This window comes from Ovis canadensis, chromosome 3 (assembly GCF_042477335.2).
Source record: "Ovis canadensis isolate MfBH-ARS-UI-01 breed Bighorn chromosome 3, ARS-UI_OviCan_v2, whole genome shotgun sequence".
In the NCBI taxonomy this organism is placed as follows: Eukaryota; Metazoa; Chordata; class Mammalia; order Artiodactyla; family Bovidae; genus Ovis; species Ovis canadensis.
The window spans coordinates 187,154,057-187,223,697 of NC_091247.1; the positions used below are offsets into that span (position 1 = coordinate 187,154,057).

Below are 69,641 nucleotides of genomic sequence, written 5' to 3' on the forward strand. Positions count from 1 at the left end.
GTATCTGCCTGTATTAGTATTAGTTAGGGTAGGCTGGGGCTTCCTGGATGGCTTCACCTGTAATGCAGGAGATGTGAGAGACGTGGTTTCAATCCCTGGGTCGGGAAAGACCCTCTGGAGGAGGATCCAGTATTCTTGCCTGAAAAAAAAATCCCATGGACAAAGGAGCCTGGCAGGCCACAAAGAGTCAGACATGACTGAGCACAGACAGAGAGCACAGACAGGCTAAGTGTGGTGACAAACACCCCAAGACCTCAACTCAACACCTGTTTGTTTCTGGTTCTTCTAACAATTCAGTGCAGCTGTTTGGTGGACAGACTTCCACAAAGAGATTCTGGGACCTGGGCTCCTCCCATCTCCAGGCTCCTATAACCCAAAGTCCTCTCCATCTAGCCAGCGATGAGGACAGAGAGAGATCATCTCATAGGGGAGAATTTTATGGGCCAGGACTGCAAGTGGGACACATCCATCAGCCAGAACTCAGTCATATGGCCGGCCTCTCACTATAAGGGAGGCTGGAAATGTCATCTCACTGGAGGCCAGGAGTATTACCCTCCACCTCAGTTTATACCCCTTCCATGCCATCTCTCAAGCACCTTGACTCTCAATAGCCTTCACAGTGACTGTCAGCTCACCTGGCACAAATGTAATGTGAATGAATGAACGTGAATCTATGAGTGAATGAATGGTGCTGGGGCTGTGCCCCTGGAACCGGGCTGATGGAAGGATGTAATCACTCCCACTTCTCAGATTAGGAAACTAAGGCTCTGAAAGCTAAACAGCAGGCACAAGGCCACACATCTAGTCAGTGCTAGAACAAGGTCCCAAATCTCAAAAGCCTTTTCTGCCACATGTCTGTTCTCTCCACTCCCCAGGCTGCCTCTCCAGTAAGCACACTCGCTGACTCTGGGTCTGGTTATCTTCAAGGCTGCTATCCTTTCTAACAGTCAATGAACCATATTTGACAAGCTGCGGATTCCTTGGGGAGGCAGCTGTATCTTGCTCATCCTCAGGTGCCCCCTGGCTACCAGCACAGCCCTTGAACACAGTAGGTGCTGCACCACCTTTGGGGGATTAATTTGTTCACACTGGCTCAGGCGTCATGCTTTGCTGCTTGCACAGTATGAGGGTCGCTTATAACTTGTAAAGAAATAGAGGGGATATTCATTATCCCGCCTCTTCCTGTGCATTCAGCGCTGTCTCCCACAGCAGGACCAGTGCCCCACCCCCGCCCCAAACTCGCTCCTGAAGCACAGACGAGGGCCACGTCACATGAGGGCCAAGGCCGCAGATGTCTCATGGCCCCCATCAGGGTTACACCATTAACTCCTGTCACATAACATAGAATGTCCTTGCCCCAGCTGGTCCCAGGAAAGAGAGGATATGGGGCAGCTGTGTGAGGTTCTGTCCATGGTGCTGAACTCACCTCAACTCCCACCTTGTTTGCTAAGCCAGGAACTATTTGGGAACCAGGTAAAAACACAGATTCCTTGGCCCCTTCTTTGGAGATGTGAGTTCCGAAGATCTAAGATGGGGCCTTGGAATCTGTTTTTACCAAGAACCTGTGATTCTAATTCAACCAGTTTGGTACTAGCCTGAGGTTGACTCACTCAACTAGTCTTTGGTCTGTGTGAGGTGCCTGCTATGTGCCTAGCACTGTGCCAGATAATATGAGGCACAGAGATGCATTGTGCCGGGTCTCTGCCCTGGGAGAATTTACACAGTCACTCAGGAGGAGATATAGGAAGGGGAACGAGGGTGAGAACTCCCTGTGTTTCATGTGGACGCAGTGCTAGGTACATACATACTTCATTCACCTTTGCCCTGCAAGGCGATATAAGTAAGCACAGGAAGACAGTAGTACTCACAACCACAACTAACATTTTCACTTTCCTTCGGGTCTCCCTAGACTTAAATGCAAGGCAGGATGTGACACGTTTCATTCAGTCTGACGTCTTCCTGGCTCCAGAGGGAGACCTTCCTGATTCCTGCTGCCCCTAGAATTGAGTCCTCCTTCTTCTGCCTACGGTCACATTTCATCATCACTTACACGATAAGCTATGTTTTTAATACTGCTCCAACTGGGATTTGAGCTCCCTTTTGAGAGTAGGGCTTATACCTGACTCTCCTGTGTAATCTCTAACACAGGGATCCCAGACACCCCCACCAGAGGAGTTGAGCAGTAAACTCTTATTGGATAGATGACTAGGGGGAGTGGTAAGCGATGGCTGTGACTGTCACTGTGACTGCCCAAGGAAAGTGCTGCTGGGTTATGAAGCAGCTGGGACCAGTGCTCAGGACCAAAAGAAATCAGGATGGGCCTCAGAGAAACCAGGAAACACACAAAATGCAAATCAGGAAGGGACCAGCTTCCAGTCAAGGTCTGCCTCTCCTTTCTCTGGTGTTTGGGGAGAACAGGAAGTAGAGTCAGGACAGCAGTGTCTGATGAGAACAGATGTTCTCTGGGCCTGAATGTGGGGCATGGAGGAAGGGGGAGGGGAGGGAGAAAGTTAAAAAAGGGAATGGGGAGGGCCATAGCCAGCAAAATAGAATATCCATAGAACTCTTATTTATTTAATTTTACTTTTTATGATGGAAAATTTCAAACATACACCCAAGTAAAGGAAATAGCAAGAGTGAACCCCCGTGTGCCCACCACCCTACTTCAACAACTATCCCCACTTTAACATCCTTATTTCATTCCTTGCCCCCAAGCATCTCCTTAAAAAAAATTATGGACAATATATCATTTCACCCAAATATATTTCAGAATACATCTCTCACATATTAGAATATTTCTGAAAAAGTAACCTCATTATCACAGCTAATAAAATTAGCAATTTCTTAAAACTATCTAATACGAAGTCCATTTTCAAATTTCCTTATTTTTCTCAAAAAAATGTCTTTTTAGGATCCATTTATTTGAACCAGGATCTTAACAAGATCCAGGCACTGTATTTTGCTGCTATGACTCCTAAATCTCTTTTAATGTCTAACATTCCTTCCTTCTTCCTTTTTTATGGTATTTTAGTTGTTGAAGAAACCAGGTCTTTGTCCCCACTGTTGATTTGCTTGGTTGAACCCTCACAGTGTCATTTAACATGTTCTACTGTGCCCTCCCGCCATTTCCTGGAGACTGATATTTAGACCGAGAGGGTTGATACGCGGGGTCAATTACTTTGGCAAGCACACTTCCTGGGTGAAGCTGTATCCTTCCTAGTGCACCATATCAGGAGCGCTTAAGGTCAAATTTTTTCCTTTGTGCGTGATACTAAAAAAAATGGTCAATGTTACCAATTTGATCTTTCCATTACAAAGCTTCCCCATCATCTTGTCCCCAAGGGATTTTAGCACCTTTCATAGAATCTTAAAACTGACAAGCTGGAAGAGCTCTGAGAAGCTCACTCATCCACTTTTCAACTCATCCCACAAATATTCGTTGAGTATGTGCCAGGTAGCAAGTAGCAGTGAGCAAAACCAACACGATCCCTGGGATCACAGAGAGGGCGAGCAACAAATATACGACAAGCAGATGCACCACAAGAGCCTGCAAGGTTCAGAGCCACCTGGGGAGCTACCCCAGGGCGAAGTGATGGCAGTCAGGCAGCCACTTTGTGGTGGGTGATCAAGGAAAGCCTCCCTAGGAGAGGATGTTGGGGCTTGGCAAGAGCTATCCAGCCGTGCAGAGTTGGGGGACCATTCCAGGGAGAGCTGGGGCAGACAGAGAAACTGCAGACCCATGAGGAGTAATGAGGAGCAAGGCGGAGGGGGTCTGAGGGGGGGCCAGCGAGGAGGCTGCTATGGTAATGCTCTTCTCACTCCCTTTTACAGCTGAGAAGACTGAGTTCGAGGAGAGCTGGGAGACAGTGGTTACTGAGGAACCACCTGCACCAGGAGCTTTTTGTGCAGCGTCTCAAAACCACACCTGCAGGCTACGTAGTCACTCTATTTCACAGGTGAGGACAGGGAATGGCGAAGTCAGGTGCTCAAGGGCTGAGAGGTAGAAGAACGGAGGGTCGAGCCCAGCCTGAGGCTCTCCCACCCTCCACGGTTGTCCCGCACTGATGACCACTGTGGAGTCTCGAGCCTTGGCCCTGGCTCCTAAAAGCCCCATGACCTGGACCAAGGGCCTTCTCCCTCTCGGTGCCTCAGTTTCCCAACCTGTAAAATGGGAGTAATACTTGCCTGCGGGGTGCAGCAAGGCCAAGACAAGGTGGTTCAACCTTGCCTTCCCACCATTCTCCCAGCCCCTGCCTGTGGGGCCCGCTCAGGTCACCCTAGCACAGCCTATAGGCAGCTTCCCCCTCCCCACACAGACCCACAAAGGGTTAATCCCAGGCTCCCTCCTTCCTCCATCCCAGTTCTGATCCTTGCTGACTCTGCTCCCCGCTCTATGTAGCTATTCTGAGACAATGGAGGCAGCAGATGGCCCGAGTCCTGTTCCCTCCACCCGACCCTCAGGATCTGGGAACAACCCGTAAATCTGCTGTTGCTTCTAAAAGCGGGCCAGCCGGCAGCCCTCCATGCATGGGGTGGAGAGGACGGCGGCTGTAGAGTACACCATCCCATCCCTACAGGCTGTGAGCCCAGAGGCCGCCCCACTCGGCTCGCAGCCCACACACCCAGCATTAGGTCAACTCAGAAAGAAAGGAAGCCCCACACCTGACAAGCACAGGGCGGCTCCTTTTGGGGTCAGACTCCTCCTCGGAAAAGAAGGGGTCAAGGCTTCAGTGTTCAGTGGTTCCATCTGCCCAGATAGAGTTGCGGCAGGGACAAGGTCCTTCGAGAGCTGGAGGACATGCCTCAAAGAAGCCCCCAGCCCTGGCTGCCTGGATCAAAGCCCCTCTGTCCCTCTGGACCTCTGCTCCCTCCTCCCTTCTGCCCTGAGCTCCACTGTGACCCCCAACCCCCCAACATCTCTGAGCATGATGTGGGCTGCAAGCAGACACATCCTCTTCCTAGCCCTCCCCCCAGACATGACTAGGCCTTAAATTTCACCATGATCACTTTCATTCAGTCATGCAAATTCTTTGGGACGTAAAATTTTAAGGGCACTTACCTTTACCTAGCTCCTACCTGGGCTGTCAAAGTGCCCCTTTATCTGATAGCAGAGGCTGAATCCCTCAGCTCCATTCTGCCTTCCCTGATTCTCTAGCCACCTCAACCCAGGCCCTGAAGACAGATAAAAGGAAGTATTGTCCTCAGTAAACCAGCACCTCATGACGCACATAAATTCACCCACATGCATATCACTCACACAGAGGCGTGACAGAGGTACACACACATCTATACATCCCACACACATCGGTAGGCACAGACAAGCATAGAAGGGTGCACGGGCACACCCTTACACATCCTAGCACACCATGACACAGCACACACTACTAGTCATCACTGTTCATAGGCCGTTCCTTTCTCCATACCAGACTCTGTGCTATGCCCTTTACAAACCCTGCATCATTTCACCTACAACCCATGAAGTAAGTACTGCTTTTAACCCGTGAAGTAAGTACTGCTTTTCTCATCTATAAAATGAGCAAACAAGCCAGAGAGGCCAAGCAGATTCCCCCAGGTCACACAGCCAGCAAGAGCAGGGCAGGGCTGTCTAGGTCGGGGACCCAAAATCAACATCACTGAGACAGACAGATGAAAGATCCTCCCATCCCGCTCAGGAATGACTTTGACTGCATGTAACAGAAAACTGAACCAAGCAAGGCTTAAACAAATAAAGGTTTAATCTTCTTACAGAACCAGATGTTGGAAGAGGCAGCTGTGGAAATGATTGTCTTGGCATTCCCTTCATGGCAGCAAGGTGGCTGCCCTAGACCCAGACATCACACCCACATTTGCAGTAGGAAGATGGGGTATAGGGCTACAAAACTTTCCCCAGAAGCCTCTCTATTGGCTTTGCTTAAATTGCACTAACAGAGATCTGGCTCTGGCCATAGCTGGGCCATGTAGTAGCTCCTAATAGCAAGGGAAGCTGGGAAAGTGAGCAACAGGAACATCATGATGGGCTGGGACCCATTCTGATTCATCATCTGGGTCTGGACATGCTGATGCTCCAAACAACATCAGGTGGGGAGCAGGGGCTGGAGACTGGTCAGCAACAACATTATCTGCCGCAGACTCTGTGGATTCTGCCCTTCTTCCACTTGGGTCCCCTCAGTGCTTGAGGATCCAGCCAAGGAAGCCAGGAGTAAATGGCCCAGTATTTGATCCCAGGAGAGGAATTGAGAGACCAGAGCTGCTAGCTCTGCACACCCAGGGGCCCAGGTAATTCTCTTGAGGGTTAGGATTCCTGAGCCCAAGTAGCTTAAGGACCTTCCATCCTCATTCAGTTCAGCCACCCAGGGCCCATGGAGGCCCAGCCATTGAGGCCTCTCTGGCCCTTACTTGGTGCCCCCAGTCCTGGGCTATGCAACACACCTCCCAGGGGCTTGAGATGCATTTAGCACCAGTCATCATCCAATCCTGGTCTTGCTCATCTCTCAGAGGCCCTGCCAGGGACTGCCCCCTTACACACACACAAGACCTGCCACGGGCCCTCAAGGCTGCCTGGGAGGCTAAGGACAACCAGAGAGCCTCAGCCCAGTCTTTGCCCAGAGGTTCAGGGTTCATCAGGCCACCAGCTGCGGGCACCAGGGAGTATCCGGGTAGACGAGACAATGGAGGGAGTGAAACCTGTGGAGAGACCAGAAATGGACAAGATAGTCACCCCCACAGGCTCCCAGGGGAGCATGTCACAGAGATGGTTTGGAGCAAGGTTTTTCCACCTTGGCACGTGATGAATATTAGGAGCCAGATATAATTCTGTTGTGGGGACTGTCCTGGGCATTGTGGGTGCTCAGCAGCAGCCCTGTACTTCGCTCACCAGATGCCAGCAGCATCCTCTGAGCTTTTTTTTTTTTAACCTAATTTATTTATTTGGCTGTGCTGGGTCTCAGCCGTGGCACTCAGGACCTTCTATCTTCATTGCAACATGCAGGATCTTTAGTAGCAGCATGTGAGATTTAGATCCTTGACCAGGGATCAAACTCGGGCCCCTTGCACTGAGAGCGCAGAGTTTTAGCCACTGGATCCACAGGGAAGTCCCCGCTGAGTCTTAACAATCAAAAATGTCCCCACACACTACCAAGTGTCCCTTGGCAGGGGTGCGAAATGGTCCCTTGTTGAGAATCACTGATGGGTAAAGACTTCAAAAACCAGAGAAACCATGAACAGCTGAGGCCATAGCCTCCGAGTGACCTGAATCCCCATCAAGCAGGAACCTGTGGATTCTAGAATCTTTAGGCTTTGAGAGAATTTAACACCAACTTTAAATCTCTTGACATACAGCCATAGCTTGCACACCTCTACTGATGAAAAGCTCACTCCATTAGAAAGCAGCTCTTTTCCTTTTGAAACTTGAATTCCTGCCATCCCCCCACCCCTATATTGAGCCAGATTCTGTCTCCTTGTAACGTCCAACTTGTTCAACACAGTTCTGGGCCTGACAGCCCTAGGAGAGTGGTGAGACCTCTGCCTCCAAACAGATGGCTCTGCAGGATTTCAGGGGCAGGAGTGAGTGCTCCCTTATGGGTTATGCACTTCAGGCAGGTCCAGAGTCTGGACAGAGCCTAGAAGTCCCAGGGGATGGGGGAGATGCCACCTCCCCAAATGAATCTCTTGCCACTTTCCTCTTTTCTCCCATATTCCAGTCACACTGGCTTCTTCTACTGCCTTGAGTAGGTCTTACTCCCCTGCCACAATATGTCACAGGCCAGGCTCTAAACGTCTCCACAGCAATCGGGGCTAGGAGTGGGATGGAGGGGGCTGAGCTGAGCAGCCCTAATCTCCCTGGAGTGTGTCTGGGGGGAGAACTGGAGGTGCCTAGGTGGCATTTTAGCCCTCATTCCAACCCTCTGTCCATGGAAAAGTACCATCCAAGAAATGAAGAGTCTAAGAAAAAATTTTTTTAATTTCCTTGGGTGTGGAGTTTCTCCAATGGGTGCCTGGAGTTTCTCCATGAGAGCATCTCCTTTGCTCAGTGAACACAGTTAAGTCTTCTAGAGGTTCCTGAAGAATTGCAGAGGATCAGGCCTGGGAGATCCCCTTCAGATCCTTGATGCCCAGCCTCCTTGTGCTACAAATGGGGCAACTAAGGTACAGAGAGGCAAGGCAGGCACCTGCCTAAGGTCACACAGTAAGCCAATGGCAGAGCAGGGACTGGAATCCACTCCCAGCTCTGCTATCAGCTACTAGCCTCTCTCACTTCCCTCGCTCCTGGTTCCCTTCTTTCTATCCCTGGCCTCAGGCCCCAGTCCTCCCATCCTACAGTATCAGCCCGCAGACCCACCTGGAGGGGTCCTCCTCAGGCGAGAAGGGGCCATGGAGTTTAATGACGTTGAGTTTCCCCTCAAAGACGCCGTAGCTAAGGGTGACCTGCGCAAAGAGAAGCAGAGAAGGCAATGAAGCAGGGCGGGGCAGCAGGGAGGAGTGTCTCACCAGGGACCCCACAAGGGGGCAGCATTTTAGTAGAAACAGAGAAGGTGTCTAAGACATTTTGAGTGGCACAGAAAGCCTGTCTCTGCACCTGAAATTCCACCATCAGTAATCGGTGTTTCACTGAGGGGTCCATCCCCTCCCATTCTCCCATAATCCCATTGGTGCCCCCAACAGTCTCATTTACTAAAGAAGCTGGAATGATGCCCTCATCTACAGATTGGGAAACTGAGGCTCAAGAGGGGAAGGTGCCTTTCCAGGAGGTTGCGCACCTGGATGGAGGTTTCCTGAGACCTACTCTAAGGCCTTAGCAATTCCTCAGGTCATTCCACAAGCAATGAGGCTGCGGATAAAGACTCCAGTCAAAACACAGTCAAGCACCGTGATTAAAGACTGTGGATTTGGGGGCCACCCACCAGGGTTCAAGTCCCTCTCTGTCCTGAACTGGCCACAGTTAGTTCCACTCTCTGGGCCTCAGTTTCTCCATCTGTAGAATGGGAATAATGTTAAGAATCATCCCCTATGAATGTCATGAGGAACTAGAGAGTTAAAAAAGATAAGGCCCCCAGCGTGGTATCTGGCACAGCAGGGGCTCAAACCCCAAACTTTAGGGAACACCCCGGTTTTGGCAATCCAAAATCTGCCCCTCTTTCCTGGCTGTGGTCCTAATGGGACCAACCTGCACCCCAGTTGTAGGTCTGGTCAATCAACACTAGCTCTAGGCTCTGGTAGGAAACAGGTCATGTGTCCCAAGTGAGCCATGTGACCAGCGAGCACCAGCCGTGCGGTCCGACAGAAGGAGGAGCTCTCTTCTCACGGGTGGGGTGGGGCTGCCATCTTGCCAGCACAAGCAGCGGGCCTGCCTAAGAAAGAGGCCAGCATGGGGGAGGACACGCGAGAGAGGGGACGGGATCTGAGCACCCAGATCTCACCAGATCTAGCAAGTCATCCACACCCGCACCTTCTCAGGTACACGGACCCATAAATGTCCTTTTCTGTTTAATTAGTCCATTGCCTTTCTGTCCCTTGCAGCTTAGAAGGGCTCTGACTCATACCATGACACAGAACCTCCCTGGGGGTCTTCCCAGCCAGGACCCCCTATGGGACTGGACACCCATGAGTTGGAGGGCAGTATCTGCAAGGCAGAGCCAGCTGGACCTCAGCAGAGTCACTACCTGCCAGGTGATGGGAGGGGCACCTACCCCTCCCCCAGCCTGACATTACACATGGGTCATCCCTACTGAAGACCTGGTCTTTCCCAGTAACACCTGTGTGGGAAGGAAAAGCAGTAAGCAGTGGCCAGGTAGGCTCTGATGAAGGAGGAGGCCATTGAAAAGTGCAGCACTGGCCCCTTCAGAGGGTGTGGTAAGGATGGGAGGTTGAAGAGAGGTGAGAAGGAAGAATGCAGCGTTCAGGGACCTGAGTGGTCTGAATCTCAAGATGAGCTTCCTCTTGTTTGTGCAGGTCCCTCCAGCTGGCATTTGAGAACCAGATCAAAGAACATTAGCACCACAAATGCCAACCCATAAGGGTCAGAGGTGGAGAGCACTGAGTCACTGCGTGCCCTTAAGGGGGTCCTTTGCCATGCTGGGACTCAGTTTCCCCATTAAAGGAGAGAGCCCCCCCACACACACACCTCCCCTGTTGCCACCTGCCCCATAGCTGGCTCACCTGCTCTGGGAGCTGGGCAGCCTCCAGCAGCTGCAGGGTCTCCAGGTGGGAGTGGAAGAGGGGGCAGGACTGCAGGTGGCCGCCCAGCTTGCACTCAACGATGTAACCCACAGTGCAGTCATCGGGCAGCCGGATGAGGGCAGATGTGTCCATGAAGTGGGAGCCACTGAGGAACAGAGCCATGCTGCAGCCAGTGGCCTAAGGTCCTTGATACCTAGAGCCCTTCCTGCCTCCCAGAAGACCCTCCCTCCACCACAGCCAGCTGGAAGAGAAGAGTGCAGCTCTAGCATCTGTCCCCTGCATACTGTGTAGCCTCATGCAAATTATAAACCTCGGAGAGCCTCAGTTTTCTCTTCTGTAAAATGGGCATGATAATAGCCAGAGCTGCTGTGAGGATTTTAAGTGGCAAAATGGTGAAATGAAGCCTTTTATAAATGTATCTTTTCCTTTTCTCTCTTTCTATCCATTCATTCATCCACTCATTCATTCATTTTTGAGTTTGAGCATATACCTGGTGCCAGCCACTGATGACACAGAAGCTGAGGACACAGAGATGGGAAAGAAATGCTTCCTGCCCTCAACAGCAGCCTCCGTGCTGGAGGGAGTCAGACAGATGAGCAGGTCATTTCAGAGGACTGGTGCTAAGTCAGAGGAAAGCACGAGGCCTGGGGACACAGGGAGGGCAAAGCAGGTTCCCAGAGGAGGTGGCAGCCTTTTGTTTTGCTCTTTATTTAATCATGGCAGTAGCAGATTCTAAACAGAGCCTTACAGGATGATCTGCAGTCAGCCAGGTGCCAAGCGGGGGAGGAGCAGTGTTCCTGGCAAGGGCATCACCTGACTGTGCACCCCATGAACGCCCTAGAGACTAGGCTGGGCAGCTTGCCCCGCTGCACAAGATGCCTGAGAGAGGGGTCCAGCAGGTACAGAATCCCATCCTTTGTCACCTTCCCCAGGCTGTGCCTGGGGGCTGCGCTGCCCAGAGGGGGTACTTTTTTCTAATTCACACAAATGTACCATAGAGGGGGACAGAAGCCTAGATGGGGTATCCGGGTCACAGGGAGACCCCTGGTCATGTGTATACACCTCTATCAACAGACCTTAGGACAGCATTCCTGCCTCCTCCTGAGGGCACCCCCATCCAGGGCAGGGCAGGGCAGGGCAGGTTGCTGCAGAGGCAAACCACGCAGGCCCTAGAGCCAAACCCAGCAGCTGGGAGACCTCGGGCCTGGGTGACCTGGAACCAATCACTTACTTAAGCTCTCAGCAACTTAGTTTTCTCAGCCAAGTAGAAATAAGGCCAACGCCCCTTCCTCCCTGGGGGCTGTGATAATCTTAGCAAAGTACAGGCCTGGCTCAGTCAACCCTCAGTTGAAGGTGGTGACACTGATGTGGCTGTTAGTAGCACCTGCCCAGCAGACCGCAAGAGGCCTTTGCCACGCCCTCTCTAGAATGCCAGCGCCCCTGCCCAGTACTGAGGGCTTCCACTGCTCCCACAGTCCCCCTCAGTCTGGCACCACTCTTCCAGGACCATTCCAGCTCAGATGCCACCTCTTCCAGGAAGCCTTCCCTCCTCTTCCCAGGTAGAAGGCCCTACTCCCTCCTCTGAGTGTCCCTCCACTTGGCCTTCACCTCCCTTGTGACAGTGATTGGTCAGAAGAGGGCTGAAAACAGAGCCTAATATTGACTGGGCTCCTACCAGGTGCCAGCCCAAGCACTTTCTCATTTAACCCTTACAGTGACCACTGGCCACTGTATTATCAGGTCCATTTTACAGACGGGGCATTGAGGCTCCTAGAGGTTACACAGCTTGCCTGTGTGTAGCAGGGTGCACCAGGCAGTGTACCCCCAAGGGCAAGGCAACAGGTGACTTGCTCACCACTAGCTGTGTAACTCTGATGCAGTGGGAATGAGAGGTAGTGTCTCCTGAGCTCACACTCAAGCCCCTCCTGTTACAAACACCCCACCCACACACCAGCCGATTCCTCCTCTCTGCTCACCTCTACCTCCCCCATCTGCCTGTAGGTCTCTGCTTACCTGGCCCAGGGGGCCATCTTCAAAGCCAGTTTGCGGTTGATGCAGAAGCCAGCACCCCCGGTGGCAAACCAGAACTGTACCAGCCTCTGTGGGGGAAGATGGGGAAAGCCAAAGTGTAGGGTGAGCCTAGGGGTGGGAGCAACAGCCAGGCCTCCCCTTCCTCACAACCAACACGGCTCAAAAGCTTTATATTTCACATCTCTAGTAGTCTTGCTATGAGGCTTCTCAGACTGCACTCGTGGTAAAGAATCCGCCTGCCAATGCAGGACATGTAAGAGACACAGATTCGATTCCTGGGATGGGAAGATCCCCGAGGAGAACACGGCAAACCACTCCCTGGAGTGGTTTCTCCACTTGCCTGGAGAATCCCATGAACCAAGGAGACTGGCGGGCTAAAGTCCATAGGGTCACAAAGAGTCGGACACGACTGAAGTGATTTAGTACGCATGCAGAGTCTTGTTACAACCTTAAATTATGCCCACGAAGGAAAAAGAGAAGGGAAGGCAAACATTCAAGGGCTTGGAATGGGATCCGGCATGTGGTAAACACTAGTGGGTTTATCGATCAGCTTGTAAAGCCCTTGACATCTGAACCAATACCACCCTTTTAGGGTGTAAACCGTTTTCTGCCCTTGCCTAGCACCACCATGGCCCAAGATCTCTTCTACCTCCTCTGTGAGGACCTGTGAATTCACCCAGGAATTTCTTCAAGGCTTTTGAGAAACACTGTACCTTTTCAACTGTACAATCTCTTAGTCAAAGTGCCCTAAGGTTACCTTCTCCCAAGTCCACAGTTGCTGCTTCACTGATGTATGTTGCCTTGGGCTGGGCTATCTCCCATGATTCAGCAGTGAGACGAGCACTGGACAGGAAGCTGGAAAGTCTGATACGGGGCTCCCCCCTCCACTGTACAGCTGTGTAACCTTGAAAGAGTCCCTGCCCCTCTCTGGACCTCAGATATGTCACCAGTGAGCACAACGTTGGCTCCAGTTCTGAAATCCGACGGTTCTCCAGGCCCAGAGGTGTGCTCCTCCTCCGAGATCTCTATGAGCTTACTTCTGGAAACTCTGCCCTCTTAGAGAGAAGTCAGGCCTCAACTAGGCAGAATGAATGGGTTCTTTGGGACCTAACAGGAGGCACCCAATAAACGCTTGCTGAATGAATTAATGAGAGCAGGGCTTCCACTCCCAGAGTAACCACAGTAACATCGGCAGCGACCATGTGAGCTCCTCACCCCAAGCACTGGCCATGCCAAGCCCTGTGCTACAGATCAGGTGACTGAGGTACACAGAACTAAGGTCGCCTGCCGAGGTCCCAGAGCTGGGACTGACCCCAAGCCAAACCTCCTGCCCCCTTTGCCATCTGACTCTGGGGGGACACCCACATTCTGAACTGGCCAGGACACTCTGGAGCAGTCCTGAGATCCTGCTGGTGGGGTGTCTGACAAGGAGGGCATCGGTGCACATTGTGGGCTTGAGGAGTGGGTGTGCCCAGCAGGGTCCTGTGCCTAGCACAGGAAAAACACTGCTCAGAGTTGAGGCTTGGCTGAGTCAGGTGCTCGTGCTCAGCCGCCAAGTCATGTCTGACTCTTCAGAATCCCATGGAGCTGAATCGGGTACTGGTGGAAAACACTCACTAGTATCTACCATGTGCCAGATCCCATTCCAAGCCCTTGAATGTTTGTGTGTGTGCTTAGTTGCTCAGTCATGTCTGACTCTTTGCAACCCCATGGACTGTAGCCCACCAAGCTCCTCTGTCCATGGGACTCTCCAGGCAAGAATACTGGAGTGGGCTGCCATTTCCTTCTCCAGGAGCTCCTGGCCCTTGAATAGGTGGCCTCATTTAATTCTTTTGCTCACATCCACTCTGTGAGGCAGTGACTTTTCACTGATTCTACAGATGAGGAAACTGAGGCAGAGAGGCAAGGTGACTGCAGTCAATGTCACAAAGCCAGGAGGGAGCGGGGCTAGGGAATGAGCTCTGGGAGTCAGGTTTCAGAGCAAAGCTCTCAAATCTTTAGATGAGGGAGAGGTGGTATGGGAACCTAGGGGACCCCTCGGCTCACCTGGCATCAGCTTGCTCATGCACACCACCCCTCAGGGCCCAGAAGGATTTAATTAGGGCTCAGAGGCTGATGAGCTGCAGATAATTAAGGTTTTGTGTTTCCTGCTCTTGGTTTCCCTCGAGAAGCAGATGGTGACCCTGAGAGGGAGAAAGCCCCATAGTGGGCCCAGCTCCCGCTCCAGACATTGCCTCTAAAGAGGGGGACCCTTGGCTTTCATGGAGGCCAAGGGTGCCCTAGGGGCCTGGGTCACCCCAAGCCAGAATCCAGGTGGGTTCTGGGGACCGGGGGAATAACATGCAATATATGTATACTAAAAAATTCTTATTTCTCCAAACGTCAAATTTAATGAATATCCCGGGCTTTTATTTGCTTCCTAAATCTGGCAACCTAAATCTGTCCATTCAGGTCTGGAGCTGAAGCGGGTGCTGGGGACCCTCTTGTGCCAGGTGCCAATACCCCTGTGGGTGATTAGTGAAATCTGAAGAGAGGAAAGCTGTCTAGGGGAAGGGAGGGTTCAGGGGCTCCCGGCAGCCGCAATTTGCCACCTGGCCCAACAGATTCAGCATTTTAACAATCCGTCCAACTACACGGTGATACCAGGTGGCTAGAAGCCTGATTGTGGAGCCTGGAGACCTCAGCTCAGCCCACTATGCTCACGGTATGACCAGGACAAGCCACTGCTCCTCAGTAATTGAGGCCCTACTCAGTGCCAGTCTTTGCTTTCCTTGCATTATGTCAATCTCCTCTCTCTCCTCTCTCAGTCTCATAAAGGAGGAGACAGGATTCAGAGAAGCCACCAGCCCAGATACACAGTGATGCAGGCAATTCTGAAACCCAGAAAATCCACCCGCCCCCTGCAGAACCCCGCCCCTTCAGGGCCCCGCCCCCCCACCCCCCCCCACCCCCCCCACCCCCCCCACCCCCCCCACCCCCCCCACCCCCCCCACCCCCCCACCCCCCCACCCCCCCCACCCCCCCCCCCCCCCCACCCCCCCACCCCCCCCACCCCCCACCCCCCCCCGCCCCCCCACCCCCCCCCCACCCCCCCACCCCCCCAACCCCCCCCCCCCCCCGCCCCCCCACCCCCCCACCCCCCCCCCCCCCCCACCCCCCCCACCCCCCGGCCAGTTCACAAAGGAGGCTGCGAGGGACCCACTGTACGGTTGTGAGGTTGCGGCTCCGAAGCGTGAATTGGCCGATTCAGGCTAGGGCGGCCTACATAGACGTCGCGGGTCTGGGGGAAGGTTTTCAGCAACTTCAGCAGCGCCCTGGGGTTCAGATAGTTGTCGTCATCCACATGGCAGAACCATCTGTGGGGATGGAATCGGGGACCTTGAACTTGGAAGGGGTTCCCATGAGCTGCCTGTCAGCCAGACTCCCCCTGCACCCTCACAGTCAGTCAACAAACAGACATGGGCTGGAGCGGGCTTAACACGCAAGGCCTAGCCCTGTGCCAAGCAGCATCTCCTGTAAGCTCATAAGGAAGTTGTGCCCATTTCTCAGGTGGGAACCAAGACTCAGGAAGGTTCAGACACTTGCCCTAGGTCACACAGCCAGAACGGCAGGATATGAATCTAGATGGCCTGACCAGAGGCAGATCCCAGAAGGCCCTATCTACATGTGATTCAGTTCATAGGATCCAGAACTTTACTTTTTTGACAAGACATCCCATTTAGATATGGGATGTCTTGAGTTGCCTGAGGCAAAGGTTACGCCTGCCCCCTAAGACCAAGATGAAGACCAAGGTAGACTCACCTCAGCCCACTGGCCAAGAAGGCATCAAATTCAGCGGCCATCTTGCAGGACAGGGCAGGGTGGCTGTGCTCCGCAGAGCAGTTGGTGACCACAAGGTGGGACCCTAGAGAAGTAAGGACAAGTCAGCCCAGCTCCTCCCCACAGCCCTGCACAGTGTGAGAAGCAGAGCAAGGCAGGGCCTCAAAGAGCCTGGAGCAGCCCACCCACTCCCGTTTTACACAGGGGAAGCTGAAGACAGGGAGGGCTGGCTTGCCCAGAATCCTGAAACTAATGGACAGCATGCTGAGCTGGGACCCAGACGTTCATGGCCTTCCATTTCCAGGGGAGACTCCTGCTCCCCTCCTGGGCAAAGGGGGAATCCCTGTATACCAAGGGCAGACAGTCGTGTTTCCTGGGAACCCCCAGGCAGCCACCCCAGCTTTCCCTGACAACAACTGAGGGGTCCCCATCCCACCCAGAGTTACCCAGTCTCTCCTGGAGGACTTCATCTGGGCTGTCAGTGAAGATGAACGTCTAAGAATAAGAAAAGAGTCAGGGCAGGGGTCAGCCAAGGAGAGTCCCGGGTCAGCCCACAGCCAAGTCCAGGTGGACGCACACACAGCAGACCTCTGTCCTCCTTCAGTGATGGAAATGCACTCCTGTCACAGTCACACACTCCTTTAGGGCAAGAGGACTTTCTCAGCTACCCAACCCCCTCCCCCATACAACACACATAACCCAGCTTTTGTAGACACACAACTTCAAGTTGCACATCAGCCCATCAGTCTCACATTCAGCCCCCTTACAGACCAGCACCCACCAGACCAGAGTCGCACACCCTTGGTAGAATCACACCTTCTTCAACCACACACACATCGCAGTCCCACTTGGCCACTCCACAATCACGTATACACGTGTGTGTCAGCAGACAGATTCTGGGACACCGAACCACTGAGGGAGACAGTCACAACTTTCACAGTCACCCAACCTCCGTGTGCAAGTGTTGGGGCCCTCACATGCCTCCCAGACTGAAGAGGTGCCCCACCCACAGCTTTTACATGTCTGGCCCCCCATGACTTCACTGACTCTCCAGACAGGTGTTGTGATTTGCAGATGGCAAAATGAGGGCTAAGTGATGAAACAAGGCTGTGTGGTTGGCAAGAGGTAAGGACCTCTCCCCACTCTTAGCTCCCAGCACAGCCAGACATCCCCCCAGGAGCCCCACCCAGCAGGCACTCAGACCCAGCCTGAGGACACTGAGCACCTGAGCACCCCCAGACCTGAGCTCTTCTCACTCTACCCTATCTTACTGGGACCCAACATCTGGGGGTCACCACGCCTCCTCTCCTTCTCTCACACCCACATCCAGTCTGTCAGCAAATTCTATCCACCCAACTTTCAAACTAAAGAACTAAAGAGCCTCTTGATGAAAGTGAAAGAGGAGAGTGAAAAAGTTGGCTTAAAACTCACATTCAGAAAACTAAGATCATGGCATCTGGTCCCATCACTTCATGGGAAATAGATGGGGAAACAGTGTCAGACTTTATTTTTTGGGCTCCAAAATCACTGCAGATGGTGATTGTAGCCATGAAATTAAAAGACGTTTGCTCCTTGGAAGAAAAGTCATGACCAACCTAGACAGCATATTAAAAAGCAGACACATTACTTTGCCAACAAAGGTTTGTCTAGTCAAAGCTATGGTTTTTCCAGTAGTCATGTATGGATGTGAGAGTTGGGGCATAAAGAAAGCCAAATACCGAAGAATTGATACTTTTGAACCATGTTGTTGGAGAAGACTCTTGAGATTCCCTTGAACATCAAGGAGATACAACCAGTCCATCCTAAAGGAAATCAGTCCTGAATATTCATTGGAAAGACTGAAGCTGAAGCTGAAACTCCAGTACTTTGGCCACCTGATGCAAAGAACTGACTTATTGGAAAAGACCCTGATGGTGGGAAAGATTGAAGGCAGGAAGAGAAGGGGAAGACAGGAGATGAGATGGTTGTATGGCATCACCGATTCAATGGATATGAGCTTGAGTAAACTCTGTGAGTTGGTGATGGACAGGGAAGCCTGGCATGCTGCAGTCCATGGGGTCACAAATAGTCAGACACAACTGAGTGACTGAACTGAACTGACTGAACTTTCAAACTGCTTGGGGTACACCCTCTCCCTGGGGTACAGCCTCCACAGTCAGCCCACGGTCCATCCCCTCCTCGTCACCTCCTGCCTGCTTTGCTGCAGTCACCTTTTCCCTGTTCTCTCTGCTCCGTCCTGCTCCTCTCCAGGCTGTTTTCAACACAGCCCCCGGGGGAGCCTGTAAAGTAAGTCAGACTTTTCTTGCCCTGCTCTCCGGCAAACTTGTGCCACCAAACAGTCACCAGATAGTGGAACTCTCTCCAGTCTGGAGTGTGGGCCAAATGGGCCAGGGAAGGCCTGGGAATGAGTTAGTGGGGAGAGGGGGAAGGAGGGGTCCCCACAGCACGGTCTGGGGGCCTAGCAGGGCTCATGAGGCTGGTGTTTCAGTCCCCAGGAATTCTGAGGTTGGCACAGAGCAGTGGGCAGAGTTTTCTCTGAGCAGAGGGTTGCATTTGATTGTTTCTAGGAGGGATCCTGACAATGGTTAAAACCTTGCAGGAAAACAAAAGGACAGACAGCCTGCTAGGGTCAGGGGAGGGGGTGCCGGGGGCCATCTGCTGCAGAGGAGGGGAGTTGTGGGGCTCTCGTTGCTACCCCCACCCCTGCCCTTGAGGAATGTGAGGAAGAGAAAGGCTCCTCTGCATCGCAAAACATGCTTCCCCCAAGCCCGCCCCCTGTGCCTGGGACAAAGGCCACACACGAGCCCGAGCCCGCTGCCACAAAGGCCCACCTGCCACCCGGCTGCCCTTAACCAGCTGGAGCGGGTGCCCAGCCCTGGAGTTAACCAGCTCAGGCCTGCTCCTGATGGCAGAGCTGGGAGAGGCTCTAATACCCTCCTACCCTGTGCGGCTGGGGAAACCGAGAGTTGAAAAGGGGGCGGCCTTGGCCGAGGTCACAGGGAGAGATGAGCCAAAGGGTGGAAATGAAGGGGGCCCAGATGTAGTGATGAGGGTGGGTTTCCCTGTCTCCTCTCTTCTTCCTCAGTTTGAGTGTCTTGCCTTTTATTTTCAGATCTGCCTTAAAGGACAAGATTTCTAGTCTGCCCCTTCTGCTAGGGACAGGGGAGGAGGAAGTGGGAATGTCCAGCTGAGTAAATACATCTCCTACCTCTGCTTACAAATGGGAATTTTTAAGTTTCCCCCTCTGAAAAATGGGAATATCAATACCTACCACTCAGGTTATTGTGAGGGTTCAGTAGAGTGATGCACCGACATGCTGTCCCTTAGATGCTGAGCAGTTGCCAGGTACTCACTCTGGCGGCCTGGTTAACATCTGGGATTGAGCTCAGAGCACAGAGAGGGTGTCTGCATGCCTCTCCGCTGCCAGCCTAGTCCTGCCAGGCCTGAACGCCCAGGCTAAAAGCCCAAGTGACCAGGCAGCCCTGTGGTCCCCAGTCTCAGCAGAGAAAGAAGGACCCCAGCCTAGAGATGGGCCCACTAAGCTCTGCCCTCTTGGGCCTTTGGGGTGATGCTGGCAAGCTCTTCCTCCTCTCTGGCCTCAGTATCCTCATCCGGAGCAAGGGCACCATCGCAGCGATCAAGACGAAACAGGAAAGGGACTCCGACCACGTGAGGCCATGCTCCCGGGTACACACAGACACAGCACCATAAACAGGAAGGTCTGCAGGGAGGGCCAGGTTTGGTGGCTTCCGCAAGCGGAACTAGAATCTCCCTAAGATGAGAAGCTGTGCAGCGTCCCAGGGAAGAGTCTGAGGGGTGTTGGGGGTTCCAGCAAGGAAAAGGTTAATCCAGGGTGCCGGGATATCAGGACCAGGAAATCAGGGTAAAGGTGCCCCCTCCCCAGTTGGCCTTGGCCTCTTCCAGCACCACCTCCCCCCTCCTTGGTCTCCAGGAACCTCCAACCACCGCCCCCCCAAAGGCTCGTCACTTCCTCCCACTGAGCCAGCCGCCAAAGTAGGGACAGTGTGTGTGTGTGTGTGTGTGCGCACGTGCGCACGCATGTGAATCTGCCCCTCTACCCCACTAGAGAGGACTCTCAACACCCCCAAATCACTCACTTTGCCTGAGGAGGGCACTGGGTATGGGGCTGGAAGAGCCAGAGGGGACTCAGAGCTGCCTCCCCAGAAAGCCACACTCTGTCACACACACGCCTCTTGTCATGGCACGTCTGACACTGACACTGGCTCCATGCGTGTGAGCACACACGCATGTGAACACACATACACATCCCCACCATACATGCCAGGCAGGCCTCTCGCTCATCACTGCTTTCACCACAGCACACACCCACTTCGTCCATCCCTCAGAAACTGCCCCACAGGAAATGGAGCACAGGAGGTGAGATGCCACTGCCCCGGGGCACACCCTTGGCAGCAGAGGATGGGGGCAGGGGCTGTCAGGAATTCTTAAAGGATGCCCCCCACCCCTCTCCCCAAACAGGCCCCACCCAGACCATCCCATCCTCAGAGGCTCAGCCCTTGTGCTCCACCCTCAGCCAGGGCAAAGGACAGCACCCAGGGCCTGGCCTGGGGGCAGCCTGGCCAGGGCTCTTGTCAAAAGTCAGGACTTCGCAGAGGCCTCTGTCCAGCTGCCCAACACCTACCATTGCCCCCAAGGCCAGGGTGGGCAGGCACTAAGCCTGCTCCAGAGCAGCTAGGGAATGAAGGGACCCCCAGAAGGGACCCCCAGAAGGGACGTAGGAGCCCAGAGTAGCCTGGCCCCCAAAAGACCAAGCAGTGGGCCTTAGGAGTGCCTGGCTCCTGGGCTAGTGAGGGACTCACAGCCGCAGGAGACCCCCATCCTGGGAGGAAGGAGGAGCGGGAACACAGTCCAGGCAGGGCAGGTAGGAGGGCAGCTTCTCCCGTGGGGCCGCCAGAGAACCCCAGGTCGGTGGTAGAAAGGCCTCTGTGAGCACTCAGACCAGGGGCCACTCCTGGGACCCGCAATCCCCCGCTTGTCACCTGTTCCCTGGTCCTGGAGACCCACGTGTTGAGCAGCAGCTCCAGGCGGGAGTGATGGAAGGCCTGGGTCGTCTTGACTGCGATGAAGACATCGTGGAGCTGCAGCTCGGAGGGCCGAGGGCTTGGCGGGCTCAGCTCGGGGGTGTCGGGCACACGCTGCGGGGACGGGCTTGAGCGGTACCGTAGGGAGAGGAGCCCCATGCACAGAAGGGTGAGGAGGACTCCGGCCAGGCCCCGGAGGAGCCGGCACTGCATTGGCCCTAGGGACCCAGACGGCTCAGCTCCCAAATCCCAACCAGACGGGGAGGGGAGGCTGGTCAGGAGGGTGCCCCGGCAAAGGCAAAGGGCTGGCAGGCATGGCGGGCGGGCCGGGAGGGGAGAGGTGGGAGTCGGAGCTCCGGACCCGCAGGCCGAGCCACCGTAGCCCCGCCGCCGCCAGCCCTCCACCTGCTTGCTCCCCAGCCCTCCCGCCTGCGGCTCTGGGGCGCCTGGCCCCGCCCCTGCTTCCAGCGCAGCCCAGGGGCGGGGCCGGCCCAGGGGAGCCCAGAGGTGGCTGGAAAAGGCACCGAAGAAGGCACAGCGCCTGGCTCTGCCAGCTGCTGCGGTGGGGGTGGGGGCAACGACAACCCCTCCGCGCCAGATGGAAGGGAGGGGCCCTCCAGCCTTCCCACTTCCCAGAGACCGTCGGCTTAGCTCATTCAACACCCAGTATCTTCTGTGGCCAGCCTCCCAGGTTTGGCTCCACACAGCTCCTCCTCCCCGGTGCACCCCTCCCTCCGCTAGCCCTGGCCATCCTCACCCACGTTTCGTTTACCGGGCTGAGTTTTATTTGCCTTTTAAGGGCTTCCCCAGTGGCTCAGTGGGTAAAGAATCCGCCTGCAATGCAGGAGACACAGGAGATGCAGGTTTGATTCCTGGGTTAGGACGATCTCCTGGAGGAGGAAATGACAACCCACTCCAGTATTCTTGCCTGGAAAATCCGGTGGACAGAGGAGCCTGGCAGGATTCAGTCCATGGGATCACAAAGAGTCGGGCACGGCTGAGCAACTAAGCACATAGCCCATTAACAATATCTTATAGATTCATGTGGACAGCAAAGGGACTCAGCCATTCATATACATGTGTACCCATTCTCCCCCAAACTCCCCTCCCCTCTGGGCTGCCACATAACAGAGTTCCCTGTGCTCTACAGTAGGTCTTTATCCATTTAAGGCTTAAGCTCAAGTGGCCCTCCTCCAGGACGTCTCCCAGCCTCTGGGGCCCCTAAGGTGGTTAGCCCAGTTTCTTCCATCTTCACAACAGTGCTAAACTTATTTCCAGTTCATAGCTGAACATACAAAGCTCAGAATGATCCAAGCTAAGCCAGCAGCTCAGCCACAGAGGTGGTGAACCCAGGTCTCTGGCCCTTGTCTGGCCCGCAGAAGGCCCCTGAGGGTCCCTGTCCTGCTGTGACCAACTGCAGTCCATCTTGCTTGGCAGTCATTACTGCTTCCTGCTTCCCTGGTGGCTCAGAGGTTAAAGCGTCTGCCTCCAATGTGGGAGACCCGGGTTCGACCCCTGGGTCGGGAAGATCCCCTGGAGAAGGAAATGGCAAGCCACTCCAGTATTCTTGCCTGGAGAATCCCATGGACTGAGGAGCCTGGTGGGCTGCAGTCCACGGGGTCGCAAAGAGTCGGACATGACTGAGTGACTTTACTTACTTACTCTCCCAGCCAGCCCAATGGACAGAGGACTTTCTGCAGCTACCACCTCTGTCTTGGGTTTTTAAGTTAATTTATTATTTTTGACTGTGCTGGGTGTTCATTGTGGTGCTCAGGCTTTCTCTAGTTGTAGCGAGCAGGGGTTTCTCTCCTTTCGGCTAGTAGGCTCTAGAGCGCAGGCTCCGTAGTTGCAGCTCATGGGCTTAGCTGCTCCTTGGCATGTGGGATCTCCCTAGGTCAGGAATCGAGTCCGTGTCCTCTGTGTTACAAGGTGAATTCTTAGCCACTGGGCCACCAAAGAAATCCCTCCACCTTGTCTGGTACAAGGTCATTCATGTCTTGTCCTCCCTCTGCTGGAACCCTGATGGCTTCACAAACGCCAAGGATCAACACCTGCAGACCCTCTAAGGGTGGCCCCTGTTACCTCCAGTCCCAGCTCCTGCTCTTTTGCTTCCTCACTCCAGACCCAGTGGGCTGACCAGTTCAGGGACACGTCCACCTCAGGACCTTTGCCCATGGTTCCTGCCTGGGCCTCTCTCTGTTTAGTCGCTAAGTTGTGTCCAACCCTGCGGCCCCATGGAATGTAGCCAGCCAAGGTTCCCTGTCCATGGATGATTGCCCAGGCAAGAATACTGGGGTGGGTTGCCATTTTGTTCTCCAGAGGGTCTTCCCAACCCAGGGATCAAACCCAAGTCTCCTGCGTCTCCTGCACCGCAGGCAGATTCTTTACCCCTGAACCCCCTGAGATATTGGTCCGGAGAAACAAATCAACTGGTTCTACCAACATGCTACCAAAAAACCTGAAAGCCTTAGCATTCACATCTCAGACTAGATGGAAGAGACAATTCTCTTTAAGCTACAGTTTCATGATTATATAGAAAATCACTGACCTTGAGACAATAAATTCATACTATACTACTACTAAGTATTTTAAAGTGATTTTTACCTCTTTGTAAGGAAGGGATCAAAATAATTAGGATTTTTTAAAATGAAAAATGAGATTCACTGGAAGTCAATAGAATGAATCAGTGACCCAACTCTATGGACTCCAAAATAATTAGTTCTACCCAGGGTTGCCAGGTCTAGAGATCCAGAGATCTAACTCTCCCATCACCCTACCTCCCTCAAGTCTACACAAATATCTTCTACATGAAGCCTTCCCAGACCACTTTATTTAAATTGCAGCTCCTCCCCCCTCCTTCCCAACTTTCCAGGCTCTTTCCCAGGGCCCCTTTTCTGCAGTGTTCTCTCCAAAAGTACTTTTCATCTTCCAACATCCTATATATTTATTGTCTGTCTTCCTCATGAGAATATCAGGGCATGGATTTCTTTTTATTCACTGAATTCCTAGTACCTAGAACAGGACCTGGCACTCAAACATGGTAGGCACTCAAACATGGTAGGCACTCAAACTTTTCTTGTTAAACACAGGAAATACCAGATGCGTGGAGAATTGTATTAGAGAGAGAGAAAAGGAAAACCAGCCCTTCTGAATCATCCTTCTATGGCTCAGCCCTGTGCCAGGCACCCTCACAGCCCATCTTCTCAGAATGGCATCTCCAAGGGATAAACCCATGCTTCATGCCATACAGACCAGGGTTCAAATCCCTAGCTGTGTGACTCTGAACAAGTTACTTCACCTCTCTGAAATTCACCTTCATTTGTAAGATGGGGACAAAAATAAGACTTGGGGTTGGTGGGCTTCTCCACCCCCATGCAAAGGGCACCTAACATGGGACCAGCCACTGGGCTCCTGCAACTTCACCCAGGCTCGTATGTCCATAGACCAAGCACTGGGCCAAGAAGGGGATGGTTTGCTTACCCCAATGAGCATAATCCAGTCTCCATGGCCAGGGAGCCAATAGCCACCCATAGAGACCCACCATCTGGCCACAAAGCAGAGCATGGCATGGCCCAGAATTCCCAAGGCCTGGGAAACTCAGGCGGCTTTGTGGAAATGATATCTGAGCCAGACTTCAAATGTAAGCAGCCCCCAACCCCTGGACTTGGACCTCTCAGCTTCATTTCCTACCACTCCCCAGTGGCCAATCTCAACCTATTTCCTGCCACTGAGCCGTTGCTCTTGAGGTTCCCTCCACCTAGTCTATCCACTCCCCCCAACTCCCAGGAGCCTGCCCAAGTTCATCACTGTGACTGAGGAGAATCCTAGGAGGACCAGGAACAACATAGGCACGTGAGTCCCTTACATGCTTCCTGAAGAAAGGAATCCCACCCCCCAAGCTCAAGCAGCACCTCCTCCAGTAAGCCTGCCTAGATTTCTCCCACTGGAAGTTCTCATCCTCTCCACAGTGAAGCAGTCTCACGGGCTTGGTAGCACACTGACTGACGGTTTGCTCTTAGTCTTCTGGATTCAGTGGCCGAGCCCCTTAGCCTAAGACCCGACAGTGCTGGCTAGGTATCCCCTCTCCAGGAGACATCTCTTTGATGATCAGACACAGGCAGGGCTGGGTGCAGGGGTGGCCCATCTGTGGGGCCCTTCTCCGGTCATTTGGGGGCAGGTAAGGTGATGCCGGCACAGATGGTAGGCAGCTCCAGGATGAGTCAGGAGAGAAATCTGACCCTCCCCATGAGCAAGCAGGAACCTGAAAGGTGGCATCAACCTGAGCTGGGGGTGGCAACAAGTGGGACGAGGGGAAGGGGGCCCAGGCCAGGGAGGCAAGCAAGCAAAAGGCCACCAGCTTCTATGACAAACTGTTTAATGTTCCATAATGTGCAGCTTCTGAGGGGAAAAAAAAGCCCATTAAAAATCTACAAGCTGTACATTCTGGTAACAGAGTGGCTGGCCCCCTCCCCAGCCATCCCTCTGAGAGGCAGGACAGGGAGGGGCGCAGGTGCTGTGAGAACATGGTCCTCGAGTGTGCTCACCAGGAACACACGCGGGTTAGTGCCTAAGGGTCACGGGGGTGGGGGCATGACATTTACACAGGAGAGAACCACAGACACACATGTGACACGAGGGTCACAGGTGACGGTGGACTGGGGAGGCCACAACGCCCCCGTGGAGGTAAACACAAGAAATGTCAGCTGGATGGGTGGGTGTCACACACGACAGGCTCAGGGACTCCTGTGAACAGAAGAGGCTGTGGAGGACTTCCCCAGTGGTCCAGCGACGAAGACTCTGTGCTTCCACTGCACAGGGCACAGGTTCAGTCCCTGATCAGGGAACAAAGATCCTGCATGCCACACAGTGAGGCCAAAAAAAAAAAATTAGAGGCTGTGGAGCCAGGAGACCTTGTGAGCCGAGGGGAGGGGCAGACTCGAGTCCACCCTGTGGGATCTTGGGTGTGCAAACCAACGCACAGGACTGAGAACGCAGATGCGCTGAGGAGCGCCATGAGGGACAGGACACAGATGTGTGTTTGAGACCCACGAGAAGGGTCCGTGGAGACACAGGGCCAGGGGAAGGCCCAGAGCAGCAAGTCCAGGGGTGGGAGGGAGCTCTGGCCAGGGGCTCCTGTGGGTGAGAGAGCCCACAGCCGAGGGCCCCGCGTCAACAGTCCCAGGGTTGAGGAAGGCTCAGGATGGGAGGACACTGCTCCACTGCAGATACCAGGGTCCCTGCTGGTGGCTTCTGGAGTGAGGGAGGAAGGTGCAGGCATTCCAGGGGGGCCCTCAGGCCTCGCTGCTGCTGCTGCTGCCGCCGCCTCTGGTGCTGCCACGCTCCACCCACACGAGGCGGGCCTGCTCCTGCAGGATGCGTCCCCGCACCACCTTGGCCAGCTCCTCTGAGTGGCCCCACTCGTGGGCGGGCACCTGCACCCAGGAGCAGGGCAGACCCCAGAGCACATGCTCCGAGCTCCGGCACTGCCGCAGCAGCTCGGAGTCCCGCCAGCCCGGCCGGCCCAGCAGACCCCTGCCAAGAGAGGACAGCAGGCCGTGGTCAGAGTGGGGGATGAAGACAGACAGTGAGACAGAGAGAAAGGAATGGACTAAGACATGGAGAGTCAGAGAGGGAGGACGGACAGAGGCAGTCAGAGTGACAGACAGAAGGCAAAGAAGAGATGGAGAGAGAGAGAGAGAGAGAGCAAGGCATCCAAACAGGAGGAAGTGCAGGGTCCCCACCCCTCCTCCCGGCCCAACTCACCTGACTTCCCGGACATTCTTCTCGGTCACCTCCACGTGGATGACAATGGGGTAGATCTCATTCTGGACCAGCTCCCGCACGCCCCGAGCACCCAGCTCCAACAGGCAGTGCTTCTTCTCAGGGTAGGGGTGGTCAAGGCTACATTTTACTCCCAAGCCAGAGACCCTAGCCTCCCTGCCCCGTGACTGGGCCCCCATAACACAGCCCCCTACAGGTTTCAGCTTCCCCATCCACCTTGGCAATAAGGAAAGAACTGGAAGGGAAAGCCCAAGACTCAGGGAAATAAGTCACTTTCCCTAGACCTTGATCTGCAGAGGGCGCTGACCCCACCCCTGGCAGCCCCAGGTGGCTCCCAGGGGAGCGGCAAGTCTGAGACAAGGATGAACAGATCAGATGTATCAGCCAAACTCTCCAGGGTGAGCCACTTGAGGCAGAGTGCCCCAGGCTACCCATTTCACAGGTGCAAAGACACCCATGGAAGGGAAGGGGCTTGCCCAGGGTCACCCTCTGCTCCTGGGCCCAGAGGGCACCACCCCCATGCCCCACCCCAAGCACCCACCTTCCCGACAGACTCCTGGATGGCACGGATCCTGCTGCCCAGACCAGGGGCAGCAGGCCGAGCCTTGGGGGCTCCGGGTGCTGACAGTGTGCACTGTTCCTCTCCGGACAGGCTTTCTGCAAAGCACAGAAAGGCACAAATGAAGGGCCAGTGGGCTTGACTGCCCCACGGTACCACCTTGCCCTCCCATCTTCAAGTGCGCAGGCTCACCTGCTGGGCAGACTTGGAAGTCCAGCCGGGAGCTGGGCAGGTCTAGGAGGTTGCGGATGAGCCGGGGCGCCAGGCACTCAGGCAAGAGCACCACAGGCCGCAGGGCAGACACCAGCAGGGGCCGCACCAGGCTGTAGGGTTTGAGGCTCTGCTCTGGCTCTGGGCATGGGAGGGGACAGGATGTAGACGAGATGAGGGTTGCAGGCAGGGCCCCAGCTCCTCGCTGCTGGGATGGCCAGCCCCCTCAATACTCAGAACCCCAGTGCCTCCTCTCAAGGCCCTTATCTTCTTTCCCTTCCTAACACCCGCTGCTGGACTTCACTGGGACTGTCCTCCCCATCCCAGGCCTCACCCGTGCCCCCTACAGGCCATTCTCCTCTTGGCAGCTGAGGCAGGCTTCAACGCTGAAGTCAGATCCTGTAACTCCCCTGTGTTCAATGCACCAGTGACTTCCCACAACTCTCAGGAAGAAGGCCACATCCTCCACGTGGGTGACCCAGCCCTGCCGGAGCTGGGGAGGCAGCAAGCCACAGATCCCCTCACTACAAGCTCTATTCCGACCTCACAGATCAGCAGCTGTAATCACAGGACCTCTGCATACCCTGGTGGCCCAGTTAACTCTCCTGTCAGAGCCTAGGTCATGCCTTCCCAAGCTCCCAGGTGGGCAGGGACCCCTCCTACCTCCCCACTCCCCTCTGGCACAATGCATGACAAGAGTTATGTGCCTGCTGTACTCCGTGTCCTCCAAGCATACAACACATAGCCATGCCTCTGAGTCTTTGCCTTCTGCCTCGCATGGAGTCTTCATCCTTGAAAGCTCCAGTTCAAACAATCTCCCTTCCAGGAAACCTAACCAGCCTTACCCTCAGAATTGCTATTTGTTCCTCTGGGCTCCCCTAAACCCCCATCCTCCTTCCTCCAGGAACTCTCTCTGGGGCCATCACGGCACCTGCCACCATACTCAGGCAAAAGGCGCAGCTGTGCACACTGTGCCAGACAAAAACAGGCCCATGCTTGCCCGTGCCTCACCCTTGGTCACACCTGGACACACACCAGCTCCCTCCATCCTCGTGGCTCATCTCCCACCAGGTCCCTGGCCTGCACCCTGCCCCTGACTGGAACCCTCCCACAAGCCCTTCAAGGCCAAAGGGAACACCAAGGCCAAAGGACACCCAGATGGGCACATTCCTGGAGCCCGTAGACAATGGCTGCACCTTTGCACCTGGGCACGAACCTGAGCAGGGCTCCAGCAGCAGCTGCTCTGGGGAGTCCCCAGGAGGACTCCCCACATGCTTGGGCTTCACCAGTCGCAGCTGGTCCAGGGCGCGCTTCTTTAGCTGGTGAGGGAGTAGAAAAAGAGGGGCACCTGAGAGCTCAGCTCCGTCCCATCCTCAGGGAGAAAGGGCAGGTCAGCACAAGAACCGCCTCTCTATCTGGCTGTCCCCTGCCCCCACCTGGCTCAGTACAGCCCCCGAGACAGAGGCGGGTGACCATTTCTAGGAATCCAGGGAAGTAAGGCTGCTAGAGCTAGTCAGAGCTAGAAGAGCCTTAGGTCTGCCCCCACGTTACAGATCAGAAATCGAGGCCAAGAAGGACCTAATAAGATGTAAGAGACAAACTCTGGGGTCTCTTCCAATTAATCAGCAGTGTAGGATGCATATAGAAAAACCAAAATCGACACTGCTAATTATAACAATCGTGGTTGTTGTTGTTCAGTTGCGCAGTCATGTCTGACTCTTTGCGACCCCATGGATATCAATAGTTGACAGGTGTTAAATAACGTGACAATGGGACAAACGCTAACTAGATCCCACATGCATGAACCCACAAGACAGGCAAGGGTTCCCCATTTTACAGATGATAAAACAGAGCCTCAAGAGAGGGTCAGGTGGTCGGCCAAGGTCACACAGCAAAGAAGGAGCAGAGCTGGGATGCAAACTCCGGAGGCCTGGCTCTAAAGCCCAGGTTCTCCACCTTCTCTTTAGTACCATGGTCTCTTGAAATATTTAACCTCTCCGAGCCTTGCTCTGCCTAGGCGCATGGTCCAGGGATCAGAAAAGGGAGTGTGACTATTGTTCTGTTAAGTGCTCACCACATGCCACCCATACTTCTGAGCACCGGGCACAATGCCTCACTTCCCCCTGTCAACTACCTGGACTGGAGCCCTATTGCTATTCTCTTTGATGGACACGCTGGGAATAGGATCAACCAAGTCTAGGTGAAGACGCAACCAAAATGCTCACCAAGAAGATGAGCAACCAAGTGGCTGGGGTCTCCTCCCCCAGCTTCCAGAGAATGGAGCCTGTCCTCTCCCTTTTGGCTCCCCCTCCCGAAGCCCTCACCCTGTCCTCCGCAGCCCAGCTTACATTACTGCGGGGGCCCCGGTGTCGGCTAGATGGCAGGCATTTCTCCTGAACTTCCAGGAGCTGCTGGGCTCTGGCGGGAGGGAGTGGGGGAAAAGGGAGGTCATGTCATGAGTTTGCAGGGAGGTGGGGAGTTCTTCACCTTCTCTCCTCCAGCCCCCTCCCCCAATCCTGTCCCAGAGGACAGCGAGGGACTGTGGGAGGGGGCCGAGAGTCCCCCATCCCAGTCCCGGCTCCCAGGGCCGCGGGCTGTGTCACCTCTGATAGTTGGGCACGGTGCCCCGGTCCAGGTCTCGCAGGGTGAGGGGGTCAACCCGCACGCAGAACCACTCCTGCCGTCGCTTATATGCCGGGTCCACCAGGCGCAGTATCTCCTGAGCTCTCACACACAGGGCATGGGGGTCAGCCCGCTCAGGCAGGCTGAGGTTGGCTCGAATGTAGAAGGGCTCAGCTCCTGGCTCCTTCACCCAGGCATCCAGGGCCTCGTGGAAGGACTGGCAGGCTGAGTGTGGACAAGGCAGGGGGCAGCAATAAGGACAAGGGAAGGAGAAAGTCAAGCATTAACCTCAGAGAGGCCATACCTTCCCCTTCTTAAAATGAGAGTCCAAGGCCCAGGGAGGGAGGGGATTGGCCCCAAGCCACCTAGCCCACTGGGGACAGAACCAGGACCCAAACCCAGGTTCCTGGACTCCTATCCAGAGCTCCTTTCACTGTAAATTGCTTACTGAGGACAAGACAGAGGAAGAGCATAAGAAGAGACAACTAGCAAGGGGACAGCGGTGTAGAAGGGAAGAGCAGTGACAGGAGTCAGGAGGCAAGGCATCCCCCTCCCAGGCCGCGGCTGTCCCACCCACACTATGGACTGGAGGAGCCTTCTAGTGAGCCCTCAGTTCTGACCTTCCAGGACTCCTAAGTCCTCAGTGCCTGCCCGCCCCAGGCCAGATTTACCCTTGAAGTCCATCAGTGGGAGCGTGGACGTCTGTTTCCGGGGCAAGGTTCTCTGCTGGGCCTCGCCTTCCAGCCCTGCCCCCTCCAAACCAGCAGCCTCTGCCCTTGGCTGGGAGAAAACCCAGACAGGGAGGGAACTGAGCTAGCTTCCCAGGACAGCCCTGAGGCCGAAGAACACCGCGTGTGGGGGTGACCATGTCTCAAAATTCTGATGCTCCCACCTTACAGGGTGCGTGCTCAGCCAGACCCTGCTCCCTGCAACTGGCCTCCCCACCCAGCGTGGCTCAGTCTGGTCTTTTCCACGTGTAAGGGTGGGGATCTGTCCAGGTGCTATCAGTCTGCCCCACCTCCCAGCCCCTGCCCAATCAGATTTCACTTAATGCTGGCTGAGGCGGGGCTAACCAATGAGCCCACCTCTGCTTCGACCAATCTCCAGAAACTCCGCCCAATGATCTAGATCCACCAATCAGAGGGCACCCAGCCCCAGCTAATGTACCGATTCCACCCCCAGCTCAGAGGGGCGGGGCCTCACCTCTCTTGGTTCTACTCTGGCCGACCCTGGCCCAGAGAGCACCCTCCGCACAACAGCCCCAGACCAGCTGTCCCCGAGGAATGACAGGCTATCTGGGCCCTTGTCCTGGGGCTCAGGTCCCCCCGGGGGACTCCAGCCAGACACTCGGATAGCCAGAGACCTGAGCAGAGAGAAAGGAGATGAATTAGCGTTTAGTCAGTATGTTGCTTCAGTTCAATATCCTTGGAGAACTATAGTGATGCCCCAAAGATGCCAAGACTGCCACCCCAGGCCACTGCACCCGCTGGAATGCTCTTTCCCTTCTTTTTGCCTGGCAAATTCTGCTTATCCTTCATTGTTCAGGTCAAAAGCAACCTCTCCTTCCCAAAACCCTCAAACCCCTGGACACAGTGAGGTGAAGCTTCTTGCTGGAGCACCCCGTTTTTCTATTTTCCCCTTGGTTTCCTCCCTCAATAAAACGCCTTGAGAATCAGCCCTCCATCATGTTTGGCTCTGGATCCCTACCACCAATCACAAGTGTCTGGCACATCTGGCAGATGACTAATAAAAGCTTGTTATGCTCATAGTCTAGGGCAGGAGGTCACCCTTAAATCATAACAGATCAAGGATGGTTACTGCTGGCAGTAGGAGCATAAAGGGAGGGGCTTCCCAGAGGAAGCAGCAGCTAGGCTACATGAGGGTGTAGAATAGAAGCACTTCTGGAACAGACAGAATCCTATGGTTCCAGACCAAAGAGCTGGTATAGGCAGAAGTGTGGAGAATAGGATACAATGCAGAAGAATTTAATAACAACAATAACAACAGGAGCATCAAACACTTACTGGGTGCTTCCCATGTACTAGACACCATGCTAAACTCCTTGCCCTAATTAACTAATTTAACATCCTGGGAAACAGCTCCCAGGAAAGGCAAGCTGGAGCCAGCCTATGGAGGGCAAGGAATGAAGGTATCTGACCTTCCTCTGGTGGTCAGTGGGTACCACTGACCGTCAGGACAGAGTCACCAAATCCCTGTCATAGGAGGACTTTGCCTATCCCTGGATGAGAAGTGGTGAAGCCCTGTGGCCAGACTCAGAGAGAACTGACCACAAGTCTCCCCATGACCCCTCCTCCATGGTTCTAGGGAAGGGGAGAGGTCAGGCTCTGTGGGTGTGCCCCAAATAGAGAGGGAGCCCAGGAAAAGCTTGGTCATTCACTCACCTCCCCATCTACCCTGGCAGCTTCGGCCACACAGCCATACTGCCCCCTGCTGCCTGCCCAGGGTGGGCAAGGCTGCAAAGACCTTAACCCAATCAGTACCCATGCAGGGGAAGACCCTGGCCCTTGGGAGTCTAGCCTGGCTCCTGCCCCCTCAGTCAAAATAGAGGACCAAGACCCAGGGGCTAGGGATAGACATGGGTGCTGGGGACATCTGGGCTGCCTTTACAGGCTCCTTCAGCCTCGGGACTGTCCTGGCCATATCGATTGGGCACAGAAAGGCCTGGGCAGAGATGGGAGGCCTGAGGCTGGGCCTGGGTATGCTGCCCAATGGCTGAAGCCACAGCTATCAGCTGCAACCCCAGTACTAACTGTGCTCTAGCCTTTGTAAGCGAGCTGGCCACTTGATTCTATCTCCATATCCATAAAGCAAGGACAATGATGACACTCATTTCCCACTGTGGGTGTGAGGCTTAGACAAATATAGAGATAATGCAGGTAGAGGTGGAAACCAGAGGGCTCCAGGGCTTTCCAACTAAATGGGTTATGAAATTCACTGGGTCATGACCAGCACTGTTTTTGAATGGAATGGAACAGAAAATACAAGCCTGCCTCCCTTCAAGTAAATCCAACTATCTTCCTGTGACCCTTTTGTTCCAGGCACTTGTACTGGGTTTCTCCTGCAGCGAAGAGTTTGAGAAACGTGGTGTGGAGGGCATCAGCAGGAACTCTGGGGCCAGGAGGCCTCTGGTTCTCAGCAGTCCCATCTGTGTCTATCTACCTCGTTGTACAACTCAGTAAGTTTAAACACTGGATGTTGCTGAACAGCGCCCAATAAAAACTAGACATTCACTATCACCAGTTGTGATTCAGGACAAGTCACCTCTCTGTGGTCCAGCTTCCTCTCACCCAATTTCAAACCCACAGACAGATGACCACTGTTGGCTTCTCCAGTTGAGGGCCCAGCGAGAAGACTGCATTCAGGCCCTCCAGGTCCATCTGCTCAATCCCTACCCATGCCTGCATGCCACGCCCCCTCCCTGCAATTCCAGCATCAGGGCAATTCCTCAGTCGTTCCACCTTTTCAGGCTCAGAGACCCAGCTTGGGCATCCTCTCCTTCAGGATGCCCTTGCCCACCTTCCTGAGGGACCAAGTGACTTCTCTGAGCCTCCACAGCCCTAGGCTACTACCTGGGGGCTCACAGGGCAGGATCCAGATCAGGTCTCTCAGACTCAGACCTCAGCAGACAAGTGGGTGGGGAAGAAAAAGGAATGGTAGAGGGCAGGGGTTACCTGCTCCAACCTCTCAGGAGCTCTTAGGTTTCTGGCAACAAGATCTAACTGATCCCAGTCCTGCCTGTGGGAAGGATGCGGGTCCCCATCCACCAGGAGAGGGCTCACAATCCTATCCCCCAGTGTCAGCTCAGGAGTCAGGTCACAGGCGAACAACAGGAACTGGGCCAAGTCCTTCACTCTGCCAACCCTGAGCATCATGAGTTAAGTGGCTTGGATGAGTGTTGCCCTACACCCTAGGGCACTGTGGGAAGATCCCTAGGTTCATAGGTCAAGGACCTATGAAGCTGAGATGTAAGCATGTCACACAGATTACCTCACTGAATCCTCCCAACCACCCTACGGAAGCCATCTGTTATTACCCCAACATAAGAGAAGAGGCAAACTGAAGCCAGGGGAAGTTACAATTGCCAAGGGTTACACAGCTGGTGGGCGGTGGAGTTAGACAATGACCTACCCAAACCTTCCCTGTGCGAGGTCAGCCAATGCCGGAGATCCTGTCTTTGTGACAAGAGCGGGCAGGTATGGCCCTTCCCAGGAGATAACACCCCAATACTCTCCCAGTGTCCTCCCCACCCAACATGTCACTTTCATTCTTTTCCACCTGCCTTACCATCCTCCGTCCTGGCCCAAGGCTCTGGGAGCCAAGAGGGGCAGGGGAGAGCAAAGAGCTACAACGCCCAACACACAGGGAGCACTCAACACAGGTGGAGGTTAAAGCAGCTTCAGTGGGGACTTCCCTGGTAGTACAGAGGTTAAGAATCTGCCTGACAAGGCAGGGGACACAGATTTGATCCCTGTTCTGGGAAGAATCCACATGCCATGAGGCAACTAAGCCTGTGGGCGACTACTGAGCCTGAGCTCTAAGAGGGGGGCACCACAATGAGAAGCCTGCACACCAAAACTGGAGAGTAGCCCCCTCTTGCTGCAACTAGAGAAAGCCTGTGTGCAGCAATGAATATCCAGCACAGTCAAAAACAAATAAAAGTTTTTTAAAAAACTCAAGTAGCTGTGACGAGAGGAAGGGACTCTGGAATCCCCAGCTCCACCACCAAGTGGCCATGGGACACATTCCTGACTCTGAGCCTCATTATCATCTGTATATGGGGCTTGCAGGGCTACTCCGAGGATTAAGCCACAACAGCACCAACAATAACTAAGAGCTAACTTCCCACTCACTACGAGCCAGGCATTGCATTTAGCACTCTAGTAAGAATATGAGAACCTCCACAATGACCCCAAGGGACAGGTACTACTGCGAGCCCATTTTAGAGAGCAGAAAACTGAGGTAATGAGAAATTAAACGAGTTGCTCAAGGCCCCACAGTAGCAAGTGACAGAGCCAGGGTTTCAGCTGGCTCACAAGTCTGTTTGGATCCCGTGTGTGCTCTGACCTGTAGCCCTGCCCCCAGCCCAGGCCATGTGCAAACAGTGCTCCCCAGTCCATTAGGGCTCGCACATCCCTGAACCCCCATGAGCCCACCCCCTTCTCTCTCAGTCCCCCAACCCTGCCCCAACCCCTCAATATGTGTTCCTCCCCCATCTCCCTCCTCCCCAGGAACTGCGTGGGCATCAGAGGTGGTCCCATGATCACATGGGCCAGAACCTCCAGCTCCCTCTGTGGCGGAGGCCCTTGGATAGCAGCCAGGACCCCTGCTGCAGGCCTGAGCAGAGGAAGGGAGGAAGGGCCGAGGCAGGCAGGAAGGGAGGTGCCTCCGCCCCTTCCCCCAGAAGCACGTCCTGCACAGTGAGAAACAATGTCACACTGGGCCCTGTGCCGAACCGTGAGAGTGGGGGCAGGGGCCTGGCCAAGCTGCTTCCAGGAGGCAGGAGGCTCCCGGTGCTGCTCTGCCCTGATTTCTTGAGCGACCTGTCCTCTGTAAGCAGCATCCCCACATTCCAGCTCTGACATTCAGTGCTTCCTATGCCCTCCCCAAAACCCAAATCTGGTCAGGTCACTCTGGAGCTTGGCCCTGGCACCTCCTAGCTGTGTGACCTCGGGCAAGTCGCTTACCCTCTCTGAGCCTCGGTTTCCTCCTCTAAAAAAAGGGTAATCATAATAGAGCCTGCCTCCCAGGACAGAGGGAATGTTGTAAAGCAGCCAGGAGCCGGCCTGGCGTTTAGTAATAGCTAAGCACCATCCCCCCTCCCCTCGCCGCCCAGGTTTCCCAGGGTGCACAGCACCACACTCCTCCAGCCTGACTCACAAAGCCTGCCCTAGCCTCGACTTTCACCTTTCCCCCTTCCCTCTTCCCTGCCCTCACGCTCCAGTCACCACCGAACGCCAGGCCTGACCCTGGACAGCCTCTGCTCTCTTCTTTCCATATCACCCAGCTGCCCTCCTGGCTGCGTTCAGAGGCCACATAATCAGATCAGCCTCCTCCATCGCCTGTCCTCCTGAGATCACGGACCAGGAGAGCCATGCACCCACCCAAACGCACAGAGCACATGGCCTGCAGCATGCTGGGAGCCGCCAAGGCTCGTGTCTCCAGTCGTGGGCATGGGGCCAGCTCAGCTGCAGGGAGCCACAAATGACAAACTACCACCACCCCACCCCACCCTCAGCACAAAGTCTGCTGGGAGGCTCAGTCCTGCTGGGAGATCTGAGCAGGGACAGGCACGCAGTACAAGTAACAGTTGCCACCTACCAAGCACTCACCACATGCCTGGCAAAGCAGGGTGCTTGGCTGCCACAAATCCTAAGCCTCCAAACACCACCTGCAGAAGACATTGCTGTGCCCTTAACCCCGATGAAGAAACTGAGGCCCAGAGAGGTGAAATAACCAGCCCAAGCCTCCCAGACAATGGTGACAGCATATGAATTCAACGTCTGCCTCTGTGCAAAAACCCAACAGTCTGACAGAGGCATGAGCAAGGGCTTCTCTGCTGCTCCCTCCCACCTCACCCCTGCTCACCCTTCTCTGGGGATCCGGACCAGCCCCCCAGCTCCACCCCGCCGCAGGTGACTGCAGTACCTGTTGAAGAGATCCAGGCCACAGCCTCTGGCCAGAAGGCTGTCCGGCTTTCCCAAAGGCCACACGCTGTCGGAGGACGAGGACGAGGAGAGGCCCGGGGACCAGGGCTTGAGCGTCACACTCCCTGGGGAGGAGGAGTGAGGTTCAGGGGCGCCAGCAGACCAGTGAGGGAGGGCTGGGTCCATGAGAAGGGGTTGAGCCCCTTGAGCCCAGAGATGGCTCAGGGCCCAGAGACCTTGGCAGGTTGGAGGCCCTGGGAACACACTGGACTCACAGGGCTCAGGGCTGGGCCTGGGTCGAGCAGGGTGACCCTTCAGTTTCCTGGAAGAAGGTGGAGGGCGGGCTGGAACTGAGTAGCTCCACAGAGCACAGCTGAGACCAGGAGAGAGGATCAGGATGGGCTCAGGATGAGAGGTGGGAATCAACTCCCCCAGGGCCTCCTGAGCAGAGCCTCCCTGCTTAGGGGACAGCAGAGCCTCAGGGAGGGGGCGCAGGCCAAGGGCAGCATAGGTAGCACCGGCCTCAGGTGGGTTCCCAGACGAGCCCTCCCCGGGGAGCCCCGGGGCCTTTACCTGTGATGTCTGACATGCTGCTGAAGGACCTGGGCAGAGAGAGGGCGGGAGGGGCCAGCACTGAGCGCGGTGGGCATCCAGCCCCACCCCCTGCTCCTGTGCCCGTGCTGCCCCAGTGTCTGGCAACCCCCAAGCACATGCACGCTAGACTCCTAAAGTCACAGGGCAAGATGCTAATATTCTGACCGTGCAACTGTGCCCATGTCCCTCCACCTAGAAGGCCACCCCTTCTGGTCTGTAACACCTCTCCCTCTAGCAAGCCTGCCCTGACCTCTCATGCCTCATCCCAACTCTACTTTCTACTGTCATTTGTAGCTCCAGGGTCTGCCTCCCACACTAGACCATGACCTTCCCATCGCACACTCATCATGGCGGGTTCACTCATTACATCAAGCCAATGACGGGGGACACATGCCAGGTGGCAGGCTATCTCCCGCCCTCAGTCCTGGCACCAATCATATGGCTCAGTTTATCTGGCCCCCATTTTCTGCTGCTGCCTGAACCTGCAGTCTTTCTTGCCTGAGATCCTTGACCCCTGAGGACCTCCTCCGTGTCTCCTAGTCCTGAACACCCAGGCTTCCCCCTGGATTAAGGCTCTTTGAGGCTTAACCTCCAGTGACTCTTATGTCAGGGTACTCAGCAGGGACTGAGCCCACCCTGCCCTTTGACCTTGTCTTAACCCCTTGGTTATGCATATGACTCCTGGGACCTGGGTTTCCATAGCTCCAGTCATTTAAGGGCAGCAAAGGGAGGTGACAGCCCAGACCTGACCCTGGCATCAGGGATTCTGGGAGGCAAGAGCAGTAACCTCCCACCCCGGGCCTCTTCCTTTACCTCTTAGGGGGCGCAGGGTCTTCCTCTCGCTGCCGGCGGAGGATGGAGCCAGCACTGGGTGGAAAGGGCAGGATGGAGAGGCGATTGATCTCCTTCTCGTTGTCCATGGCCTCCTCCTGCAAAGTCACAGCAGGGCCTGGTCACCCCCACAGCACCCGCCCACAGCTCATTGTGCCAAGTTTGTGCTCATTTCACAGACAGGAACTTGAGCCCAGAGTGGACAGGCGGGCTCTGCGAAGTTTTGGTATGTGAATGGCTCCCCAGGTCTCCTGGCGCCCGAGCCTAGGCCCAGCACTGAGCCAGCTTCTTTGGGAGTTTCAACAAGGCGCTTAGCTTTTGTGGGCCTCAATTTCCTCTCATGGGAAATGGAATGGTCAGCAAACTGGAGAGCCCCCTGTGTCAGTAATAATATGATGGCCACTGTACCCCCCACATCTGGGCTAGGGCAGGCGTCTTACCGAGGTGTGGGGCTCGGGCCCTCCCACGACAGCCGCCTCCCCCGCTGCTTCTGGGCCTCCCAGCGGGGATGGGAACTCGCTGAGGCTCCAGGTGCTGCTGAGGTTGGAGCACAGGGAATGGGAAGAGGCGCAGGCCTGGAGAGGAAAAGGAGAGGGAGCGGTCAGCAGCGCTGGGCCAGGGCCAGCCACCACCATTTGCTCAACGCCTGAGTGCTAGAAACAGGGATGACGTGGGGAAGGAGGGAGCTGCATTCCTGCCCTCATGGAGCTCATGGCCTAGTGGAGAAGACAAACTATAAACAAGCAGGCAGATGAAGGAATTAAGGCTCAGCTTCCAAAAGAGCTGGAAAGGAAGGTACCTGGGGTGGGGAAGGCACTCAAAGGGCCCACCCGGCCAGGGGGCCATCAGAGTGTTTTCCAGGGAAAGTGTGGTTGGAACTGAACTCAAGGATAAGTAGGTGTTAAAAGTCGGGAAGGCAGATGGAACAGTCAGAGCAAAGGGCCTGAGGCAGGACTGACACATTCTAGGAATTAAAAAGCTGCGACTGGGGGAAGGGATAGTGTGGGATCAACAATGTACACACTGCTATATTTTAAATGGATAACCAACAAGGTCCTACTGTACAGTATGTGGAATTCTGCTCAATGTCCTGTAGCATCTTGGAGGGGAAGGAAGTATGGGGGAGAACGGATACACATATATGTATGGCTGAGTCCCTTTGCTGTCCACCTGAAAACATCACAATATTATTAATTGACTATATGCCAATATAAAACAAAAAGTTTAATTAAAAAAAAAAAAGTTGAGACTGAGAGAACCAGGCTCGAGGTAGACAACTAAGGGAACTACCCTGTAGGACTTCTGGGCAAAGTAAGCCACTGAGGATATTTAAAAGTCAAAAATAACAGATTTATGCTTCTTTTGTTCTGTTTCTTTAGGTAGTACACTCCTGGTGGACTGATCCTCTTTAAGCAAACCCAAGATAGGAAAGAGGCTTCCCCGATGGCTCAGTGGGTAAAGAATTCGCCTGCAATGCAGAAGACACAGGAGATGTGGGTTCAGTTGCTGGGTCAGGAAGATCCCCTGGAGGAGGAAAATGGCAACCCATTCCAGCATTCTTGCTTGAAAAATTCCATGAAAAGAGGAGCCTGGTGGGCTATAGTCCAAAGGGTCACCAAGAGTCAGATATAACTGAGCAACTAAGCACACACACAAAATAGGAAAAGCCTTTCTTTTCCTATCTTGACAGAGATCTGAGAGCCAGTGTCTGATTTATAAGGGATCTGGGGGCTCGGCTCCACTGTTGGATGGCTATGTGATCCTGGGCAAGCCTCTGACCCTTTCTGGGCCCTGTGCAATGAGGCAACTGTACTAGTCGGTCTCTGAGGAACTTCTAGGGCACACATTTTGCATTCTAAGATGCTCACCAGCCCTCAGGGAGCTGGGGTTTTCCAAGTGTATGATAAGACAAGCTTCAAACTGTTTTTCGCGCCCCAGGTGTAACCTCAGAAACCCAGAGGCCCCTACACTCCTGTCCTGTTCCCTGATATACCAACCCCCACCCATCTGAGCTGCATTTTGTCCATCTTGGCCAACAGCCTCCTCCAAGACTGGCATGTTCTTGACCTTGAATGATGACTCCAACCAGGACCCACATGTTTCCTCCCAGAGCCTGCATCTTCCCAGGCCCAGGTGAGCACTCCCAATGAGTCCCCCACGTCCCCACCCCCGGTTGAGGTCTCTCACCAGGTCTTACTCTGGCCGAGAGTTCCAGCTTGGACTCCTGACCCTGCTCACCTTGAGATGGGGCCCCCCCTGGACCCGCTGTAGCTGCACCTCCAGCAGGGCCTTGGCGCCCTCCAGGCTGGTGAGCGCCGTCAGCAGCTCATCCCGCTCCACCTCCAGGCCTCGGACCTGCTTCCGGTACTGGTCCTTCTCAATGAGGCTCTGCGAGTACTGCAGCTGAATACGGTCTCGGCTCTGGATGGCCTGGCAAGAGTGGGCAAGGAGGGAACTGGGGCCAGGAGCCGAAGGTGACATGCTAGCTTAGCTGTCCTGGCCTCTGACCTCTCAGATCAGGCCAGGGGGTGGGGGGGCGGGGTGGGTAGCAACAGGACCGGCAGCTAATGTTTATTAAGAACTTCCTGCACGCTTGTGCCCTGTGCTAAATATTGGCTCATTTAATCTTCACACTAACTCTTCAAGTTAGAGAGCCTCCTTATTTTCATTTTACAGGCAGGGACACCAAGCAAGCAGGGACACAGAGTCCAGGCTCGTACCATTTCCCAGAAACAACTCAAAACTCTTCTATGGGACACACTGTGTATGGGGGACTTTATTCCCAGCCTCCAGGGTTCAAAACCCAGCCCAGTGCACCCAAAGAACTTTTCCACACAATGTAGACCAGGGTGCCCAAGAGCTGGGTCCATGCCCATGGGGACCTACCACCCACTGTCTCAGAGGGAGCAGGGGTGAGAGTCTCAGGGGCTGGGAGCAACCAAGTGAAGTGCAGATTCTTGGGCCCATCCCAGACCGGGGTTGAAACCCGAAATCTGCTTTTTCACCAGGCCCCCCAAGGCTCATGTGTAGATGCCAACTGCTCCAGGGATTCCAGGGATTCGAACAAGGACAAAACCTGCTGCCCTCCCCGCTGCATGGGGAGCTCAGACGAGGAGGGCTGGGGGCCTTGGCCCACCCCTTAGGAGGTGAAGGACTGGTACCCAGGGCCTGGGAGCCAGACCTTTTGAGAATCTTTTCACCAACAAACATTTGAAAACCTTACTCTTGATGTGAGGAGAACAAGGATTCTGATGCAAAGACCACCCACACCAGCTTTCATACCTGTCCCAGGAGCCCAGCAAGGCAGATGTGTTGAGAGGGCAGGGCTGGCATACATCAGCGCTCAGGTCCCCTGTCTGTTTCTCCTGGCCTACATGCCCCATCCTAAACTGACCAGTATACTGTTTGTCTGCGATTCCAGTCCCACCTGCCTCTCCCCATATTCCCCTGGATGGGAATGAGGACTGGGCACACAGCAGGCAGGGCTCACCTGGTCCCTCTCCTTCTCGATCTCCTCCAGCTGGGCCAGGACGGTGGCCATGCGGTGCTTGTACAGGTCACAGTCCTTTTGCAGCGTACGGTGCTTCAGCCGCAGGTCCTCCATCTCCTGCAGATACTGTGGGTGCAGCAGGGTGGAGCGGGACGGGACACACCCGGGTCAGACTCCAGGGCTGGGGACCATGGGCAGGAGCCCAGCAGGTCCAGGGAAAGGCCTGAGCCCCAGTAATGAATGCCCACCTCCCCAGCTGGGTGGCCTGGGCTGCTAACTGACATCTCCTCACTGGGCCTCAGCTGCCGGATCTGTAAAATGGGGACAACAACCCATCCCAACCCACCTGGGCCTCCTCATTGCAACTGCAGTCTGCCCCCTTAACCCACTCCGCTTCCTCTACAGCACTCATCACCCTCCATGACATGAAGTGAGGGACTGTGGATTATGTATAGAGTGTCCTGTTTGTCTCCCCTGCTAGAATCTGTCCCCCCAGGAGAAGGGACCTTTGTTTTGTTCACAGAGGGACCTCAACACATATTTGAGAACAAACGAATGCACAGCTCTTGGCATGGGACCTGGCACACAGCAGATGCTCGGGGAAAGCTGGCTGAAGTAAACGGGTGATGCACATTCCCCCACCCCCAACTCCCCAGGAGCTTCCCCAGGCTGTGAGCTAAAAGGCAAGTGGGGGCAAGGCAGGGGGTGTATGGGGAACGTGGACATCACCTTGTCCCGCAGCTCCTCGGCCCATTGCAGCTCCCCCTGGACAGCATGCAGCTTCTGGCACAGCTCCTGCCGGCTGTCCTGCGCCTCACGCCAGTCATGTTCCAGGATGTCTAGGAGGATGCGCTCGGAGCCTGGGGCCCCTGGCCGGCTTGCCTCCTGCGGGGGCGGGTGTCAGAGCTCAGTGCTGCCTCAGCCCTGGCTCCGGGCCCATCCTGAGTGTAGGGTGAGGGGGAACACATAGCCCTCAGGCCCAGCCCACTAGCTTTGCCCCCTTGGCCGAGAGCCTTGGCCTCTCTGAACTCCGGCTTCCCCTTCTGCTGAGTGGGTGTGGCCCCAGCAGCTCTGCCCACCCTCCAGGGAGCATCTGGGGTACAAATGAGGTAAGTGGATGAGGGCGTGCTTGGACAAGTTGGACCAGGATCTTATTCCTCAACAGGAACCAGGCCTGTTCTCTCTTGCTCTGGCCCCAACCCACTAGCCAGGACAGAAGATGGGTAATATTTCCAAGACCTATTTCTACCTTCCTCCTCTGGCCTGACAAGGGGTTTTCACAGGGTCTGAGCCTGGCCCAGGCAGGGAGACCATGGGCCAAAGATCCAGTCCCCAGACCCACACCCTAGCTAGACACCCCCAACCCTATAAAATACACCAGAGCCCTAGCTTCCTCCCCAACTTCCTGTGAGGAGTGATGGCCAGCTGGCAGGCCCATGCTGTCCCTGACCTGCCACAGGACACTGAGCAAGCCCTGGGGCCACCCAGACCTCAGAGGTCTCAACCTTTCCACAGTCAGACTCCTTTACAAATCCAGGGAAAACTGGGGGCCCACTGCCCAAAAAAGCGCTCACACACAAAATCAGATGCACAGTTTCAAGGAGTTCAGAGGCTTCCTGAGTCCCCCCTCCCCCAGCCCCAGACCCCAGACTCAACACCCAGGGAGAGCTGAGGGCCTCCACTCAGAGCTTAAGAGGCCAGCCAGATCTCAGATCCCTGGATCTAGAATCCTCATTTTCCAGGCCTCAGGGGGACAAGTGAGCAGGAGGGTCTCCCCTCCCCCCGTACCTGCTGCAGGCCTTCCTGCAGCTCCTGCAGTGAGGCCACCAGCCGCTGGTTCTCAGCACGGAGCTCCAAAACCAGGTCCGCACTGTCGGGCTCTTTCTCTTTCTCCTCAGCCCCAGGGAGTGGCTCCCTGGCCCTTCGCAGCTGCGTGCACTCTTCCTCCAGCTGGCTCACCTTGAGCTTGAGCTGATCCACCTGGAGCCCAGGACATGGGTCAGCTCAGGGAGGGAGCACCAGCCAGGCCAGAGGGGAAACAGAGGTCCCGCTCCTGCAGTCCGGGGTGCCTCCCCCATTCCCAGAGGGGCCCAAGCAGGTATCCTCCCTGGACATGTCTACAAAGAAGCGACAGGCTGGACCAATATAAGGCCAAGCCACCCTCCCAGGGGAATCTGCCTCAAGGACTTGTGGGTGGATGGGCCAGATCACAACACACTTGTCTGTCCTGCAGTTCTGACATTGAGCACAGGCAACTGAGCTCAGCACCAGCATAACGGACAGGAAGGAGGGCTGCACCAAGAACAGGAGGACCCAGGGGCTGGGCCCAGCTCGGCCTCTAACTCCGTGTGGCCTTGAGCAAGTCATGGCCCCTCTCTGTGCCTCAGTCTCCTCATCTCCCAGGGGAATAAGGAGGAAGACAGTTTTGAGGGTCTCACCCAGCCCAAGAGCCAGGACGTCCCCCCTCAGAAAGCCTCCCTGCTCAACATACATGCACAGAACAGCCATGAGTCTGATCCTCCCTTGGAGATATTCCTATCAGAGCCTCCATGAGGGATGGTTATGCTATTGGTTCACTCCCAACACAAATTCCAAATCTGGGGTCCAGGTTTCAATTGTACCATTTTACCCTCCATCATCCTGAGCAACTCACTTACCTCCTCTGGGCCTCAGTTTCCCCATCAGTAAAATGGACCTATTCAACCCCCCTGCTCTTGCTCCACCATCTGCCTCCCAAAGTCATTGCAGGCATCAAACAAGACAGCAGGTGGACAGACGCCTTTAAACTACAGAACTGATGGGGGTGTAACAGTGGCTATTTTTACAGCTTTGAATAAAATCCCTCCCCGCACTGTTACCAGTTCAGTGTGGGCAGCCAGAAACTGATCAAGGGGGCTGTGTGGGTGGCTGAGTGGTGGCCACGGCAGAGATGTATGAGCAGCTGGCTGGATTATGAGTGTACTTAGCCCAAGTGATTTTCCAAATTCATGTGGGGTCTGAGGTGGCTAGACAGCGATGTGAGGAGCAGCAGGTGGCAGGCCACGAAATGAAGTCATTGTTGGAAAATGACACAGTGACCTCTGGGGCTACACTCAGGCATGCTGATGTCTGGTGCCCTAGGAGCACCCTGGCCTTGCTTGGAAAGGACTCCCAGCCTCCCAGCCTCCAGAGCCTGGCATAGCATTCTCCAACCCCCACCACCCCACACACACAAGGATCTGGAGACTGGGTCAGGCAGTTCCATGAATTAACAGCCCACTCCTCCTCCGCAGAGGACTCAGAAAGAAATTCATGACTCTCACATTCCTTTCCCCTCACAAAACCCGCTTTGTGAGCCGCTGGAGAAAGACAGCTAGTTACAAGGGCAAATGTGGTCACACCCTCTCCAGCAAACTACAGCCACACACCCCGACCTCCTGCCTGACCCGAGGCAAGCAGGCTTCCCAGATGAGCTCAGGAGCCAGGGGACCTGGGAGTCTCCGCCAAACACCAGGAAATAACAGATGCATTTAATCCTGGTATACAAACTCACTTAGCACAAAATTATAGCGTTCATTCCTCTAAGTTTATGTTGCTTAGAAATAACAGCTCATTAAATTTGCACCTTATAAAATACAGTACTAAATAACAGCCACCACACACCTGTCTGGGGGGGAGGGAACCCAAGCTGCCAGGAAAAAGCATGATCAGCTGCTCTGTTCATCTCCACCTGCAAAGCCTTTGTTAATTGCAGAAAAGCTCCAATAAATTAAGGCAAGTGTACAGTAGCTACATTTAAAGAAAAGCTTATCTATTAATTGAATTTCATCCCTTACCCTCCACCAGCTAAACCGGAAAAAAAGCAGCTGTTCTCTGCCCACTGGCAGATTTCCTTACCCCTAGGGCCATCCTAGACCTTCCCCAGTGGCTCAGCAGTAAAGAATCCGCCTGCAGTGCAGGGGACACAGGAGACATGGGTTTGGTCCCTGTGTCAGGAAGATTCCTGGGTCAGGAAGATCCCCTTGAGAAGGGAAATGGCAACCCACTCCAGTATTCTTGCTTGGAAAATTCCATGAACAGAGGAGCCTGGCAGGCTACAATCCATGGGGTCGCAAAAGGGTTGGACACAAGTGAGTGACTAAGCACACACATACTGTGCACATTTCAGCACCTAGAGCTGAAATGCTGACACACAGGGAACCTCCAACACCCCATCATCCCTCTACCCAACCCCAGGAGGCTCCAGACAGGTGCACACACACACAAGGCACCCCCCACCCAGTCACATGCACATATCCACCACATCAGCAGACCCAACTTACAATCACATGCAACCCAAAGGCAAGACAAACTGTGCTGGCCACAGCCCCTCCCAGCACCCAGGGACCAGTGGCCGTCACACTGTCCTCTCTGAGCAGGCTCTCCCCACCAGGCTCCTTCCTCACCTCGCCCCACTCCCAGCAGTGCCCAGAGTAGAGTCAGAAATTCTCCATCTTGGAACCCTGGGAAAGTACTCCAACCAACCTGTCTGTGCCTCAGTTTCTTCATTCATACATGGGGATAATAACAGGGCTCTGCCTGACCCCCATTCCAGTGGAGTTCCCAGGAAATTATAGGAGTTGATGGACATCAAGCCCGGAGGACCATGCCTACTACACAGGCGATGCTATATTGCTATGATGTCACTGCACCCTGACCTCCCACTTCCAAGGATGAGGAACCTGAGGCTCAAGTGGACCTGGCAGCCTGGATCCAAGAACCTGGGGCCTCAACAACCCCCAGTCAGGACTCCTTACCCCAGATGTCCCCCCCAACCCGCAATGGCACCCACCGTCACAGGCTCTAGCACACCAGTGCTCTCACACTTACAGGCTCATTGTGGACATGCGACCTACGGTCCACGGCCCCCTCTCACCCCCTGGGGTGCCCCAGCCACAGCTGAGGCTCATGGGGTCAGGGGGCTTCAGATCCCACCATCAAAATCCCCCAGTGGAACCTTGTGCAGTACTGCCAAGGACAGCCTACTGTGTGCCACCTGTGTGCTCAGTCACTTCACTAGTAGCCCACCAGGTTCCTCTGTCCATGGGGTTCTCCAGGCAAGAATACTGGAGTGGGTTGTCATTTTCTCCTTCAGAGGATCTTCTCCACCCAGGGATCAAACCCTGCATCTCTTGCCTTGGCCGCAGGCACTGTCAAATCCTTGAGACAGCTCTCTGCAGCAGTAAAATCCCAGCTTTATCCCCATGTGAAGACCCAATAAGACACCAAGAAAGAGAGGCTCAGTTTCTCAGCTTGTAAGAGGCATGGCCTCGTTCGCTTATAGGGAGAACTGGGTGAGATTTCGTCTGGATGGGAGCAAGAGGAACAGCGTCATGAGGCGGAAGCCAGCAGGGGCACCAGGCAGCCCTGGTTCACATCCGGGCTGTGCCACTTGCTGCTCTGTGACCTTAAGCAAGTCCTTTACAATCTGCACCCGTGTCTGTACTTCAAAACGAGAACGTGGTACGTGGTATGTTTGTGAGATTACATGGTGTGATGCGTGAAACCTACATAGCATAGAGTCACACTTAATAATATCGATAATAATGGCTGACCAATCCAGGTTTCGAGCACTAACCCTGCACCAGGCCCTGTACATGTCTTAAATTCTGTATCTTAAATCTGAGGAATACTTCTACCTCAAGGTCTCTCTGCCTCAGCACTTGCAGACCTTTTGGACTGGACAGTTCTTGGTTGTGGAGCTCTCCTGGGCTCCAAGGACATTTAACAGTGTCCCTGGCCTCTACTCACTAGACGCCAGTAACACACTCCTGGTTGTGATGATCAAAAGTGTTCCCAGACATGGCTAAAAAGTTGCTAGGGGCAGGAGGAGCAAAATCAACCCCAGCTTAGAACCACAGTCATAACTCAATGAAATAAGCACTATCAATATCCCCATGTTACAGATGAGAAAACTGAGGTGCAGGGTGGAGAAGGGACTTGCCCATGGACCAGTAGCCAGCAGATGGTGGCTCTGGGACACCAGCCGGCTACCATATTACCATCATTTTTTGCAAAGCTGCCCCTTTCCCGTGGCACACCCCACCCCAACCTCCCCAGGGCCTACCGCCAGCTGCAAGTCCCTGCTGCGCAGCACGGCTGAGTTCTTCTCCTCGCTGAGCTGTGCCAGGCGCATGGCAATCATGTAGTTCTCATCCTTAAGCCGCAGAAGCTCCAGGCTCCCGGCCTCCCAGTCCTCCCGCAGCCGCTGGCAGCGCTCCTGAGCCTGCTGTTGCTCCCGAAGCCGCTGCTCCAGCCCTGCTCGCTCCTCCTCCAGCACCCGGCCCCGGGCCTGCAGCTGCTGCTCCCGCTGCAGCTGGCTCTTTCGAGCCTCCCGCAGCCGCCGCACCTCTGTCATCAGGAACTGGGTCAGGCCCTCAGGCCCTTCCTCATCTGCCAAGGACAGGGCAGAGAAAAGTCGGGTCAGGCAAATAAAATCCAGCAAGATGGCAGACCACACAGAAAAACCCAAACTGGAAAAACACTAGAAGAAAATATTGGAACCCATTTTTACAATATGAGGACAGGGAAAGGCTTCCTAAACAAGGCAAAAATAAAAAAACTATAAGAGATTTCTGAATGATGACAGATGTAAGAAGCAAAGTTAAAAGACAAGTAACAGAGTAGGAGAAAATCCAACACATGACACAGAGTCACACTATATAAAGAGCTCCTACAAATCAATAGCAAACAACAAAATAAAAATATGACCAGAAACTATCAAATTGCAAATTCCCAAGCAAAAAACGACTGGTAAACATAGGAAAGGGCTTCCCTGATAGGTCAGCTGGTAAAGAATCCACCTGCAATGCAGGAGAGCCCAACTCAGTTCCTGGGTAGGGAAGATACCCTGGAAAAGGGATAGGCTACCCATTCCAGTATTCATGGGCTTCCCTGGTGGCTCAGACAGTAAAGAATCCACCTGCAATTAGGGAGACCTGGGTTTCATTCCTGGGTTGGGAAGATCCCCTGGAGAAGGGAATGGCAACCCACTCTAGTATTCTTGCCTGGAGAATCCCCATGGACAGAGGAGACTGCTGGGCTACAGCCCATGGGGTCACAAAGAGTTGGACACAACTGAGCATGTATGCATGCAGATATGCAATGAGGAACATATTTTCCTATGTTTGTGCTGAGCTGTGCTTGGTCACTCAGTTGTGTCCCACTCTGGTCTGTCCCACTCCATGGTCTGCTGCTGCTGCTGCTGCTAAGTCGCTTCAGTCGTGTCCGACTCTGTGTGACTCCACAGACGGCAGCCCACCAGGCTCCACCATCCCTGGGATTCTCCAGCCAAGAACACTGGAGTGGGTTGCCATTTCCTTCTCCAGTGCATGAAAGTGAAAAGTGAATGTGAAGTCGCTCAGTCGTGTCCGACTCTTAGCGACCCTATGGACTACAGCCTACCAGGCTCCTCCATCCACGGGATTTTCCAGGCAAGAGTGCTACATATGTATATTAATTTATGTTATCTTCACAACACTTAAGGTAGGTACTATTTATTGTACCCATTTTAAAGACAGACAAATCCAGGCACAGAAATGTCAAGCCATTTGCCCAAGGCTAACTAACCTGTTGAGTAAGCTGAGTACATCTCTCAACAAAGTGCAAACTTAAAACAACAACATACTATTTTTCATATATCTAACCACAAAAAATATTTTAAAATGATCCCCAGGATGAATGAGGGTATAACAAAAAGGGTGCTCATACACTGCTGGAGGGACCCATGTTCTGTGTGTGTTAGTCGCTCAGTCATGTCCGACTCTGGGCGAGCCCATGGACTGTAGCCCACCAGGTTCCTCTGTCCATGGGATTCTCCAGGCAAGAATGCTGAAAGTGGGTTGCCATTCCCATCTCCAGGGGATCTTCCCAACCCAGGGATGGAACCCAGGTCTCCTACACTGCAGGCAGATTCTTTACAGACTGAGTCACCAGGGAAGCTACACATTCTCTAAGAAATATGACTTCTCAGAACTTCTGAGACACACATGTACACAAAGATGCATCTAGAAGGTGTTCCCAACACTGTAATATTTGCAAATAACACATCAATAGAGGCTGTGTTAAATAACTATGGCACTAACAAACATGATGCAGTCATTAAAAACAAGCATAACAGAATCACACTGGTGGTGGGGGGGGGGAATGAATCACAAAAATCAGTTGTTCCAAGAAAAAATGAAATACAGAACAAGACATGTAAGATGATCCCCTGTGTATGTGTGTGCGTGTGTGTATAATTGCCAAAGTGTTACCAGCAGAGAAGAGCTGACAGAAGAAGTAAAGATCTTTGCTGTTTATTCTCATCTCATGGCATGTTTGAATTTTTTACAGAAGAAACTGCCAACTGGTACTTGTCGGCCACATACATGTCTGAGAACAATTCAGGGGGAAAGAGCTACGTTAAGTGTGTGGGCTCTGAATTTAGACTCTAACTGCATTACAAACCCAGCCCCACACTCAGCCGGCTGGGGAGGCCTTGGGCAGACAGTTTCAGCTGTCTCTGTGCCTCAGTTTCCTTGCATGTTCAATGGCCACAATGGGAGTGCCCCCCTCACAGGGAGGGGGTAAGGAATCTGCGCTGGCACCCATGCTGCTAGCACCCACAGCAGACCCACTCACCGAGGATCATGGAGCAGCGCTGGGCAGGCTCTCGGCCAGTGAGCAGTGTGAAGTGCTCAGGGTAGTAGAACTCCAGGGCTTCCAGGAAGGCCTCATAGCCCCTCTTCCCCCGGCAGCGCAAGATGTCCATCAGGCGCCCTGGAGAATGAGGGGTGGGTGTCCAAGGGTCAAGGTGAGGGCTGCCCCCAGCGCCTAGCTGCTTTCTCCCCTCTGCTCCCCGCCCGCGCCCCCGACTACTCCAGGGCCCACATTCCCCAGATCTCTGAACCAGTGACACACACTGGGGCCTGACTCAACACACCAGAGGAGATAGCCTGTCTGCTGCAGCCAGGAGAATCAGGACCCACTCGCCCACCATCACCAGTGGCAAGTGTGTTTCAACAGCACCTCAAGCCCCTGCCTGCCCTCCGCACAGATACAGGGCCAGCAAACAGAGCCTGCCTTTACAACCGCACAGAAAAGCCCCCTCCATCCTCAAAGGCAAACCAAAATATCTATCCCGTTGACCAGTGCCTGAAATTCCACCATCAGACCCTCATTGCTTCGCCAGCTCCGTTCAGGGGCACAACCTACGGGAGAAGGCACCCTCAAAAAACTGAGATGGGAAAATAAAGAAAAATAACTCTCCGAGAAGTATGTGACACACAGAAAGCGGGGGACAGGGGGAACCTATGAAAGCAAAGGACACAGGAACGAGGCCAAGTCCACCAGCTGTGACCTCCGGGGAGGTCCCAAGCCCGGCCTGAAACCGCAACTACAGCCAACCCCTTACTCTAAGGTGGGCCGAGGAGGCGGGAGAGAAATCCAGGCGCGGTGTGGACACGGGGACACGCTAAAGGAGGCAGGATGGCGGACACAGCAACCATCCCACCCTACCGGTGTGGACACCGAGGTCCCGGGGATCAGAGCCCTTGGCTGGTCGGCCCCAAGAAGGCCCCAGGGAAGGCCGGCCCCGCCCGCTCAGGCCCGACCCCGCGCCCCCCACGGCTCACCGGTGCGGTTGACTCGGCACGGGAAGCGGTAGGTGCTCAGCACCTCCTCCTCGTCCTGCTCGTCGATGACCCGGCATTGGCGCAGATACGGCGTGAGCTTGGCTGGGTTGAGGGTGCGCGTCAGCCGGTGCCGGACGCCCTCGATCCGCTCCCACAGCGCGTCCTCCTCCGCCTCGGACCCGGACCCGGCCCCAGCCTCCTCCTCGGCCTCCCCAGCCTCGGCTCCGCCCGGCATGGCCGCGTCCTCGGGGTCTGCGGGCCAGAGGCGCGCGAGGGTCAGCGCGAACGCCGGGGGCGGGGTGCGCCGACCGATCCCAGCTCCGGGCGTCGTCCGCAGGACCCCTCGTATGCCCCCGGCTTTCCCCCGGCTTCCCGCTCCCCGTCCGCCCCGAGGATGCCCGGCCCCCGAAACCCCGGGACTCACCCCGCACGCCAGAGCCGCCTCGCACTCCCGGGTCGGCGCTCGGGCGGCGGCTCCTCCGGCGCAGGGGGGCGGGGTCGGCGGCGCCCCCGGCCCCGCCCCCGGCCCCGCCGCCGCCCGGGCTGCCCGGACCTCCCCACATCGCCGCCCGGGTCCGGGCCAAGCGTCCGGACGGCCAGCCACCCGCACGTCCGCCCGCAAGCCCGGCTCCCTGCCGTCCGGCCGCCGCGCGCCTCCCCCCGCTTCCTGTTTCCCGCCGGCTCTCCAGGCCCTGGCTCGGCAGGGTCCGGGCGGCCCGCCCACACCTGCCCGGCCTCGGGGCGGGGCGGCGTCGGCGGGACACGCACGCTGACAGCCTCCAGCGCGCCGCCACACACCTTTTCCCGCGCGCACGGGGCACTGGGCACACGGCGTCGGCTCCTCAGCGCCCAGTCCGCCGCTGGCACCTGGCACCTGGCGCTGACTTTGGCTCGCAGCGTACACGGCGACACAGGGCATAGCAGTCACTCCGGCACACGGCACATTAGCAAACCGTGTGCTCGGAGTTAAAACGTCCACACAGCCTACACATCACCCCAGCCCCGTGCAGATGCCACACCCCCAGCGCAATTCTATCTGTTCATCTCAGGAAATGACCATGCAGTGTGGAGCCAGGCCACCCCGACCCCAGGGTCTCTCCCAGGCCCTGAGGACTTCTGTGGCTGGGCTCAGCTGGGAGAGCACTGCTCCGGGAGCAGAAGATCCAGATCCCACTCCAGCCTCCAACCTACCCTTGTCTCTGTGTCCCCAAATAAATTGTCAGTTCTGGCACCTCCTCTCAAGCTAAAGGGCTGCCCCTGGGTGGGCAGCAAAAGACAGGAGTTATGGCTGCCTTCTCAGAGATCAGAGTCGGAACTCTCTGGGTACCAGCCAGGTCCCTCCTACACAGTTTCACTGGAGAACATGAAGATCCAGAGACCCACTTCCCAATGGGTGTTCCTCTAGATGCTAGACCCAGAAACACTTGGGAGTGTTGCTGTAGTCCAAGCAAGGAATCTACACTCCCCAACCCCCTTGTGGTAATCACTTACCACAATAAAGTGAACACCCACATCAGCTGGCATGGCGATACCATCTCTTCATGGGTCAGATACTGCCAGTGGGGCCTGCTGAAAGTGAGGAGCAGAGGGGCAGGAAAGAGCTGTGAGCTCCCCGAACTCCTTCCATGCTCTCTGAATTTAATGCCATGTGCATTTGTGCTATGTATCCAAAGGAATAAAAGTTTTCAACAAATGAAGGCCAAAAAACATGGTCAAGAAACTGGCTTACCTTTATATACCCTAGTGTTATTTCCCAAACTTAACCACTTTTTGTTTTTTTGTTTGGAGATCACCGGTTTTCATCGTGGGGGTGGGGGTGGGGATGGGGAATGCTTTGGAAGTACTGGATTCTAGTGCAAATTCTTCAGTTCACAGAGGAGGAAGCAGAGGCCCAGTTGGGCAAGGAACTTGACCAAATTTACACAGTGAGGAAGCAGTGGGACCAGGCCAGGACCCAGCCCCAGGCTCTGACCCCAGGCACACACCAGGCCTTCCTCCCAGTGGCTTCCTGTCATCCTCCCACTAGCAACCCTGTTCATTGTGAATACTTTTTAACTTGGCCAGGAGAATGGGATGAAAGTCTTAGAAAATGCTTCTGTGGTTAATTATTTCCTCATTAAGAAGCCTAAGCCGAGCCTGGAGATAAGACATAGAAACCAAGAGGCCTGCAAGTAAGTGGACAAAGAAGTGACCAGCAGGAGGTCGCTGGATGCCCAGCAGTCCCAGAGAGGCTGTTGTTGCTGTGGGCACCACAGTCATACTCACATACAGTTACACACACTCACGCACGTGCCCACAGTGGGCCTCCAGCTGAGTGGGAGACAAGAAGGCACACAGCTGCCCTCCCCACAAGGCAAAGCCCCCTCATTCATCTGTCCCTGGGCATCCCCAGCACTGGGAGTGGAAGTGTGCAATTCAACATCACCTGTTAGGTCCTTGGTGGGTTTGCTACATTCATTTCACTACAGTCACACCAGGAAGGCAGGAACTGCGGTAGGGAGACAGAGGGTCTAGACCTCACATTAGGGGCCCTGGGTCTTAACCCAGGCTCACTGTCATGAGTGCTATTCTTCTGAGCCTCAATTTCCTTGTCTGCAGAAGGCAGGTGGTGAGTAATTCCAGCCACACCTAGAGAGCAAGACTGTTTAGGAGCAGAGAAACTGCCCAAGGGCCTACATTTGACTTTAATTATGTCTCCTTGAGCAAATTCCTTTCCCACTCAATTCTACATCTGTACAGTGGACACAATGGTTCCCCCTATGCAAAGACTGTCTCTAAGCTACATTTCCTTCATTTGCGAAATGGGCACTGGTGCTTCCTAGCAAAGGCCCCATATTGCAAACCAATCCAATGTCCCACCACCTCTGACCCTGCTGATGGTCCAAGCCGCTAACCTGCCCACCCATGGGCTGCTAGACTATAGTCTACTCTGCAGCCAGAGGGATCACTTTAAAAACAGCTGATACTCTCCAGAGGTTTTCCTACCAAACTGGAATATAATGTTAATTGCTCCTAGACACTGCCAGCTGCCCTACCCCATCTCTTCCATCTGCCTCCCTCCCTCACTAGCCTCATTCTGTTCCTGGAACTGGTAAGCTCTTCTCACCTCAGGGCTTCTGTTCAGCCTATTTCCTCTGCCTGAAATGCTTGTCCCTTAGCTCTTCATGCAGAGGGCTCCTTCTCATTATTCAAGTCTTGGATCAAAGGTCACCTCCCTTGGCACAGGAGCACACAGGCACACAGGCAGAGCTCACCCTGCACGGCTCCTATGTACCCTCTCAAGCCACTCTGCTTGTTTTCTCCATCAGACATCTCCCCATTCCTGGGTGACTTTACCTGTTTGTTGCCTGCTTCTGCTCCAAGAACAGAAATGTCTTGGTCAGCAGGAGTACACTGGAAAGTTCCAAGAACAATGAGGATGAGAAGTGGAGGACAGGAGAGGAGATCAGAGAAGGCAGGGAATGGGGGAAAGATGTAGGGCAGAAGGCCATTCAGGAGACTGTCAAGACGTTCCCTTTTATCTGTAGTAATTCAGTGGGCCTTTGAACAGCATGGGTTTGAACTGGCACAGGTCCACGTATATGCAGATTTTCTTCAGTAAGTATTTACTACAGTAGTATATCATCCTTTGTTGGTTGAATCCAAGAATGCAGAACCTAGGATATGGAGGGCTGGCTATAAAGTTCTAAGAGGATTTTCAACTGCAAAGGGGTGGGTGCCCCTAACCCCCACATTGTTCAAAGATCAGCTGTACTAGATTATTATCGTCTCCCTCGAATCAGCCTCAAAGCCCACAGAAGCGAGCATGCACTTTTTCATTCACTCCTTCAGGGAGGGCCCCAGCCCCGCACCTTCTCCATTCCTCTTAGGCAGCCTCTGATTGCACTCCAGATTTCTCTTGCCTGCTAGACAGGAAATGTGCATGTGCGGTGGACCCGGGCTCCCCACCCCACCCCCCAGACTGATCTCACCTTGTCTGGCCATCTCTTCACCAAGTGCAGGGCCTGGGTCGCATCAATGCATACGTGGCAGCACTCAGCAGGGGACCTGGCACACGGTAAGTGTTCAGCAGGAGACTGATGAATGGACCTGGCAAAGGCAGAATTCCTTTTGATGGGCTTCAAGACACAAGAGCCAGACTGCCCAGTGTTCAATTCCAGTATAACACATGCTAGTGATTCTAGGCAAGTCACTATCTAACTTTTCTCTACGTTTCATCTGAGGGGCCGTAATGCACATGCTCAGTTGAATTCATCTAACAATGTCTCTTCCTCTCCCACTGCCCAGGATCCCCCTAGGGTCGCTCTGTGCAGAAGGCCAGAGGGGCCCTGCTTCCCTGAGGTGGGGAAGGAAGGAGGAAGCTGGGGAGTCTTTTCTGACCAATCACAGGAATCTGGGCCAGAAGGGTATTTAAAACTATCACCTTACACTAGCTGTAAAAAAAAAGAAGGAAATCCTACCATTTGCAACAACATGGATGGACCTGGGGGCATTACATCAAGTGAAATAAGTCAGACAAAGACAAGTACTGTGTGATTTCACTTGTATGTGGAAACCAAAATAACTGAACTCATGGAAACAGAACAGACTGGTGGTTGCCAAGGGTGGGGGCTGGGGGCAGATAAAAATGAGTGAAGGGAGTCAAAATGTACAAACTTCCAGTTAGAAAGATAAATAAGCGCTGGGGATGAAATATACAACACGGTGATTATAGCTAACAATACTCTTTTGTATAGCTGAAAGCTGCTACCAGAGTAGATCTTTGAAGTCCTCTTTGGAAGAAAAAAGCATTTTGCAGCAATGGGAGGTGATGGATGTGAACTAAACTTATTGTGGCAATCCTTTCACAATTTATACATGTATCAAATCATTATGTTGCACACCTTCAACTAATACAGTGTTGTGTACCAATTATATCTGAAAGACCTTTCAGCTACTGTGAGGCTGGGGGAGATCCCTCCCAGGATATCAGATCTCACTGTCCTCCCAGCCTTTCACCTCTCCCTCAATAAAATGGCTTGATTCCTCCCCTCTCTCCCCAAATTATATCTGAATGAAACTAGGGAAATAAGACTATCATTTTACAGAAATTGGGGGAACTGAGGGCCAAGGCTTTGGTAGCCTGGGTAAGCCTGGGTTCTAGAAGACAGTGACCGCAGGGCAACCTGAGGCAGAATGGCTGCAGGGAATGGCTGGCAGGAACCGCGTTCCAGCATCACATTATTGAGCTGGAGACTCCAGGGGACCAGAAGGAGAAGAGGTAGCCATGTCCCTACTTTCTCTTGGCAGCAGCGGAGTAGAAAGGCAACTCACACTTGTCCCCATTCAGGTCAGTTACAGAGGTCTGTGCGTGCCTGACCTTCGCCTCTCCAGGGCTGGGAGCTGGGCTGGGCTGAAGGGTCCAGTTCAGGGGTCCTGGGTTGGGCAAAGACAGAAAAAAGCAGCCAGAAATTGAATATGAGCTTCTCCTACTCCCATCCCTACCCTCAACCATGGCTGTATCACCCAGCCACACCGCGGGTTCCCTCTGCCTCGGTTTGCCCCTCTGCATCACAGGGAAATTGGGAGGGAGATGTTGACCCCAGCAAGTCACTGACCACCCTCCTGAGAGAAGATGGAGACCCCAAGGGGGATGCAGGACACAGCCAAGGCTTCCATGGGAACACAGCCACCCGCCAGCTCTCCAGGGAGCGTATCCCAGAGGAGACAGCCACTCAGGAACGTTGCCTGGGGGCCCTGAATTCCAGAGAAAGGCCTGCTGAACTGCCTGGGCTGAGTCAGGAGGAAAGGGCGGGCCAGGGGACACGCCAGCTCTGAGTCACTGGGGCCGCACTGACTTGCGTGCCTTCCTCTGCAGGCTGCTGGAACCAAATGAGGGATTCTGCAGAACTGGGTTCAAATTCTAGCCAGGCCACTCCAGTGAGGTCGTGCCCTGGGACAGTGGAGACAATAAGGGTGTCATTAAATGAATGAGTATGTAACAGGCTTGACACAAAGCTGTCACTCAACAGCAACAATACCAAATAGTTTTGAGCTCTTATTATATGCAGGACATCTATATATTAAAAATTTCCAGAATTAGCTCCTAATTAACAAACAGCGAGACATGCGGAGTCACATGGACGGTGTTGCTGGTGCTGTGCTAAGTGTGGGGTTGCCCGCCCACAGTCGCTCCTTCTCTCCTCCACCCCGCGCCCCCGGGGCCCGCCTGCACACACTCTTCCCAGCCCAGTCTCTGTCCGCAGTCTGTTTCGTGCCCTGGGCCAAGCCCTTTAGACTAAGTTGCTCCCAAAGGTAAGAAGAACAAGTCTTCTGCCCTGGGGGCATCAAAACCTAAAGCTGGGGAAGAGACAAGAGAGGGCAGGGCCGTCCAGGCAGAAGGAACAGCTAGTGCAAAGACTCAGGGGCAGGAAATCTCACGTTCTGTTCCCACAGGGCCCTCATTCCCCTCACTTGCTGGGACTTGCACCATTTCGAGCCACCAGTTCTACTCACCGTGGTCCCCATGACTCAGACCCCACCCCAGAGGAGGAGGTGAGGTGTGGGGGCGGTCCTACCAGGAAAGCTGGTGAATAATCATCCACTGGCCTGCAGTGCTCACAGAGAGTGCTCACAGAGAGAGCTCAGACCCCTGCTGAACCGGACCATCTCAGTAAACCCAGTGGTGAGGCCTCTTACTCCTCTAAGACCCTGCCCAGGGGGCGGGGCCTCTTACTCTCCCAGGACCCAGGCCAGGGGGTGGGGCCTCTTACCCTACAGAGCTGGGGAAGAAACCCAGGCTCAGTTAGTCAGTCAGTTCAGTCGCTCAGTCATGTCCGATTCTTTACGACAACCATAAATCGCAGCACGCCAGGCCTCCCTGTCCATGACCAACTCCTCGAGCTTACCCAAACTCATGTCCATCGAGTCAGTGATGCCATCCAGCCATCTCATCCTCTGTCGACACCTTCTCCTCCTGCCCCTAATCCCTCCCAGCATCAGAGTCTTTTCCAATGAGTCAACTCTTCGCATGAGGTGGCCAAACTATTGGAGTTTCAGCTTCAGCATCAGTCCTTCCAATGAACACCCAGGAGTGATCTCTTTTAGGATGGACTGGTTGGATCTCCTTGCAGTCCAAGGGACTCTCAAGAGTCTTCTCCAACACCACAGTTCAAAAGCATCAATTCATCGGCACTCAGGTTTCTTCCCAGTCCAACTCTCACATTCATACATGACCACAGGAAAAACCATAGCCTTGACTAGATGGACCTGTGTCGGCAAAGTAATGACTCTGCTTTTTAATATGCTGTCTAGGTTGGTCATAACTTTCCTTCCAAGGAGCAAGCGTCTTTTCATTTCATGGCTGCAATCACCATCTGCAGTGATTTTGGAGCCCCCCAAAATAAAGTCTGACACTGTTTCCACTGTTTGCCCATCTATTTCCCAGGAAGTGATGGGACCGGATGCCATGATCTTCCTTTTCTGAATGTTGAGCTTTAAGCCAACTTTTTCACTCTCCTCTTTCACTTTCATCAAGTGCCTTTTTAGTTCCTCTTCACTTTCTGCCATAATGGTGGTGTCATCTGCATATCTGAGGTTATTGACATTTCTTCTGGCAATATTGATACCAGTTTGTGCTTCTTCCAGCCCAGCATTTCTCATGATGTACTCTACATAGAAGTTGAATAACCAGGGTGACAATATACAGCCTTGACGCACTCCTTTTCCTATTTGGAACCAGTCTGTTGTTCTATGTCCAGTTCTAACTGTTGCCTCCTGACCTGCATACAGGTTTCCCAAGAGGCAGGTCAGGTGGTCTGGTATTCCCATCTCTTTCAGAATTTTCCATGGTTTATTGTGATCCACACAGTCAAAGGCTTTGGCATAGTCGATAAAGCAGAAATAGATGTTTTTCTGGAACTCTCTTGCTTTTTCCATGATCCAGCAGATGTTGGCAATTTGATCTCTGGTTCCTCTGCCTTTTCTAAATCCAGCTTGAACATCTGGAAGTTCACGGTTCACATATTGCTGAAGCCTGGCTTGGAGAATTTTGAGCATTACTTACTAGCATGTGGGATGAGTGCAACTGTGCAATAGTTTGAGCATTCTTTGGCATTGCCTTTATTTGGGATTGGAATGAAAACTGACCTTTTCCAGTCCTGTGGCCACTCCTGAGTTTTCCAAATTTGCTGGCATATTGAGTGCAGCACTTTCACAGCATCATCTTTCAGGTTTTGAAATAGCTCAGCTGGGATTCTATCACCTCCATTAGCTTTGTTCATAGTGATGCTTTCTAAGGCCCACTTGACTTCAAATTCCAGGATGTCTGCCTCTAGGTGAGTGATCACACCATCGTGATTATCTGGATCATGAAGATCTTTTTTGTACAGAACTCTTCTGTGTGTTCTTGCCACCTCTTCTTAATATCTTCTGCTTCTGTTAGGTCCATACCATTTCTGTCCTTCATGGAGCCCATCTTTGCATGAAATGTTCCCTTGGTATCTCTAATTTTCTTGAAGAGATCTCCAGTCTTTCCCATTCTATTGTTTTCCTCTATTTCTTTGCATTGATCATGGAGGAAGGCTTTCTTATCTCTCCTTTTTATTCTTTGCAACTCTGCATTCAGATGCTTATGTCTTTCCTTTTCTCCTTTGCTTTTTGCTTCTCTTCTTTTCACAGCTATATGTAAGGCCTCCTCAGACAGCCATTCTGCTTTTTCTTGCATTTCTTTTCCATGGGGATGGTCTTGATCCCTGTCTCTTGTACAATGTCACACACCTCCGTCCATAGTTCATCAGGCACTCTATCAGATCTAATCCCTTAAATCTATTTCTCACTTCCACTGTATAATCATAAGGAATTTGATTTAGGTCATATGTGAATGGTCTAGTGGTTTTCCCTACTTTCTTCAATTTAAGTCTGAATTTGGCAATAAGGAGTTCATGATATGAGCCAGTCAGCTCCTGGTCTTGCTTTTGCTAACTGTATAGAGCTTCTCCATCTTTGGCTGCAAAGAATATAATCAATCTGATTTTGGTGTTGACCTTCTGGTGATGTCCATGTGTAGAGTCTCCTCTTGTGTTGTTGGGAGAGGGTATTTGCTATGACCAGTGCGATCTCTTGGCAAAATTCTATTAGCCTTTGCCCTGCTTCATTCCATACTCCAAGGCCAAATTTGCCTGTTACTCCAGGTGTTTCTTGACTTCCTACTTTTGCATTCCAGTCTCCTATAATGAAAAGGACATTTTTTGGGGGTGTTATTTCTAAAAGGTCTTGAAGGTCTTCATAGAACTATTCAACTTCAGCTTCTTCAGCGTTACTGGTTGGGCCACAGACTTGGATTACCGTGATATTGAATGATTTGCCTTGGAAACGAACAGAGATCATTCTGTTGTTTTTGAGATTGCATCCAAGTACTGCATTTCAGACTCTTTTGTTGACCGTGATGGCTGCTCCATTTCTTCTGAAGGATTCCTGCCCACAGTAGTAGATATAATGGTCATCTGAGTTAAATTCACCCATTCCAGTCCATTTCAATTCACTGATTCCTAGAATGTTGACGTTCCCTCTTGCCATCTCCTGTTAGACCACTTGCAGTTTGCCTTGATTCATGGACCTGACATTCCAGGTTCCTATGCAATATTGCTCTTTACAGCATCGGACCTTGCTTCTATCACCAGTCACATCCACACCTGGGTATTGTTTTTGCTTTGGCTCCATCCCTTCATTCTTTCTGGAGTTATATACTGGGCACCTACCGACCTGGGGAGTTCCTCTTTCAGTATCCTATCATTTTGCCTTTTCATACTGTTCATGGGGTTCTCAAGGCAAGAATACTGAAGTGGTTTACCATTCCCTTCTCCAGTGGACCACATTCTGTCAGACCTCTCCACCATGACCCATTTGTCTTGGGTGGCCCCACATGGCATGGCTTAGTTTCATTGAGTTAGACAAGGCTGTGGTCCATGTGATCAGATTGGCTAGTTTTCTGTGATTATGGTTTCAGACTGCCTGCCCTCTGATGTCCTCTCACAACACCTACTGTCTTTCTTGGTTTTCTATTACCTTGGACGTGGGGTATCTCTTCACGGCTGCTCCAGCAAAGTGCAGCCACTGCTTCTTACCTTGGAGGAGGTCACCCCTCCTGACCTTGAACATGGAGTAGCTCCTCTCAGCCCTCCCCATGCAACCGCCACTCCTGGACATGGGGTTGCTCCTCTCGGCCGTTGCCCCTGAGCTTGGACGTGGGGTAGCTCCTCTCAGCCGCTCCTGTGCCATTGCAGCCTGGCGCTCTCGGTCGCTGCCTTAGGCTTAGGTAAAGCCAAAGGCTGAGCTTCCCGCCCCAGCCAGGAACATGTTGACTTCTACACGCTTTTGGGAGAGTGAGCAACCTCAGTGTGGATGAGAAAACCAGGTTTAACTCTTACTTGGTCTCTCATTTGTCACTGTACTTTGAGGAGCAGGAATCTCCTTTCTTGACCTCATTTTCCAACTCCCCTGCAGTAAATGTAGCCTGATGAAATGAACCTGCAGCATGGCACAAGCTCTGGAGCCTGCATTTAAACACCTCTCAGTGCCTCAGTCTCCTTATCTGTAAAATGGGGAGAATAGAACCTATCAAATAGGGTTGTTTTGACAATGAATATTTCAGCGTGCTTGTTGTTTGCCAGGCCACACTGAGTGCTTTCCATAGATTAATCCCTTTAATCCTCAGGACAGACCTGGGAAGTAGCCACAACTATTACTCCCATTTTATGGATGAGAATACTGAGGCTCCAGTTAAGTATCTTGCCCAAGGGCACCCAGCTGGGAAGTGGGAACTCTAGAATTTGAACTCAGACACAGTCTGGTGCACAGATAGTTCCCATATACCCTCTGCCTCTGTACAGGTGTAGCCACCCTCATGATTACCATCCCCCACCATCAGCTTGCACTGTGCTAAATCACTTCACTCATGTTCAACTCTTTGTGTCCCCATGGACTGTAGACTGCCAGGCTCCTCTGTCCATGCGATTCTCCAGGCAAGAATACTAGAGTGGGTTGCCATTTCCGCCTCCAGGGGATCTTCCTGACCCAGGGATCGAACCCGCGTTTCTTATGTCTGTCTTTTACATTGGTAGGTGGGTTCTTTACCGCAAGAGCCACCTGGGAAGCCCGCCATCAGCTTGCTTATAAACAAACAGGACGGCTTCCTGGAGGAGACAGGGCAGAAGCTGGGTCTGGAACTGGGGGGGAGAAGATTCTTGCACCACAGGCAGGAGAACACCTTTGTGCAGTAAGGAACTGAGTGTACCCAGATGTGCCTGGATGAGTGGCAGAGAGGGGGCCTGGAAAAGCCCTGCAGAGTAAAGTTACCAGATGTTCCAGTTACCTACTGGTGCATGTCAGTCCACTCCAAAAGATAGCCTACAACAAAGGACAGCCACCATTTTTGTAGCTCATGAGTCTGCACTTGGGCTTCTCATCTTTGCTCATGTGACATCAGTGGGGATCAAAAAGCAGCTAGAGGCTGGACAGCTGGGGCTCCTCAGGCACCTCGCTCTGTCTCTCAGCAGGCTTACCACACGGTCTCTAAGCATCATGGCCTTGGGGCGGCCAGCTTCCAACATGGCATGTCCAAAGAGAGCCCGAGGAGTCCATCGCCCTTTATGACCTGGCCTTGGAAGTCAGCCAGTGTCAATGCTGTCACACTCTGTTGGTCAAAACCGTCACTGGCTCGCCCAGACTGAGGGTGCCAGGGCAGGGCAGGGCCTGGACAGTACCTTTTGATGGAGGAGTGGCAGATTTCTGGCAGAGCCTTTGTGGGGTGACAAATACCACGCCAGACATCTTTAAAAATGTATTGTCACAGGAGGTGACTGGGGCTGGAGCAAGGTGTCAGCCGTGGAGCCTGCTCTGCCTGTGCGTGGCAGACTTAGTCTCCAAGTCCTGGGTCAAGTGACTGTATGCCTCAAAATGTTTTTCAAAGCTTTTAAAAAATATTTACCTAGGTATGAAACATGATAAGGTGCACAGATCTTAAGTGGGCACTTTAAAGACTTTGACCTATGTCTCCACTTGGGGGATCACCACTCAGATCAAGACACTGACCATTTCCGTTGCCCAATCAAGAGGCGACTACTCGTGCTTGCTTCAGCAGCACATATACTAAAAAACTGGAACAATATAAAAAATATTAATGTGGCCCTTCTGCAAGGATGACAGGCAAATTCGTGAAGTAGTGCATATATATTACTGTATATATAGCTTCCCAGGTGGTGCTAGTGATAAAGAACCTACCTGCCAATTCAGGAGACATAACAGACGTAGGTTTCATCCCTGGGTCGGGAAGATCCCCTGGAGAAGGAAACAGCAACCCACTCTAGTATTCTTGCCTGGAGAATCGCATGGAGAGAGGAACTTGGCGGGCTGCAGAGTCAGACAAGATTTAATGTCTAAACAATAACAGCAACATACATATATGAAGTCTAGAAAACTGATACTGATTAATCTATTTGCAGCATAGGAATAGAGATTCAGATATATAGAGTACAGACTTGTGGCCACAGCTGGGGGAGGAAAAGGTGGGATGAACCGAGAGAGTAGCACTGAAACCTATACATTGCCATAGCTAAAATAGATAACCATACGTAAAATAGATAACCAGTTGGAATTTGCTGTATGACACAGGGAGCTCAACCCAGTGCTCTATAGGGGTGGGATGGGGTGGGAGGATGGTTTGAGAGGGAGGGACATATGTATACCTATGGCTGATTCATGTTGTCGTATGGCAGAAAATAGCACAACGTTGTAAGCAATTATCCTCCAATTAAAAAATAACACAAAAAGAGGCAACTACCCTTCTGTCTTCTGTCGCCACAGATAGTTTCATCTATTTTTGTTCTTCATAGAAATGGAATTGTCCAACTTGTGCTCCTTTGTCTCTGGAGTCTTTCATTCACCACATTCACCACATGGAACTGAGGTTCTTCCACATAGGTACATATATGTGTAGTTCAGTTCAGTTCAGTTGCTCAGGCGTGTCCGACTCTTTGTGATACCATGGACTGCAGCACACCAGGCTTCCCTGTCCATCATCAACTCCTGGAGCTTGCTCAAACTCATGTCCATCAAGTCAGTGATGCCATCTAACCATCTCATCCTCTGTTATCCCCTTCTTCTCCTGCCTTCAGTCTTTTCCAGCATCAGGGTCATTTCCAATGAGCCAGTTCTTTGCATTAGGTGGCCAAAGCATTGGAGCTTCAACTTCAGCATCAGTCCTTCCAATGAATATTCAGGACTGATTTCCTTTACGATTGACTGGCTTGATCTCCTCGTGGCCCAAGGGACTCTCAAGAGTCTTCTCCAACACCACAGTTGGAGTAGTTGGAGTAGGTACATATAGTTGTAGTAGGTGATAGATACAACACCATATTTGTAGTAGGTACTTAAATTTGTAGACTGTTGTGTATTTGTAGATTATCCCGTCTTGTCACTGAATAGCGTTCTGTTTTGTAAATATACTGTGTAATGGGCCAAAGCCTTTGACTATGTGGATCACAATAAACTGTGGAAAATTCTGAAAGAGATGGGAATACCAGACCACCTGACCTGCCTCTTGAGAAATCTGTATGCAGGTCAGGAAGCAACAGTTAGAACTGGACATGGAACAACAGACTGGTTCCGAATAGGAAAAGGAGTGCGTCAAGGCTGTATATTGTCACCCTGCTTATTTAACTCCTATGCAGAGTACATCATGAGAAACGCTGGGCTGGAAGAAACACATGCTAGAATCAAGATCACCAGGAGAAATATCAATAACCTCAGATATGCAGATGACACCACCCTATGGCAGAAAGTGAAGAGGAACTAAAAAGCCTCTTGATGGAAGTGAAAGGGGAGAGTGAAAACATTGGTTTGAAGCTCAACATTCATAAAATGAAGATCATGGCATCTGGTCCCATCACTTCATGGGAAATAGATGGGGAAACAGTGGAAACAACGACAGACTTTATTTTGGGGGCTCCAAAATCACTGCAGATGGTGATTGCAGCCATGAAATTAAAAGACGCTTACTCCTTGGAAGAAAAGTCATGACCAATCTAGATAGCATATTAAAAAGCAGAGACATTACTTTGCTGACTAAGGCCTGTCTAGTCAAGGCTATGGTTTTTCCTGTGGTCATGTATGGATGTGAGAGTTGGACTGTGAAGAAGGCTGAGCGCCGAAGAATTGATGGTTTTGAACCGTGGTGTTGGAGAATACTCTTGAGAGTCCCTTGGACTGCAAGGAGATCCAACCAGTCCATTCTAAAGGAGATCAGCCCTGGGATTTCTTTGGAAGGAATGATGCTAAAGCTGAAACTCCAGTACTTTGACCACCTCATGTGAAGAGTTGACTCATTGGAAAAGACTCTGATTCTGGGAGGGATTGGGGGGCAGGAGGAGAAGGGGACCACCGAGGATGAGATGGCTGGATGGCATCACGGACTCGATGGAAGTGAGTCTGAGTGAATTCCAGGAGTTGGTGAAGGATAGGGAGGCCTGGCGTGCTGCGATTCATGGGGTCGCAAAGAGTCAGACACGACTGAGCGACTGAACTGAACTGAATGGGCAGCTGAGTAGTTCCTGTTGGGGGCTATTACAGATGCCGCTGCTATGAATATTCATATGCCCTTCTAATACACATGTTTACGCACCTCTGTTGGATTCACAGCCAAGAGTCGCCTGGCTTGGTCATGGGGCTGGCATATGTACAATCTCAGTAGATCTGCCAAGCAGTCCTGCCACGTGCTTGACCATTTTGAACTCCAACTAGTGGTTTGTGAGAGGCCCACATGCTTCCCAACACTTGATGCAGGCAATCTCATTTTACTCAGTCTATCGGAGGTGAAGTGGAAACCATTTTTCTGGAATGAAATCTCAGTACAGGTCATCGTTTCTAAGACAGATCAAAGGTGAGATGTAATGAAAGCCAATACTATGTACAAGGGGGAGTCTACTGGAATATCTTGCTATTGTTTTAGTTGTTTTGCTTTATTTTATATGTTTATATTTTAGAGGTAATTACGTATTGTTAAATTTAAACTTAAAGCATATATGTGCCCTTGAAAAAAAACTACGAAGCCCTTCCTGCTAGAGTGCAAGTGGCAAAGAGGCAATGCTAAATAAAGGAACTTGGGATTTGCCTGGTGGTCCAGGGGTTAAGACTTCATGCTCTAAATGCCAGGGACCAGGGTTCAATCCCTGGTGGGGGAACTGAGATCCCACATGCTGCACAGTGCAGCCAAAGAAATAAATTTTTAAAAATAAATAAAGGAACTCATAAATGGAGTACTGAGGTGAGCATGGAATCCACTTTGGTAGTGGATTATAATTAACCAAGTGAAGAGGAATTCCCTGGTAGTCCAGTGGCTAAGACTCTGTGCTCCCAATGCAGGGGGCCAGGGGTTTGATCCCTGCTTAGAGAAATAGATCCCATATATTGCAGAGTTTGTATGCCATAACTAAAGATCCCACATGCTGCAGCGAAAACCCAGTGCAGCCAAATAACTAATTTTAAAAAAAGAAAAAGAGTACGTGGTTTAAAAAAATGCAAGCAAAACTAGGAGAAAGAGATGTCTATAATCATGGTAGGAGACTTTAACACACATCTTTCAACAATTTGTGTGAATTTAGCAAAACTAGAAATAGGGTCAAAATCAACTATATTTCTCTCCACTGACCACAAAAATAAAACTGAAACTGCTGCTAAGTCGCTTCAGTCGGGTCCGACTCTGTGCAACCCCATAGATGGCAGCCCACCAGGCTCCCCCGTCCCTGGGATTCTCCAGGCAAGAACACTGGAGTGGGTTGCCATTTCCTTCAGTTCATGAAAGTGAAAAGTGAAAGTGAAGTCGCTCAGTTGTGTCCGACTCTTAGTGACTCCATGTGCAGCCCACCAGGCTCCTCCATCCATGGGATTTTCCAGGCAAGAGCACTGGAGTGGGGTGCCATCGCCTTCTCCAAAACTGAAGCTACTGAAGTCCTAAAAGATAATATAAGAGAAAATTTAGATGACCTGGAGTCCAGTGATGACTTTTGATAAAACATCAAAGACGTAAGTGATGAAATCATTGATAAGCTGGACTTCATTAAAATTGAAAACTTGTAAAAGACACTGTTAAGAGAATGAGCAGACAAGCCAAGGGCTGGGAGAAAATATGCTAAAACACATATTTGATACAGGACTGTTACTCAAAATATACAAAACTCTTAAAATACAAAGAATAAGAAGATGAACAACATAACTGAAAAAAAAAGTAGCAAAATATCTGAACAGACACCTCCAGGAAATATCTACAGATGGCAAACAAGCATATGAAAAGGCACTCAACATCACGTGTTAGTAGGGGTTTGCAAATTGAAACAACAATGAAACACTGCTGTGCACCTACTGAAATGGCCAAAATCCAAAACGATGAAAACACCAAGTGCTGGTGAGCAGCAAGAACTTTCTCTCTTGGCTGATGGGAATGCAAAAGGGCACAGTCACTTTGGGAGATGGTTTTTTTATAAGACAGTTTCTTATAAATTAAACATACTCTTATACCATATGATTCAGCAATCCTTTACTTCTTAATATTTACCCAAAAGTGCTGAGAACTTAAGTGCACACAAATATTTGCACCTGGATATTTATGGCAGCTTTATTCATAGCTGGCAAAATTTAGAAGCAACCAAGAAGTCCTTCAGTAGGTGAACAGTTAGATAATTGTGGTGCATCCAGACAAGGGAATATTATTCAGTGCCAAAAAGAAACGAGCTCTCAAGCCATGAAAAGACATGGAGGAAAGTTAAGTGCATATTACTAAGTGAAAGAAACCAATCTGGAAAGGCTACATACTGTGGGATTCCAACTTTATGACATTCTAGAAAAGGCAAGACTATGGCAATAGCAAAATGGTTAGTGGTTGGGGGAAGGAAGGACGGTAAATGGAGCGCAGAGGATTTCTAGGGCAGTGAGATTATTCTGTGTGGCACTATAATGATGGATGGATGTCATTATGCATTTGTCAAAACCCGTAGAATGTACAACACCGAGAGTGAACCCTTATGTAAACTACAGACTTTGGGTGATGATGTATCATAGTTTCATTGATTAAAACAATGAGATGTTGATAGTGGGGGAAGCTATGCATGTGAAGGCAAGGAATAGATGAGAATTCTCAGTACTTTTTCTCAATTTTTCTGTGAACCTAAAATTGCTGGAAAATAATAAAATTCTATTTTTAAGAAATGAAGCCATCTATAAGAGCATCCAAAATATCAATTTCCTAGGAAGGAATCAAACAAAAGGTGTGCAAGACCAGTACCCTGAAAAAGACAAAATATTATTATGTGTTAGTCATTAGGAAAACGAAATAAAGACCATAGTGAGGTCCCATTTCACACCGAGTGGGATGACTATAATCAAAATGACAACCAGTAACAAGTGTTGGCCAGGATGTGGCGAGATTAGAACCCTGTCACATTGCTAGTAGGATTGTAAAATGGTGCAGCTGCTTTGGAAAACAGTTTAGCAGCTCCTCAAACAGTTAAACATAGAGGTGCCCTATGACTCAGCAATTTCACTCCTAGATATACAATACCCAAGAGAATTGAAAATATATGCCCGCACAAAAACGTATACATGATGTTCGCAGCAGCTTTACTCATATTAATAATAGCCCCAAAGTGGAAATAACCCAAATATCCATCAACTGATAGATGGATGAACAAACAATGTATATCTAGACAATGGAATATTCAGTTCAGTCACTCAGTCGTGTCCAACTCTTTGCGACCCCATGGACTGCAGCACGCCAGGCTTCCTTGTCCATCACCAACTCCTGGAGCTTGCTCAACTCATGTCCATAGAGTCAGTGATGCCACCCAACCATCTCATCCTCTGTCATCCCCTTCTCTTCCTGCCTTCAATCTTTCCCAGGATCAGAGTCTTTGCCAGTGAGTCAATTCTTTGCATCAGGTGGCCAATGTATTGGAATTCCGGCTTCAGCACCAGTCCTCCCAATGCATATTCAGGACTGATTTCCTTTAGGATGGACTGGTTGGATCTCCTTGCAGTCCAAGGGATTCTCAAGAGTCTTCTCCAACACCATAGTTTGAAAGCATCAATTCTTTGGTGCTCAGCTTTCTTTATAGTCCAACTCTCACATCCATACATGACTAC

At 52.9% G+C, this 69,641-nt stretch overlaps 2 protein-coding genes and 1 non-coding gene across 5 annotated transcripts; 1 reads left to right on the forward strand and 2 right to left on the reverse strand.

Annotated features, from left to right (window-relative positions):
* Positions 1-5,717: 5,717 nt before the first annotated feature.
* Positions 5,718-21,807, reverse strand: MFNG (MFNG O-fucosylpeptide 3-beta-N-acetylglucosaminyltransferase). Of its 2 annotated transcripts, XM_069581195.1 has the most exons (8): positions 21,048-21,807; positions 16,473-16,521; positions 16,009-16,111; positions 15,410-15,563; positions 12,190-12,275; positions 10,156-10,321; positions 8,339-8,424; positions 5,718-6,684 (listed from the first exon to the last, which is right to left on the reverse strand). In XM_069581195.1, the coding sequence occupies exons 1-8, from the start codon at positions 21,300-21,302 to the stop codon at positions 6,621-6,623; spliced, it is 963 nt and encodes a 320-aa protein (XP_069437296.1). In that variant the 5' UTR covers positions 21,303-21,807; the 3' UTR covers positions 5,718-6,620. The 2 variants fall into 2 exon arrangements, with proteins under 2 accessions (XP_069437296.1, XP_069437297.1); XM_069581196.1 differs by lacking the exon at positions 10,156-10,321 and having other exon boundaries at positions 21,048-21,760.
* A 3,640-nt stretch (positions 21,808-25,447) lies between these two features.
* Positions 25,448-52,125, reverse strand: CARD10 (caspase recruitment domain family member 10). Of its 2 annotated transcripts, XR_011255301.1 has the most exons (22): positions 51,898-52,115; positions 51,474-51,725; positions 50,482-50,619; positions 47,927-48,252; positions 43,630-43,821; positions 42,571-42,726; positions 41,842-41,967; positions 40,590-40,781; positions 38,792-38,926; positions 38,334-38,449; positions 37,500-37,528; positions 36,928-37,051; positions 31,465-31,624; positions 30,933-31,041; positions 30,243-30,486; positions 29,988-30,057; positions 28,856-28,958; positions 27,974-28,132; positions 27,622-27,780; positions 27,412-27,527; positions 26,853-26,965; positions 25,448-26,621 (listed from the first exon to the last, which is right to left on the reverse strand). XR_011255301.1 is itself a non-coding variant. In XM_069581197.1 (21 exons), the coding sequence occupies exons 1-21, from the start codon at positions 52,034-52,036 to the stop codon at positions 26,381-26,383; spliced, it is 3,240 nt and encodes a 1,079-aa protein (XP_069437298.1). In that variant the 5' UTR covers positions 52,037-52,125; the 3' UTR covers positions 25,448-26,380. The 2 variants fall into 2 exon arrangements, 1 of the variants encoding a protein (XP_069437298.1); XM_069581197.1 differs by lacking the exon at positions 27,974-28,132 and having other exon boundaries at positions 51,898-52,125.
* An 11,450-nt stretch (positions 52,126-63,575) lies between these two features.
* LOC138438436 (U6 spliceosomal RNA) lies at positions 63,576-63,684 on the forward strand. Its single transcript, XR_011256369.1, has one exon. It is a non-coding gene; the product is annotated as a U6 spliceosomal RNA (small nuclear RNA).
* Positions 63,685-69,641: the final 5,957 nt, after the last annotated feature.

What these genes read in the sequence shown, in the direction of transcription:
- MFNG (XM_069581195.1), bottom strand. Translation starts at nt 21,302, where the DNA reads ATGCAGTGCCGGCTCCTCCGGGGCCTGGCCGGAGTCCTCCTCACCCTT. An exon ending in TCTCCAGGACCAGGGAACAG is followed by an intron (nt 16,522 to 21,047) that starts GTGACAAGCGGG and finishes TCTTATTCTTAG; the next exon opens with ACGTTCATCTTCACTGACAG. An exon ending in CGCAACCTCACAACCGTACA is followed by an intron (nt 12,276 to 15,409) that starts GTGGGTCCCTCG and finishes CTTCCCCCACAG; the next exon opens with AGGCTGGTACAGTTCTGGTT.
- CARD10 (XM_069581197.1), bottom strand. Translation starts at nt 52,036, where the DNA reads ATGTGGGGAGGTCCGGGCAGCCCGGGCGGCGGCGGGGCCGGGGGCGGG. An exon ending in AGGGGGGGCCCCATCTCAAG is followed by an intron (nt 38,927 to 40,589) that starts GTGAGCAGGGTC and finishes TTTCCTCTCCAG; the next exon opens with GCCTGCGCCTCTTCCCATTC. An exon ending in CTTCCAAGTCTGCCCAGCAG is followed by an intron (nt 27,528 to 27,621) that starts GTGAGCCTGCGC and finishes TGTGCTTTGCAG; the next exon opens with AAAGCCTGTCCGGAGAGGAA.